We start from the raw sequence: 60,782 nt of genomic DNA, 5'->3' as shown, positions 1-60,782 counted from the left end.
CCCTGATTACAGGGTGGTCACAGGGATTAGCCAAACAGCAGAGACCGTAACCTGAATTACAGGAAGGTCAAGCTCCTCAAAGTACCAAAAGGCTCAATATGTCCCATTCTATAGATATTTGTGACATGTACCCTAATGACAGGGTTGTCACGCTGACTAGTTGACCAGAGCATGGCCTAATGCCAAATAAGCAAGTGGCAGAGACCTGGACCCTAGTTACAGGGCAGTCAGACTGCTCAGGGTTCCACAGAGCTCAATATCCCCCAGCAGGCAGAAGGACACAGACAATCCCTTAATTACAAGGTCAGGACTCAAACCAACCGGCTGAAGTAGCAGGGTGGCAAAAGAACAAAGGGCAGAGACCTGAACCCTCGATACAGGGTGGCCATGCTGCCCAAGTACTAAGGGATGCTGTACTTCCTGTGAGTCACAGGCACCTGAGCTAAATCCGCCTCCTTAAAGGCCAGTCATTGTCATCAGCCCACTAAATGGAACTCAGCCTAAACGGAGAGACCAGATCCCTGTTGACAGGGAGGTCACACTGTCCACGGCACTAAAAGATGACAGCTGAGCCCTTACTCTTCCCTTTTGTGGGGAGGAGGAGGATAAAAACATTAATACACTTTGAGCTCTTTTTCCGATTCTGAGAAGAGTAAAGAAAAAGCGCTGCAGCGATTTAACTTAAAAAAATAAAAATAAATAACTAAAAATTAAAAAGCTTGCACACCCACTTCTATCACGTGCTCTCACAAACACATCCATACAAAACAAAGGGGGACTTCCCAGAACAGAAAGAGAGCTCATCGAAAGAGGTCACTCGACCCACAGTGTTAAACTCGACCAATCTTCCTCCCCTCAAAAAAAACAAAGGGAAAAGGGACAAGACCTGCACCCTGATTACAGGGTGGGGTCAAAGTGAGTAGCCCAACAACCCAAAGGAGCCACAGGGGAAAGGACCTGAACCCTTCTTACAGGACGGTCCCTCGGGCTAGCCGATTAATGGAAAATCCATCACGAGTAAGAGAAATGGGGGAGACCTGAACCCTACTTACAGGGTGGTCACTCAGCCCAACGCATGAAGGGGAACCTAGTCCTCCCTAAATAAGAGGCGCATGACCTGCACCCTAATTACAGGGCAGTCATACTGACCAGGCTGAGAACAAGACGCAATCCCAGAGGAGCAAAGGACAGAGACCTGAACCCTAGTTACAGGGAGGTCACCCGGCTCAAGTAACAAAGACATCAGTAGCTCCCGTAAGCGAGGGGATTGTGACTCTCACCCTGATTACAAGGTGGTCACTCTGACTAGCTGAATTAAAGAGCATAATCACAGAAGACAACTTGAGACCTGAACCCTGATTACAGGGCGGTCATGCTCCTAAGGGCCCTAAAATAACCCTAATCCCTGATAAATGAGAGGGTTTCGACCTGCACCCTAATTACGGTGTGGTCTTTCCGATTAGAAAGATAAAGGTGCATAAAGCCAGGGAGCAAAAGGGCAGAGACCCGACCCCGAATTACAGGGCGGTCACGCCCCACAAGGTATCAAAGGGCTCAGTATTTCCCTTACTACAGAAACTTGTGACACGCACCTGAATTACAGGTGGTCACAGTGAGTAGACTCTCAGCAGGGCATGACGGCAAACAGCAAGGTGGCAGAGACCTGACTCCGAATTACAGGGAGGTGAGTCACCCTGCTCAGGGTTCCAAAGAGCTCAGTATCCCCCAGAAGCAAAAGGAATATGACTTGCACCCTGATTACAGGGTTGTCATCCCGACTACAGGGCTACAACAAGGCATAATGCCAAATGAGCAAGTGGGCAAAGACCCGGACCCTAGTTACAGGGTGGTCACATTGCTCAAGTTACCAAAGAGCTCAATGTCCCTCGAAAGCGAGGGGGAGGTGATTTGCACCCTGATTACAGGGCAGTCACTCCCACTAGCCAGCTAACGGAGCATAATGTCAAAAGGACAAAACAGCACAGGCCTGGACCCTGCTTACAGGGCGGTCACGCTGCTCAAGGGATTAAAAGGCTCGAGATCCCCGTAGAGTGTAATTACATGACCTGAGGCCTGATACAGAGAGGTTACTGCGCCCAGAGTCCCTTTCCTTCTCCTCCATCTTCAGTGACTTGTCCTCTGTACTCTTTGCTTGACATTCCTGATACTTCCTTCTTGGCCACTTGTGCTTCGAGCTGTCTGAAACAGAGAAAGGGAGCACACAGGCGTGTGTCAGTCAGAAGCTCTTACGACAACTCCGCATCCCCGACGCAAACTGAGCGTAAACTACCGATACAGTGTTGTTTTCCGGGTCTGAGACAGCTTGGCTGTTCAGCTCCAAGATAGTTCTCTGCGGTCCTCAGACAATTCCGTAAGGACTTTCCCCTTCTCCCAAGCCCCACCGGGTGACAAAAATACCAAACCCATCCTACTCCAGAGGCACAATCTCCACATTTCCCCTTGACAACTGTTACACCAGGCGGGCTCCAGGCTAAACAAGAGGAATTAGATGAGTAAGGGCAGTACGGAATTAATGGACAAGTGTTCCAAAGTCATTGTCACAAGGGAAACTGCCTGGATTGACTTAGTCCAAAACTTAGTCCATAGGACCCTCCCTTTCTGAGCTTACCAGCAACAGCAGCAGGAGGTCGGATCTCCAAGAGCACAGTAAGCGGAGCAGAAAGCAGGAGACTTGGCTGCACAATTCCAGGCAAGTTGAAAGCGCAGTGCAAAGGGCCAGGACTCTGGACACGGTCTCATGGGGGCACCATAAAAAGTGTCTGATGAGACCTGTACCCTGTTTACAGGGTGCTCATTCAGATCAGTGGGCTGCACTTGACCTAGTGCCAAGAGACTAGAGGGCAAAGACCAGAGCCCTGATTACAGGGCAGTCCCTCGCCTCAGGGCTGTGAAGACAGCACAATGCCAAGAACCCCAAAGGGCCTCCAAGACTCAAACCCTAGTTACAGGGAGGTCATACTGCCCATGTTACTGAAATGGTTCCAATTCCATAAGATTTCAAAAGAGAGATGCAACCTGTACCCTGATTACAGGGTGGTCACAGGGATTAGCCAAACAGCAGAGACCGTAACCTGAATTACAGGAAGGTCAAGCTCCTCAAAGTACCAAAAGGCTCAATATGTCCCATTCTATAGATATTTGTGACATGTACCCTAATGACAGGGTTGTCACGCTGACTAGTTGACCAGAGCATGGCCTAATGCCAAATAAGCAAGTGGCAGAGACCTGGACCCTAGTTACAGGGCAGTCAGACTGCTCAGGGTTCCACAGAGCTCAATATCCCCCAGCAGGCAGAAGGACACAGACAATCCCTTAATTACAAGGTCAGGACTCAAACCAACCGGCTGAAGTAGCAGGGTGGCAAAAGAACAAAGGGCAGAGACCTGAACCCTCGATACAGGGTGGCCATGCTGCCCAAGTACTAAGGGATGCTGTACTTCCTGTGAGTCACAGGCACCTGAGCTAAATCCGCCTCCTTAAAGGCCAGTCATTGTCATCAGCCCACTAAATGGAACTCAGCCTAAACGGAGAGACCAGATCCCTGTTGACAGGGAGGTCACACTGTCCACGGCACTAAAAGATGACAGCTGAGCCCTTACTCTTCCCTTTTGTGGGGAGGAGGAGGATAAAAACATTAATACACTTTGAGCTCTTTTTCCGATTCTGAGAAGAGTAAAGAAAAAGCGCTGCAGCGATTTAACTTAAAAAAATAAAAATAAATAACTAAAAATTAAAAAGCTTGCACACCCACTTCTATCACGTGCTCTCACAAACACATCCATACAAAACAAAGGGGGACTTCCCAGAACAGAAAGAGAGCTCATCGAAAGAGGTCACTCGACCCACAGTGTTAAACTCGACCAATCTTCCTCCCCTCAAAAAAAACAAAGGGAAAAGGGACAAGACCTGCACCCTGATTACAGGGTGGGGTCAAAGTGAGTAGCCCAACAACCCAAAGGAGCCACAGGGGAAAGGACCTGAACCCTTCTTACAGGGCGGTCCCTCGGGCTAGCCGATTAATGGAAAATCCATCACGAGTAAGAGAAATGGGGGAGACCTGAACCCTACTTACAGGGTGGTCACTCAGCCCAACGCATGAAGGGGAACCTAGTCCTCCCTAAATAAGAGGCGCATGACCTGCACCCTAATTACAGGGCAGTCATACTGACCAGGCTGAGAACAAGACACAATCCTAGAGGAGCAAAGGACAGAGACCTGAACCCTAGTTACAGGGAGGTCACCCGGCTCAAGTAACAAAGACATCAGTAGCTCCCGTAAGCGAGGGGATTGTGACTCTCACCCTGATTACAAGGTGGTCACTCTGACTAGCTGAATTAAAGAGCATAGTCACAGAAGACAACTTGAGACCTGAACCCTGATTACAGGGCGGTCATGCTCCTAAGAGCCCTAAAATAACCCTAATCCCTGATAAATGAGAGGGTTTCGACCTGCACCCTAATTATGGTGTGGTCTTTCTGATTAGAAAGATAAAGGTGCATAAAGCCAGGGAGCAAAAGGGAAGAGACCCGACCCCGAATTACAGGGCGGTCATGCCCCACAAGGTATCAAGGGGCTCAGTATTTCCCATACTACAGAAACTTGTGACACGCACCTGAATTACAGGTGGTCACAGTGAGTAGACTCTCAGCAGGGCATGACGGCAAACAGCAAGATGGCAGAGACCTGACTCCGAATTACAGGGAGGTGAGTCACCCTGCTCAGGGTTCCAAAGAGCTCAGTATCCCCCAGAAGCAAAAGGAATATGACTTGCACCCTGATTACAGGGTTGTCATCCCGACTACAGGGCTACAACAAGGCATAATGCCAAATGAGCAAGTGGGCAAAGACCCGGACCCTAGTTACAGGGCGGTCACATTGCTCAAGTTACCAAAGAGCTCAATGTCCCTCGAAAGCGAGGGGGAGGTGACTTGCACCCTGATTACAGGGCAGTTACTCCCACTAGCCAGCTAACGGAGCATAATGTCAAAAGGACAAAACAGCACAGGCCTGGACCCTGCTTACAGGGCGGTCACGCTGCTCAAGGGATTAAAAGGCTCGAGATCCCCGTAGAGTGTAATTACATGACCTGAGGCCTGATACAGAGAGGTTACTGCGCCCAGAGTCCCTTTCCTTCTCCTCCATCTTCAGTGACTTGTCCTCTGTACTCTTCTTTGCTTGACATTCCTGACACTTCCTTCTTGGCCACTTGTGCTTCGAGCTGTCTGAAACAGAGAAAGGGAGCACACAGGCGTGTGTCAGTCAGAAGCTCTTACAACAACTCCGCATCCCCGACGCAAACTGAGCGTAAACTACTGATACAGTGTTGTTTTCCGGGTCTGAGACAGCTTGGCTGTTCAGCTCCAAGATAGTTCTCTGCGGTCCTCAGGCAATTCCGTAAGGACTTTCCCCTTCTCCCAAGCCCCACCGGGTGACAAAAATACCAAACCCATCCTACTCCAGAGGCACAATCTCCACATTTCCCCTTGACAACTATTACACCAGGCGGGCTCCAGGCTAAACAAGAGGAATTAGATGAGTAAGGGCAGTACGGAATTAATGGACAAGTGTTCCAAAGTCATTGTCACAAGGGAAACTGCCTGGATTGACTTAGTCCAAAACTTAGTCCATAGGACCCTCCCTTTCTGAGCTTACCAGCAACAGCAGCAGGAGGTCGGATCTCCAAGAGCACAGTAAGCGGAGCAGAAAGCAGGAGACTTGGCTGCACAATTCCAGGCAAGTTGAAAGCGCAGTGCAAAGGGCCAGGACTCTGGACACGGTCTCATGGGGGCATCATAAAAAGTGTCTGATGAGACCTGTACCCTGTTTACAGGGTGCTCATTCAGATCAGTGGGCTGCACTTGACCTAGTGCCAAGGGACTAGAGGGCAAAGACCAGAGCCCTGATTACAGGGCAGTCCCTTGCCTCAGGGCTGTGAAGACAGCACAATGTCAAGCACCCCAAAGGGCCTCCAAGACTCAAACCCTAGTTACAGGGAGGTCAAACTGCCCATGTTACTGAAATGGTTCCAATTCCATAAGATTTCAAAAGAGAGATGCAACCTGTACCCTGATTACAGGGTGGTCACAGGGATTAGCCAAACAGCAGAGACCGTAACCTGAATTACAGGAAGGTCAAGCTCCTCAAAGTACCAAAAGGCTCAATATGTCCCATTCTATAGATATTTGTGACATGCACCCAAATGACAGGGCTGTCACGCTGACTAGTCGGCCAGTGTATGGCGTAATGCCAGACGAGCAAGTGGGCAGAGAGACGGACCCTAGTTACAGGGTGGTCACATTGCTCAAGTTACCAAAGAGCTCAATGTCCCTCGAAAGCGAGGGGGAGGTGACTTGCACCCTGATTACAGGGCAGTCACTCCCACTAGCCAGCTAACGGAGCATTATGTCAAAAGGACAAAACAGCACAGGCCTGGACCCTGCTTACAGGGCGGTCACGCTGCTCAAGGGATTAAAAGGCTCGAGATCCCCGTAGAGTGTAATTACATGACCTGAGGCCTGATACAGGGAGGTTGCTGTGCCCAGAGTCACTTTCCTTCTCCTCCTTCTTCAGTGACTTGTTTTTATTCCTCTTCTTCGCTTGGTAATTCTCAGACACTTTCTTCGTCTTGTGTTTGTATTTTCTGCAATTAGAGTGATATCATAGAAGACATACATTAAAAAAAATCCCAACTTCTCCACCAAAATTCAGTTATTTAATTATTATTTCTGTGAAAAACCTTTTATTTCACCGTTAATTAGAAAAGGCTGTATTCATTTAATTATTCTAAGAGTATCAAACAGCTACATTTTATTTATCCAAACATCATCGCAGATTCTCTTCCCTCCAAGTAAGTCATGCAAAAACATGAGCATTGATCGAGTTTAGATTTCCCTCCTGCAGTGTTACCTTAGCCTTTCCCGCTCTGGCTCTGAGCCCCTCCTCCAGCATCACCTCAGCCTTTCCCGCCCAGACCCTGAGCCCCTCCTCCAGCATCACCTCAGCCTTCCCCGCCCAGACCCTGAGCCCTCCTCCAGCATCACCTCAGCCTTTCCCGCCCTGGCTCTGAGCCCCTCCTCCAGCATCACCTCAGCCTTCCCCGCCCAGGCTCTGAGCCCTCCTATGGCGTCACCTCAGCCTTTCCCGCCCAGACCCTGAGCTCTCCTCCAGTGTCACCTCAGCCTTTCCTGCCCTGGCTCTAAGCCCTCCTTCAGCATCACCTCAGCCTTTCCCGCCCTGGCTCTGAGTCCTCCTCCACCATCACCTGAGTCTTTTCCGCCCAGTGCCTGAGCCCTCCTCCGGCATCACCTCAGCCTTTCCCGCCCAGACCCTGAGCCCTCCTCCAGCATCACCTCAGTCTTTCCCACCCTGGCTCTGAGCCCTCCTCCAGCATCACCTCAGTCTTTCCCACCCTGGCTCTGAGCCCTCCTCCACCATCACCTCAGCCTTCCCCGCCCAGGCTCTGAGCCCTCCTCTGGCGTCACCTCAGCCTTTCCCAATCAGACCCTGAGCCCTCCTCCAGCCTCACCTCAGTCTTTCCCACCCTGGCTCTGAGCCCTCCTCCACCATCACCTCAGCCTTTCCTGCCCTGGCTCTGAGCCCTCCTCCACCATCACCTCAGCCTTTCCTGCCCTGGCTCTAAGCTCTCCTCAAGCATCACCTCAGCCTTCCCCGCCCAGGCTCTGAGCCCTCCTCTGGCGTCACCTCAGCCTTTCCCGCCCAGACCCTGAGCTCTCCTCCAGTGTCACCTCAGCCTTTCCTGCCCTGGCTCTGAGCCCTCCTCCACCATCACCTGAGCCTTTCCCGCCCAGTGCCTGAGCCCCTCCTCCTGCATCACCTCAGCCTTTCCTGCCCAGACCCTGAGCCCCTCCTCTGGCATCACCTCAGCCTTTCCCGCCCATACCCTGAGCCCTCCTCCACCATCACCTCAGCCTTTCCCACTCAGACCCTGAGCCCACCTCCAGCCTCACCTCAGCCTTTCCCACCCTGGCTCTGACCCCTTCCTCCAGCATCACCTCAGCCTTCCCCACCCAGGCTCTGAGCCCTCCTATGGCGTCACCTCAGCCTTTCCCGCCCAGACCCTGAGCCCTCCTCCAGCATCACCTCAGCCTTCCCCACCCAAACCCTGAGCACTCCTCTGGCGTCACCTCAGCCTTTCCCGCCCAGACCCTGAGCTCTCCTCCAGCGTCACCTCAGCCTTTCCCGCTCTGGCTCTGAGTCCTCCTCCACCATCACCTGAGCCTTTCCCGCCCAGTGCCTGAGCCCCTCCTCTGGCATCACCTCAGCCTTTGCCGCCCAGACCCTGAGCCCTCCTCCAGCCTCACCTCAGCCTTTCCCGCCCAGACCCTGAGCCCCTCCTCCAGCATCACCTCAGCCTTCCCCACCCAGACCCTGAGCCCTCCTCTGGCGTCACCTCAGCCTTTCCCGCCCAGACCCTGAGCTCTCCTCCAGCGTCACCTCAGCCTTTCCCGCTCTGGCTCTGAGTCCTCCTCCACCATCACCTGAGCCTTTCCCGCCCAGTGCCTGAGCCCCTCCTCCAGCATCACCTCAGCCTTCCCCACCCAGACCCTGAGCCCTCCTCTGGCGTCACCTCAGCCTTTCCCGCCCAGACCCTGAGCTCTCCTCCAGCGTCACCTCAGCCTTTCCCGCTCTGGCTCTGAGTCCTCCTCCACCATCACCTGAGCCTTTCCCGCCCAGTGCCTGAGCCCTCCTCCAGCCTCACCTCAGCCTTCCCCGCCCAGACCCTGAGCCCTCCTATGGCGTCACCTCAGCCTTTCCCGCCCAGACCCTGAGCTCTCCTGCAGTGTCACCTCAGCCTTTCCTGCCCTGGCTCTAAGCCCTCCTTCAGCATCACCTCAGCCTTTCCCGCCCTGGCTCTGAGTCCTCCTCCACCATCACCTGAGTCTTTTCCGCCCAGTGCCTGAGCCCTCCTCCGGCATCACCTCAGCCTTTCCCGCCCAGACCCTGAGCCCTCCTCCAGCATCACCTCAGTCTTTCCCACCCTGGCTCTGAGCCCTCCTCCACCATCACCTCAGCCTTTCCTGCCCTGGCTCTAAGCCCTCCTCCAGCATCACCTCAGCGTTCCCCGCCCAGGCTCTGAGCCCTCCTCTGGTGTCACCTCAGCCTTTCCCGCCCAGACCCTGAGCTCTCCTCCAGTGTCACCTCAGCCTTTCCTGCCCTGGCTCTAAGCCCTCCTCCACCATCACCTGAGCCTTTCCCACCCAGTGCCTGAGCCCCTCCTCCGGCATCACCTCAGCCTTTCCCGCCCAGACCCTGAGCCCTCCTCCAGCATCACCTCAGCCTTTCCCGCCCTGGCTCTGAGCCCTCCTCCAGCCTCACCTCAGTCTTTCCCACCCTGGTACTGAGCCCTCCTCCAGCATCATCTCAGCCTTTCCCGCCCTGGCTCTGAGCCCTCCTCCTGCATCTCCTCAACCTTTCCCGCCCTGGCTCTGAGCCCCTCCTCCAGCATCACCTCAGCCTTCCCCGCCCAGGCTCTGAGCCCTCCTATGGCGTCACCTCAGCCTTTCCCGCCCAGACCCTGAGCTCTCCTCCAGTGTCACCTCAGCCATTCCTGCCCTGGCTCTAAGCCCTCCTTCAGCATCACCTCAGCCTTTCCCGCCCTGGCTCTGAGTCCTCCTCCACCATCACCTGAGCCTTTCCCGCCCAGACCCTGAGCCCTCCTCCAGCATCACCTCATTCTTTCCCACCCTGGTACTGAGCCCTCCTCTGGCGTCACCTCAGCCTTCCCCGCCCAGACCCTGAGCCCTCCGTCAGCATCACCTCAGCCTTTCCCACCCTGTCTCTGATCCCCTCCTCCAGCATCACCTCAGTCTTCCCCGCCCTGGCTCTGATCCTCTCCTCTTGTGTCACCTCAGATCTTTCCTGCCTCAGCTTGAGCCCCATCCCCGAACTTGTGCCACCTCAGGTCTTTGACCAGCCTGCTGCCTCGGATCACCTTCCTCTCCCCCTCCAGTGACGTCATCATTTCCCGCCTGAACGTGAACCCCCCTTGTGCCCTGACCCCTCCATGCCTGGCTGGAGCCCTGCCCTCTGGTGCTCCCTCAGACACTCCCCCGCCCCCTCAAGTGACCTCAGCGCTTCCCCCTTCAAGCCCAGCCCTTCCCTCTGCCCGTACCCCCTCTCTGGGTTTGCCCCCAGCCTCCTCCACCCACTTAGCGTTGCCCCTTCCCGCTCTGCAGCAACCTCAGTGCCTCCTGCCTCAGTGCCCGCCCCGCGTCCCTCTTTACGCCCAACCCAGGCTCTGGCTTCCGCCACCTCAGAGCTTCCCACCAGAGCCCGGCTGCTTCCTGCCCTCTCGCTCCAGACTCGCCTTTGCCCCTCCTGCCACCTCACAGCCCGGCTACCTGCTCCTCTTTCTCAGGCAGCGCCGCTCGCTGCTTCCCACCCCCCCTCCTTGTGGTGTTTCCACCCCTTCCTGCCGCAGCCCCGTAGCTCTGCCCCCATGTGGGAGCCTGGTCCGAACCCCCCTGCCCAGCCTGCAGCGCTTGTTCCATCTGGCGCCAACCTTCTTGCTGCTCTGGGGCGGTTCTGCCACTGGCTCCAAGTGCGGGGGTGGCCTCCCTCTGCCACTTCTCCCCATTGCGCTCCCCCTTCCCTTCCTTGAGGGCCTGGAGCAGCATCAGCATTTCCAGGCCCCGCCTGGAAACATGGTTCTCAGCCCCTGCACCCTGCCGCGGCTCATGCCGCCTCAGTGGTTCTCTCTCAGTGTCGCCTCACAGTCGGCACCCGTCATCCTCTCACTCTAAGCCCCGGCCCAGGCTCGAGCTGACTCGGGCTCCCTCACACTTAACGCCCTCCCTCTTGAACCCATTCCCGCCCGGCCTGAGCCCTGCCACCGGGTGGCCCCCTGTGGGCTCCGTTCAGCCCTTGTGCCCGGGGCTGTTTTGGTGCCTGGTGCTGTGGTCGCAGCGAGGTCAGTGCTGAGCAGAGCTGGCCCCGGAGGTGCAAGGGACAGAGCTCACCTCTCAGGCCATTTCCCACTGCACCCACCCTGGCCTCTTCCTATGGGGAGAGAGGACCAAACCATCCCCTGCTGTCCCTCAGCAGCTCACAGAGCCTGTCTGCACCTGCTTCCTCACAGCGCCAAGCCTGTCCCCATCCCTGCTGCCCAGGCTCTAGCACCAAGCCCACCCTGGCTTCCCTCGTCCGCAGCACCATGGTGCCATCCCAGGCACTTTGGCAGAGCCCATCACCAGCCCAGGGAGGAGTTGGGCCTCTCCCAGCCTTAGGCAGCAATTTCCCATTTGCACAGCCTGACTCCACTGTCGGGAAAGAGAAGCCAAGAGACAGCGGCCCAGATCCTCCAAGGCTTTTAGGCTCCTCACTCCCGTAATGGCTAAACACCTTTGAGGATCTGGGCCATATATAGCCAAAAGATACAGCAAAAGTTTCTAGTGTAAATAGATATCCCCTGTACAGGCATCAGAAAGGGAATTACCTGCTCACTGAAATGTGCTGAGGTGCTATCAACCCATCAGTATAGTGTGTTCTCAAGGTTATTCTTTTTATCCATAGAGGTGTAAATAAATCTTCTAGGCAAAAGACTTTCAACCCGTGTTTTATTGTACACAAAAAGAAAGAGCTTACAGTTTCACAATTATATCTACAGGAAACAAAATGTCACAATCCAGTACCTTTAATTTTAAACCATACTTGAGTTAAATGGAAATTCTGTCCTTTATTCCCCCTTAAGAAATAGAATATGCTACATGCAGTTCTTAGTGAGGGTAAATTGATCTACTCACACTTCAGATTTTTTTGTGGGGAGGCAGGATCTATCTGGAGCAAACCTAAATCCCCCTGCACCCTTCGCTTTTATGGACTGGGCTGTAGAAAGCTTCCTAGGCCTTTTGTTTAATTGGTACTAAAAGGTCACAATGATAGGTGGGTTTCCAAATAGCAATAGGAAAGATGGGGAAGCTTTCCTTGCTGGACCCAGAATAAGGAGGTGGTAGCATGCTGAGAGAGATGGAATAGATAGAGAGGGGAAGTCTTCCATAATGCCCCCACATATAATCAATAATGAATTACCAGCTATTTATGCTCAACTGTAATCATCTGTTTGGAAAGAACTATTTTTTTTAAAAAAAAGGTAAATGATAAATCAAAGTTGTAGCTGTCCAGGGGGAAATGTAAATTAATTGATTAGGTGATAGGTGGGGTAGGGAGAGGCCAGAAAAGTGCCTTGTTCTCCCCACTCTCAAACTGAGGCTGAACTAATAGGAGCCTGAGCTCTGAGGCAGGGTTAGGAATGGACCCTCCCCTTCCCTTCCTGGGGTTTTAATCAATGAAGATCCAGCAGTTCACTGCACAGAGCCACCCTTTTCTGCCAAAGGAGGCAAGGCTGAATGAGACATTCATTCACCCCCAAGGCCTGATGTTCACTGATAACAGTCCCCAAGGATCCCCACTAGGCTGGGACATCTCCAATAGCAGCAGAGCACTTTTCATTGGGAGAGGGGCCTGCCCATCCAATGCAAACAAGAGAGCATCTAGCTAGGAATCTGTTTGATTAAGAGGCAGTGTAGCTCCCTTCCCCTCCTGGTTCCAGCATGGACATATGGGGCCCAGTTAGCTGAGCACTTCTTTGGGATTTTAGCCTGGTATGAGTGGGCTCTCAGGGATGGAAAAGGGGAGCTTGTGAGGTGTTGCTGAAGTATCTCCCCCTGCAGGGTCTTCTGTATAGCTCCCCTGGCTGTGGGAAGACCCATTTTGCCAAGGCAATCGCACAGGCCTCAGGGTGCCAGTTTATACACCTGCAGGCATCGTCCCTGGCTGACAAGCGGTACAGGGAATCACAGAAGCTCACAGCAGCTGTTTTCTTACTGGTCACCAAGATCCAGCTCTGCATCATCCTCATTGATAAAATAGGTAAACAGGGAGCAGAGGCAGAGAGATTAAATGACTTGTCCAAGGCCACAGAAAGGCAGTGGCAAAGCTGGGATTTGAACCCAGGAACACAAGCTCCTAGGCTCAGGCCCCAGGACCACAATGCCTCCAGGCCTCAGGGCTGGAAGCAAAGGGTCCCTACGCCTGCAGGGTCTAATGCTACAGTAACAGCCCTTTAGATCACCCTTTTCACCCATTGCTCTCAAACTGCTGTACAGAGGGGATATAATTAGCTCCTTTTACAGAAGGCGAAACTGGGGCCCAGACAGGGGATGCATCTCACTCAAATCCACATACTGAATCCATGGCAGAGCCAGCTCAGCTGGGAATAGAGTCTGGGTCTCCTGCCCCCATACTGATGTCCTAGAATAGATGCTCTCGTCTAGGCACGATGCCATCACTTCTGCAGAGAGGGGCAATTAGGGGTGTCAGGATGAAGTGCTGGGGTAAGGTTGTTAGTGGTGCAGGGGAATGGGAGGCAGGATGAGGCTGGAGCTTCAGCTATAGTATTGTACCTGTGCTCCTGTCTCTGACAGGTTCCTTTCTGCAGAACTGTTCCAGCGCTGACCATGAAGCCAATGCCATGATCAAAGCCCAGTTCATGAGCCTCTGGCATGGGCTGGAGAGCCGATCTGACTGCCAGGTACCAGCTGACAGGGGAGAGGGCAGTTGTTACAGTGTTGCCAACTGTCATGATTTTGTCATGAGTCTAATAATAATGATTGTTTTCCTTAAAGCCCCAGCTCCTGGAGTCAAGTGGATATGTGATGATTTCAGCCTTCCCTCTGAAAGAAAAAGTCAGTTTCTAGCCCTCATGGCTGTGAAGAAAGCTTAAAAATGTGGCCCCAGTGCACCCTAGAGGCTCAAAAAGCAGAAGACAAATAAAAAGAACCCCACATCTATTATTTTTACATAATCTTATGATTTTAAAGCCAATCTCATGATTTTTAGAGAACCTAACTCATGATTTTTGAACATTTGGGGTTGGCAGTACTGTTGCTGGGAGCCTAGCGGGTGTTTTTGGTTTCCTCTTTGTACCTGGCTTGGTGCTTTGTTGTTCCAGTTTGTTACCTCTAGGGGGAGCTGCAGCAGATCAAATCCCAGCACTTCCCACCAGATCCATGATTCAGAGGCTGCAACTGGTAACACGTAATCTGTGTGTCTGATTGCATCGAAGGTGATGGTGCTTGGAGTGAGTGTGGACCCTGCCATCCTGAGGAGGACACCTGCCACCTTCCAGATCTTACCCTGTAAGAAAACATCTTCCCACCCCCAGCACTCACACTTTGTCCTCCTTTCTCCCTGCAGATGCTGAGGCAGCAGCAGGATATTCTGAAGCTCATTCTGACCAGAATAAATATGCGTCTCTGCACTTTGCTCCTTCTGCGTTGTGCTCAGGAGGCCGTTCTCTGCTCTGTTCAGCACAGACCTGTGGTCTGGCAAGGGGCACAGCCTCCAAAAAGGCAAGATGCCCATGATCCAAGAGTGACCAGCCCATGGGTGGCAGGTGGGGAGAAGGAAACAGCTTGCATTGACATTGCAAAGTTCCCCCCAACCAGAGAAGTGGGAGGCAGGGGAGATGAGCATACCCCATGCATCATGCAATGGACAGCCTACATTGTGGTCCCACACCAGCTCCTGTAAAGCCCCAGCTACACTGGGATGAGCAAGAGTGGCCACGTACACAGGTGGCTGCCAACCCCTCATCCCAGCAGAAACAGCAGCAGGTTGGTCATTGGGGTTCTGCTCCCTTCAGGAAAATACCCACCTCAGCCTGCTGACCCACATTCCCTCCACTGTTGCTCACCTGTGGGCCACTTTCTCCCCACCCCTGCCCAATGTGATGCTCTTTGATAAAGGAGTCAGGACCCAGCAACAGGATGGGTGTACATAGGGTCATGGCCATATTAGCAAGAGGAGCCCAAGGGCATAGGGAAGGGTCAGCCACTCACAGTGCCCAGTTCAAAGTACCACCTCTCTCCCCATCTGGATGAGGCTGGCGTCAGGACCCAAGCCTGGGGATGCGAATGGTCAGGTTGGCATGTTGGCACAGGCACCAGCCCTGCCCCCAGCAGTGCTGTGAACCTGAAGGAGCTGATGGAGAAAACAGCCAGCTACTCGAGCAGTGACCTGTGGGAGCGGTGCAGGGATGCTGCTATCTATCACATGCCCGTGACTACTTCCACAAGCAGCAGATAAAGCAAATCACCCAGATGCTGTAGGATAGTGGGGACTCCATTGAGGACAGGTGGGACTTGACCTACTGCCTTCACTTCCCCGTCCTGCAGCAGGACCCTCTCTCTCCTGCATCATAGCATGGGGTGGTCTCTTCATAGTTACTCTGGCAAGCCACACCTCTTTCCCCCCTTATGGGATATGGCTGAGGTTTCTTCCAGAGCCAATGCTCTCTCCCATCTCATTCAGTGCTTTGGCACAGAACACATTGCTTCCAGCCCTCAGGAGACATGTCGCTGCCTCCTGTTATGTGTCAGAGCCCTAGGCAAACCCCTTTGCCCAGGTAGTGAGGCTGCAAGGTCTGTAGAGGCTGCAGTGGGGTGAACAGAACAAATACCCTATTGGATCAAATCCCAGCAGCCAACTAGTCCTGCCTCTGACAGCAGCCAGCAGCTGCTACAAAGGAAAGTGCAAGATACTCTGCAGAAGGCACTTACGGGATAATTTCCCCGTGGGCCAGGTTTCCTCCTAACCCCCACCCTCTATAGCTAGAGAATGATCAAAGACTGAGGGTCACTGCAGATACACCAAGAGGCTGAGGAAATGGGACCCACCATGGGCAGGTTCAGTAGGGTGGAAGGATGCAGAATGGAAATAGGCATAAAAAGCAGCTTGAAGCTTAGGACCAGGCCAACCCAAAGAGTAGGCTCTGATTTTGCCTCCGGGCAGTGGAGGAGAGGCTGCAACCACTCACGCAGCTGGACCGATGTTTGCCCTGGGGAAGATGAAGATAGCTAATGAGGTAATGGTAACTACCCCGATGCTGAAGGAGACAGCGCTGGATTGACGCGCTGGCCAGTCCAGGTTGCCTGCGCCAGAAGGCCGGAGAATGTCCCTTGCAGAGGTGGTCTGGGAGGCTCTGTTCCCAGCGTTCCTGGCAGACTGGAAGCAGGAAGGTGGCCTGGAGGAACACAGCACCGTACAAGCCCTTGGCTCAGTTCTGGCTGAGCAGTGGTGGATGGGTGGGGAGGAATGAATAAGGGAGAGGGGAGGAATCACATCTAAGCTAACAAAAACAAAGCAAAATGAGTAAATGAAAGGAGGAAATTTATTTCTTCTTCTTGGATTGGGCCCAGTTATATGAGAAGGAAGTTTAATTGCTTCAGAAGAGGGGGTGCAGCAGGTGAGTGGTGTGCACCTCCTGGTGCACTGGGAACAGAGCACTAGTAGTAATGCACAATCTGCACCAGCTTAGTACATAGTGGCTGTATTTTATGCACAAGACAGCTAGGACATGAAAAAGGAGAAAGAGGGTGGCCCAGGTGGTTAAAGGATAAACACAGCGACCAAGGAGATCTAGGTACTCGCTCCCTATCTGCCACATGGCTCCTCTCTGACCGTGGGCAAGATGCTTCACCGCACTCTGCCTCCGTTTCCCCATCAGTCATGTTTGTGAGGTGCTTGGAGATCCTCGTGGAGCAGACGCTAGAGCTAGGTGAAGCTGGCAAGGAAGGCGCTGTCCTGGCTTGCACTAAGCTAGAGAAAATAATTCCCAGGGAAGGAAAACAAGAGCAGCAACCATTTGTACTAGTATACTGGGGCAGCAAAATGTAGAGTGCAAGCAGAGGGTAGATATGGAAGCGCTAACTACACCTTAGCTGGCTGGCTAAGCACCCTTACTGCTGTGGGCTGCATGGCAGATCAGGTGATAGCTGTCATACTGGAAGCTACATCAAGTTCCAGTTGGCCGAAACAGATGTCTGCAGTGTTGAGACTTCATCTACACTTAGTGGGAGCTGGTGCATCCCTATCCTGCCATTAAAGGGACTGCCTCTATGGGTGTACTCCTCTGGCTGAGTGGGGGAGGATAGGACTTGTCCTCTATGCTCGTTCAGTCCTTAGCTATCCTCTAGCCCCAGCTGCAGCACTTCCATTAGAGATCCAGTCCTGCGTTTGGAGGCACTTGGCTAAAGCTCCTAGGACAGGGCACTGGTCCTTCAGCAAAAGGTTGTTTCCACCCTCAGTTCTGTGCTGCCAGGAAGAAAGCCAGGGGTACAAGAGAGAAAGACTCCCCTCCGTGGGCGTGGAAATATTTCACACCCCCTCTAGAGCTGGCCACCAGTTATGGCCAGCTAGGGGTCACAGCAGCATGCATGCTGCTTGTGCAAGGGGCCAAGACCTTTTTGCAGCATGCTTCTTCAGCTGGGGTCAACATTTCCCCATTGCTAATAAATCACCGCCAGCAGGGTACAGGCCTGCAGAAGGCAGGGAAGAAAGGGCAATGTCAAACTCTTCCCTGCTTTTCCCCTACTTGCTACCCAGCCCTCTGCTGGAAGAAGCTTCCTCAGCCTCTGGGGAGAGCGATAGGCTCAGGGTTGCTTCCTGCTATCTCCCTTCCCTGGTGCGATTGCTCAAGAAATTCACTCCAGCTGTTAACACTAGAGGGCACATTCACGGTTAGCTACAAATCAGAGACAGACTGAATGCTTCAGCTGCTATCTGAAGAGCCCAGTCCCTGCTGTCTTCTCAGTTAATTTAGCTATTTCACTCCACCTTTGCCATGTAGATAGCTGCTAACACCCAGGGAAACCAGCTGGTAAGAACTGCAGATGTGTAATAGATTAAAACAAGCTCGATGCAGCTCAAAAGCTTGTCTCTCTCACCAATAGAAGTTGGTCCAATAAAATATATTATCTCACCCAGCTTGTCTATGTAATAAATGAGGCATTTGCTCACAGCCCCCTTCAGCCTCTATTTTCATTTGTAAATTCTTGAGTATTGCTCCTTCTCTTCTTGCAGAAAACAGTCCCATGCCCTCCCCTTCCCCTAACTGCTGCACTGCTCCAAAACCCGGCAGCCAAAGGAGCACTGGATGTGAGGCAATAGGGTTGCCACCCTAGACCAGCATCTCTGAACAGATGAAACTGACACAGGTGGGACAGAACAGTAGCAAACTGATGAGGGTGTAGGTCAGCGGCGATCCAGGAAGACCTGCATGCTAGTTGCAGTAGGACATTTTTCCATGGGATGGAAGGGTTGGTGATCTCTGGGGTGGTGCTTCCTTACAGAGTAAGTCCAGAATGTAAAAGCTGCTATAGAAGCACGGGTTATGGAGGAGTTTCCCACACAGGAGCTAGAGCAGGTAATAGCAAGAGTGCGCTGGTGGATTAGGACCTGACAACTACACCAATACATATTCTCTCAAGTAGGGCAGAAGGGACAATGAATGTTAAGGAGAATCCTGAATACACAGCAAAGGATGAATCAACTTACTAGACAGACATCAGTTAGGATGCACTGTGACATCACAGGGAGAAATGATCTCATTGTCGTCATAGCACTGGCTTGTTTCCCGGGTTGAGATCAGAAGCCATGGAGGGCAGCTAAGCCTTCACACCCAGGGTCCAGCTGCTTGGGGTGTTGGTGGAGGTTGCTCAGTGCAGATGAGAAAAAACACTGCAGGATCTTAGCGTCTGGAAATCTAGCTTTGAAGCATCCTTGTTTGGTGAGCACCAGGGATTTACACTGTGCTTGGGAGGAAGCGCATGATGTCACAGTAGTGAGAGCCTCCCCCTCCTCTTGGCCTGAAATAAGCCATTCATTCATGGAAAGAGACTGTATGGACTGAATGTGTGCCTTGCCCTTCTGAGACCAAGCTGGAGGTTAGAACAAGGGACCGCCTTACCATCAGAGACATTAAGAGGACCCTTCCTCTCCACCTTTCCGTGTCAGCAAGGTGGGCATAGCTGCACACATTGCTCCACAGATCACAGGATGTCAGGCTGGCAGGAGTACATCAGCAGCTTGATGAGAGATGGGCTGTGCTGCGATGCAGCAGTGATCTCCGTGGCTCACCAGCAGCTCCTGGCTGCCCACCCAGGTGGGGTTCTGGCAAACATGACTCAGCTGGAAATCCAAGTGCTCCTGGGTAGGAATAGAGACACACTTCTCACCCAGGGAACCACGCTGGGTGGGCTCAGGTGTCTGGTGATCCGGGACAATCTCTACACAGACACCCACAATTACACCATGGACCTCCGGACCAAACAGCAAGAGGAGAACAGCGACACCTGCACCTATGCCATTACTGTTGCCCTGGCCAACCCAGTGTGCCTCATCCTAGTGGGCCAGAAGGGGATCCAGGGAGGAACGTTGAACCTGAAGGCTTTCAAGATGGTGCGTTACATTAAGAACTCAATGCACCAATAAAGACAAATCCTGAGCGACCTCCTTCCCCGGCCACGAGTTCCTCTTTACTCCTATATCTGCAGGACAGCAGCACCTCCAGCTACTCTGCACATCCCCACTCAGGTACAGAGCAGCCCTTAGAGCACCCTGTTGATTAACTGCATTCCTTCTGGGAACCAAGGCTAGATGTGGTAGCATCCTATAGTAGTTAAGTCCCAATGGAATGATTTGATCTACGGGACAGCTCTACAGGTGCATTTTGCCAAACCTACGTACTATGCAAGGCAGCAGCCAATTGGCTAATAGAAAGGGGAGGGAGCACACACAGCACACTAAGGATCTCCCGAGAGCCTGGATCACCCTCCAGCAACAGGACTTGCTTGCAGCTTCGGCTGTCAGAAAGGCACACTCCTCCAGTATCCTCGTTGTAGGGGATAATGCAATTAGCTAGTGGGCCTAGGCCCTAGATTCTGATGTTTTGGCATGTAAGAGATACAAGCTGCAACAGTACGACTGTCAGCACAGACAATACCCAAATTCTGAGAATTAAAAGCCTTTCTATAGAGATCCAACTACCAGGCTTTCCTAATAATAAAAACATTCTTGGCCATTGTAGTTGTGTAGAGCAGTGTTTCTCAATGACCAGGCCTGGACCAGTGCCAGTCCCTGAGATCTCCCTGACAGTTTAGGAAGGCAGCAAGCTGGTCCTGGGTATCAAAAAGATTGAGAAACACTGGTGTATCATAGATTATCAGGGTTGGAAGGAACCTCAGGAGGTCATCTAGTCCAACCCCCTGCTCAAAGCAGGACCAATCCCCAACTAAATAATCCCAGCTAGGGCTTTGTCAAGCCTGACAGTAAAAATCTCTAAGGAAGGAGATTCCACCACATCCCTAGGTAACCAATTCCAGTGCTTCACCACCCTCCTAGTGAAAAAGTCTTTCCTAATATCCCACCTAAACCTCCCCCACTGCAACCTGAGACCATTACTCCTTGTTCTGTCATCTGGTACCACTGAGAACAGTCTAGATCCATCCTCTTTAGAACCCCCCTTCAGGTAGTTGAAAGCAGCTATCAAATACCTCCTCATTCTTCTCTTCTGCAGACTAAATAATCCCAGTTCCCTCAGCCTCTCCTCATAAGCCTTAAGTGTAGCACATCAATGCCATGGATGTGCTGGGGGCTTGCATCTGACGACAGCCAAACTGTCAGAAGCAAGTTGGGGTTACAAAGATGGGCACTTTCCACCTTATTTTACCCTCATTTGAGTCAAGGGAACATTAAGCCATAGAGCCCAACTCAGAGGTTGACCATTACACCGTCATTCACCCCAGCAGAAACATGTCCAATGGCCTTAGCAATTGCAGCCAGACAGACCTCTAATACCCTCACAGCATGCAGACTTAGTTTTCAGGCCAATAAAGAGGATTATCTGGATGAGTGAGACTTTGCTACTGCATTCTGAATTGCAGAGAGTGGGATGTTTTATGTTCCCGTCAGATAAAGCCTTGAGATTTCACACATTTCTATCAAAATTGTGGTGGCACCAGGAGCCAGGGCTTTGGAGCGGAGCCCGGAGCTGAGCGCAGAGCAGTGGAGCTGCAGGTTTTTGCCTGGAGCCGGAGCATAGCTCCAGAGCCCTGCCAGGAGCAGCTGTTTTAACCAGATAGTGAATACTGTATTTAATGACAGGTTTCAGAGTAGCAGCCGTGTTAGTCTGTATTCGCAAAAAGAAAAGGAGTACTTGGGGCACCTTAGAGACTAACAAATTTATTTAAGCATAAGCTTCGTGAGCTACAGCTCACTTCATCGCATCCGATGAAGTGAGCTGTAGCTCACAAAAGCTTATGCTCAACTGTATTTAATGACTCTCCTTGCCTCCTACAGAAGTATCGGTATATAGTGTATGTTAAACAAGAGTTATGGACTGAGCAGACTAGGATACCAAGCCCATCTCAAGCAACAGGTATGGTGGAGGAGAAAAGATGAACCCCACAGAAAGCGCCCAGATTCTATTGATCCAGCTCGTGATAGTACATCCAACCTGTCAGATAGAGGGCTGGGCAAACAGGGCATAGAAGATACTTCTGAGGAAAGATAATTGCAACATTGCAGGGAGCTAGAGGGCAGACAAATGGAAAAAGGTGGCTTCTAGGATGACATGATTTGGAAAACTGTGCAGCAAGAAAGAGCAGATTCCCAAATGCTGGGTGGAGGAGATAGCAAGTTTCAAAGAAAGGAGAGCACACAAGATACTAAGTACAGAGAGAACGCATGATAGCCTGCTAGGAATAATCTGTAGCCCACACACCTATACCACATGTGCACACGGATGCAGTTTTATTCCACTTTGATTTCCACATGCAACCCATGCAATGCTCCCCGTAGAATCCAGCAGCCTCGACACCACACTGCAGCAAGTGCTGCTCTTTCCATTGGCTCCACCAGACAGAGCCCACACAGACAAGCTGCTGGGTCTTCCAAGAGCCACTGCCCCTGTGGCAAACCACTTCATTGGCACAAGCGGCTGCGGGAGGTAGACAGCTATCTTTAGCCGCTCACATAAACCGGAGGAGGAGTTAGGGGTGTCTGAAGACTCAGCAGAAGGGGTGGAATTAGGTGGTTTCTGTGGAGTACTCCAGAACCTAAGTGGTCATTAAACCCAGGTGGTGTTGGCCATCCTGTTTCTCTACAGCCTCAATAATACAATGAATGCACTGAAAACTTGTTTCGTCAGCAGCCAGGTGGGGAAGCTTGAAGGGTGCTGAATGCATTTTGTACCAAGGCCACATTTTAATATTAAACTCCCAAACACAAGACTAGCAGCTGGTAAAGTTATTGGCACATTCTTCCATGGCTTCCAAGCGGTGCAGGCTGGAAAATCTAAACACCACACGCTTCGTACGTGGACAGCACTTTAGGAGTTCAAAGTGCTATCTGGACATTGGCAAACAGGACTCTCACCTTCACAGACACAGGAGATTCACCCACAAAGCCATATCACACATTTACTGGGCACAGGGCCTAGCCTTTTAAAGGAATACTTACGCAAAGATGAGAGGCAGTGTCTCTCTCTGGGCAATCACTTGGTGATGTGAAAGCAAGCCCCTGAATGACTACACACCCCTCCTAAAGTGACTCAGGGTATGTCTACACTGCAAATAAAAACCTGTGCCAGGCCTGTGCCCGCTGACTCAGGTTGTAGGGCTGTTTAAGTGCAGTGTAGACTTGTGGGCTCGAGCTGGAGCCTGGGCTCTGGGACCCTGAGAATGGGAGGGTCCCAGAGCCCAGGCTCCAGCCCAAGCCCACAAGTCTACATTGCAATTAAACAGCCCTTTAGACAGAGTCTGAGTCAGCCAGCATGGGCCAGCCGTGGGTGTCTAACTGCAGTGCGAACATCCTATAGACACATAGAGGCTGTACAGCAAAGGAGGCAGAAATTCACTCTGGGAGTCGACAGGCAAATCAGAGAGCCCACAGGAACAGCTCACTTTGTATCTCTGGCCAAAGGGAAACCACCGGTGAAAGTTTAACAGTCTCCAGGATGGGGGCCCCGGCTTGGCTTCCGGGCTCTTCCCAGCAGGGCTTGGGAGGGTGGCACAGGCAGCTCATTCAACCACAGGGAGCAGGGGGAAGCAGCTTGAGTTGCTTTGTCGTGCCTCCTGGACCAGTCCTCCTTCAGCCCAATGGTGGTGGCTGGATGAAGGGACTCTGGCAATGCACGGCAGGTGGACATGGTAGGATGCTGCAGGCTTGTATACAGTCAGGCGTGGGGAAGGAAATCTCCTTCACTGGCACCAAAAGGCTATGGCACACCTCACCTGTGCCTGAAACCCAAAACCCAGTTGTCTCAAGTCCAGAGCTAGGTCCATAGGCAGAGGCTGGAGTCACTGTAGCTTTTCTATATACACAGGGTGGGAACATATGTATACTTGTGCCAGTGGGGACAGGAGTGCATTTGTCCCCTGTAATTCTTGTTTATAGCTACACCTGGAGGGGAGGAGCCCTCCCAACTCCCCTCGCTCTGAGCACAGCCAGTAAAGAAAACGGATGGGAGGCTTCTAAGAGCAAGATGCCCGTGGGCAGAGTAGTGGCACAGAGGGCATTGCACGGCCCCAGTGGGAAACCCTCCTCTGACATGCACCTGCTTCCCGTAGCCAGAACAGAACCTGAACTGGGATGGACATCCCAGGCCGACGAGAGGAGCAGCCCACCTCTGGGCTGAACCTCCACAAAGGAGAGGAGAATCCCACGGAGAACTCTGCTCCTTCTTTCCTTTCTCTTATCGATGCCTGTGCTCCAGCAGGGACTCAAAGTCTGGGGAACACACCAGCTTGTGCTTCACATGTCCCAAGACGATCATCTCTCCAGTCCTGCCGTCTCCAGTGCCCACAGATACCAGTTCCTTTCAACAATACAGGAGAAACCATTAAAAACAGCCAGATTCACTCTCTGTTTAGAGGCTACCTGCCCATGAATATAAAGAAAATGCATCTCCCTAGCTTGGGGAAACTATGTTCATGACCACTCGAGACAGCCATGCTGCAGCTTAACTCCCTGGCCCTGATTCATTGCATGAGTGAGTTACGCTCCCGTCAAGCATTGATTTCTAATGCTCTGTTGTATGCATCTGAACTCTGGAGGGGAAGCATTTCCTTCCCAGCAGGGAGAGCCGAGCCCAGAAACTCATCTTCTGGCTGCCTGGGCACCATGATCCCCCGTGCGCTGGTTACAGAAACAGCCAGTAGATGACTAGGGTAGGCCAAATCCTTGCTGAACTACAGGTTCCTCCAGTCCACCTCCTCCCAAAGAAAGTGAGCTAGGGTTCTCTCTCCCATCCACTGTCTCTGAGATTATCTCCCCACTTCCAGTGCTGGGGTGTGGATGCTTTCAGCCTTCATATCATGGGGCCTCTTCCTGACCCCAAATAAGATAGCAGCAGCTCTTCTCAGTCCTCAAAGGGCACATCGAATGGATGGCTCAGGGGAGTGAGATTTGGATACAGAACGTTGCACCTCCGGGGCGCTGGTTCAAGTCAGGCCCAGGTGGAGAGTAGATAAAGTCACTGCTACCCGAGGGCTGCTGGATGGGCCCCGCATGAAATGAGTTTTGGAGCCTCAGCCCAATTCCTAGCAGCCAGGGGTCGATAAGATGGGGTTTATATACCATGGAGATAGATATCATGGATCACAAAGTCCAGTACAACAACTAACTCTCACTACCATCTCAGCTGAGAGGACAAGGTCTGAACAGACCCTGGAGAGAGAACACTTCTCTCAAGCATAGAGGAGGTCCCTCAAGGCCAAGCCAGGACTGAAACACACAGGCACGGGGCAGCAAGCAAGTGTTTGGGGGTGGAGGAAGCATTCCCAAGGCTGCCAGCGTGTCACCTTTCACCAGCAATAAATTCACCATAGATGCAAGGACGAGCCATTTCCCATGCATGCTGGCCGCTGAGCGAGCTGTACCTGCAAAAAGGAGCAGGGGGTCCCCATGGTCACGTCCAGAGTCACTTTGCCCAGAACCAGCTGCACCTTTCCCGATTTGCGGATCAGCAGCTTCCCCACCTGCCCTTCTGGCAGGTCCCCCAGGGTGCAGATGTTCTCAGCCTGCTTGGCCTCCTGTGGAGAAACACATTCGGGGTTAGAGGGGTGCAGCTCCTTTGCCCTGGTCACCCCAGTGCTCTTCTCCAGTCAAAAGTTGGGATGCTCACGCCTTCCCTGGAAGGAGTCTCTCCAAAGAGAAGTAAGAGATCCTGTAAGATATGCCTCCACCCCCATGCAATGAGGCTCAGGTGTGCTGTATCATTGGATAGACATTAATTGCCTAATTAATTTCAGAATTTAATGGAAGTTCCATCAGTGTCGAAACAAAGCAGCCTCCCTCAAAACCAGAGCCTTCCTTAAGTGCTGAGGTTGTGAGCATATCTGCCACCTGGCTCAAGCTGGTTGGATGTCAAAGGCCAACAGGTTTGGGAAACTTGCACAGTGGAAGTGGGAATTGCCATGAGCCAAGACGCAGATTGAGATACTTACAGAAACTGCACCGAAGAAATCCTAGGTGCTTTCTGGGAGTGTGTGAAGGACACAGCGAAAGGATTGGGGAGCATTGTTAAAGTTGCCTGTGTGCCCTCCCCTGCCCCAGGTCTCTCACCACTGGATACAGCAAACTCCCCAGAAATGCCAGCACAGACACTGTCCCTTGTTGCATTGCTCCTTCTCCCACTGCACATGCACACCAGTGCCCCGGAGGCAGCCTCTGTCTCACAGGGCTCAGCTGTTAGCTAGGTTTTATCTACGAGTTCCGCTGATGGGCCTCCCGGGGAGTCCACATGCTTCCCTAGCACCTAGCTACAATATATGCACACAGCTCCCCTCTAACGAGTGATGCGCAGCAAGACAACCCCCTGCTACAATGTCCATCTCATTCCCATACCATGGAGGGCTCAGTGAGGGCCCCGCTTGATCTCGTACCTGGTTCTTCTCCTGCTTCACCATCACCATCTGCCCCTCCTCATTCTGCACCTCTGTTTTGATGGGCTTGGTGTCCTGCGTGGGCGGCTGCCCAGGGAGGGTGTCTGGCAGCTGCAGGAAGACCAGCTCCTCCTCCTTGGTCAGGCTCAGACTCTGCAGCAGCTCTGCCACGGAGATGTCTTGCGGGTAGCTGGGAGGTGCCTTTGCCTGAGATGGCTTGGCAACCACCAGTGGCTCCTCAGAGTCCTCCTCATCGCGGGGCTCCTCTTTCACTAAGAGCAGAGACAAAACCGCAGAGCTCACTGCGGTGCAGACAAGGTCGCAGGCTACCTGTGCAGAATTATTCCCCACTCCACCATAAGCTCCCTGTTAGACAACAGCCACCTTCCCATGCTCCGGGGGTGTCCGCTTCACACCCCCGGGAGTGAGGGTGGGGGAAAGCAGGGGAGAAGAGGCTCTTGCCACCTGCAGCAAATCTTGCTCCCTTGCAACAGACTAGCCAGGGGCACAGGAAGAACGCTGGCCTCTGGTGTCTTTATTTCACCTGTCAAGGTGTTAAGCACCTTCAACTCTCATTGGGAGTCCGTGGGAATTGAGGCTCTCAGCACCGTGCAGGACCTGACCCTTAGTGACTAGGATGATGGGAAATGTTACACGTAGTTAACGTCTGGGCTACACACTGAGCCTCTTGAATAAACCCTTGGTTCTGGGTGGTTTCTCATCCCTTTCTGAAGGGCTGGAGACAAGAACCATCCTCAGTCAGAGCAAACAGGCTTGGACAGCACCATACCTCTTGTGCTGCTGTGAATGGTCCAACATACTAAGAGGACACATCCCCCCCATGTGGTTTCCCTCCACCCCCTGCAACTTCTGTACCTTGCTTCTCTTCTGATCAGGGAACCCCTGATATGCCTCTGTCCCCCATTCGCTGGGGCGGGGAGGCTGGAAGTAGAAGGGCCAGACCAAATGTATGAGACCTGCTAGGTAGGCCTCCCAGGGATACCTTTCAGTCAATAGCCAGTACCTTTAGCTGAATGCTTGGATTTTGTGAGTACACTGGAACAAATCAGCTCCATGTTCCCCTACCCCAAGCATTCAAGCTGCAAGGCTGTAGCTAGGGCTGGTGAGCTTAGGTGTATCCCCATAGGGATCCCAGCACAGAGTCTGACCATGATGGGCTTGAATCCAGTACCTTTCACTGAAGGCAAATCCACTTCCATCATCTCCTCCTTGGTGCTGGTGGCCAAAGGCTTCATATCTTCCTGGTCATCGCCCTCCTCCTTGAACAGCCAGCCTGAGTGGGCCAGGGGTAGTTGAACTGGCTTGTTCCGGATGTCATTCCTCAAGCGTGGGTCATCAAGGAACTGAAGGAGGAAAGCGGGAGAGGGAGAAGAGTCAGAAGGTAGAATATCCCTCAGTGCCAGAGAGGGGAGAGCTGCCAGCCAGGACTTATCAGGGCCATTGGACACAGAGAGGACAAATACTTCATAACCCCTATGCAGATAGGCACCCTGCCCATTTTACAGAAGTGGAAACTGAGGTACAGAGGACGCGAGTTGCCACTGACATAGCAAGTTGACAGCAGAGCTAAGGACCGAACCCAGGAATCCTGCCTTCTAGTCCTGCACACCAACCATGCCCAGATACTGTAATCCTATGACTCCATGCCATCTGTAACAGTGCTTGGTCTGATCTGTATACAAGCCAACCCCACAGGAGTCAATGGGAGCTGTCCGTGACTGCTGCAGGATCAGGCAATGTAAGTATCCTCTCCTCTCCTCTCTACTAGGCAGTGAAATCAGGAGAGTAACCAGAGGTGAGCCTGAAGCTCCTGCTGCTGGGTGCAGAAACTGACTCTTGGGGAGCAGCAGGGACGCCCCGCCTCTGGGGAAACAGCCACTTGGCCCTAGGTGTCCTGCTGGCAGGGCTAGAACTGGGGACTCCCAGACTAACAAACGTCAGGGAACTAGAAGCCTTAAACTCCCTCCTCAACCTCCCCGCCCCCATCCAATGGAACAATCCTGGAGTAGGCTCTTCTGTTCCAGCCGGATGGAGAACTATAGCCCTGCGTCCCAGATGGTACTGCCCCCTCCTCCCAGCCTTGCTTACATCATCCTTTTCCAGCATACGCAGGATCTGCTTGGTCTCCTCGTCCGTCTCCCTCTTCTCTTTCTTTATGTTGATGATGTGGGAAGGTCCAAAGTCTGACATGTCCACGGTCTTATCCCAAGTGCCTGTGTGAAAGAGAAGGCGAGCGCAGGAGTGAAGATTTGGAACAGGGATAATCCCTTGGCTGAGCACTGTATTTCAATCCCCCCTTTTCTTGGTGTGAATTAAGTGGTTCTAGATTCAAAGCCCTGCAGCCCCGGATCCCCTTGTTCAACTCTAGAACAGAACAGCACAAACAGTGCAAGCTTCTCCCCAGCACTAGCCTGACAATGTGCCTCCACCCTGGCCTAGAGGAACTGCACCTGTGGGGAGAGAGGGTAGATCAGGGCTAGTCTTCACTGCAACAGTTATCTCAAGTTACTACCCGAGTTAGCTTAGCTCGAGTGAGCATGGTCACAGTGCAAAACAACACCCAAGTTACGCAGAGTGAATGGATCAGCAGCTGATGAGTCGTTATCACCTAGGCTGCTGCACCCCCACTGCATTTGTAGCTTGAGCATTAGCAGTACTTGAGGATCAACTAATACCCTGCAACAGCGCTGCTCAGCTGACTTTAAAGCACCATGTAACTAGAGCCAGGTGTGTGCGCGCAAACGGGAGGTGGGTTGGGGTAACACTTGAGTTACAGCTTGAACTCACACTGCTGTGAAGACAAGGCCTCACTCTCCAGCCAGGGAAGACTCTCCAGTCTTAACTTCCCCAAGTGCATGTTGCACAAGCCACCAGGACATTTGCCCACTAGAAACCACACTGAGACCCACCACGCAATGAATCGAACAGTGGTGACTTTAATGGGCTGGATTGAAACTGGTAACCTTGTGGTGAAGAGCTCTCTTACCCCAACGTGAATCACTGAGCCCTTCCAAACCCTAGATCATTTTATTTCAAACCTTTGCAAAAAAGGCAGTACCCACGTTAACAAAAACAACCTACCCATGGACAGCACCTTTCATTCCAAAGTGCTTTAACAATTCTGGCCAAAAGATACATGCAAGTCGGACATAGGGATGATTCAAGTTGACACTGAAATGCAGCATCTCTCCCCACCACTGGCCTTCCTTGGAAGTCATCTCCAAGGAGGAGAAGCAAAGCAGAAGGGAGACTCTGGGAAAAGTGGCTTCTGTGACACCCTCCTGCCCCACAGCCTTAAGTGCTGTCCACACTCCTGCTAACTGTACCCTTCTTCTTCATCATTTCTGCTGGGCCTTGCTCGAAGATGGAGTGGGACTGAATGACCTCCGGCCTCCCCCTGCCTCGTCCATGGCCATCTCGCTGCCGATCCCGATCTCTCTCTTTCTTCTCTTTCTTGATGGAGATATCCTCTTTTGGCCTGGAGAAAAAGGTTTGATGGGGTATTGCTTATTGCAAGCCTAAAACGCTCCTGCTGAATCCTAACACACTTGAAATGATCCACCCTCACATCTTAGAGTGTCGTTACATACACTCAGAAGATGCCAGAATATTTTACAAACTGTCTATAGCAATCACTGCAAAACAGCCACCCCTGGGGTGGAACGTGGAGGCTGTTTAATAGTGCACTGCAGCCAGTACACGTTAATTTGGGTTTTAGATGATCACATCCCACTCCACTGAGACAATATAAGGTGGCCACTTACTCTTCTTTGATCTTCCTGCTAATTATGTTGGGGGTGAAAGTTTTCTACAAAACAAAAACAAAAAAATGATTAAGTCTCTTGTTCAGGAAGTGCCAAATATAAGCCACAGAAAACAAACGGGAAGCTATTTGATGACCCCACCATCTGCTGCTGAGCTCTATAACATGGTGCTAGATCCTGAGAGCCCTCAGCTCCCACAGATTTCAGTAGGAGCTGAAGGGAGCCAGGCCCTGGGCCCTTGATGTAAATCTCGACTTCTGGAGGTACTTTACATCAGTCTCTTGTTTTACCATGGTCCAATAGTTTCTCCCCACTGGAGCTGCTGTTTACAAGCCATCTTATGCACAGACACCCTAATGTCTGTCTAGGCTCTGACTATTTGAGCGTTTATGGATAAAAAGATGCTTTACAAACAGAAGTGAGGAAGCCTGGCACAGAACCAGTCTGGCTGCATTACAGACTCAGACAATGCAGTGTGTCCCGTACAACTCCCTACCCAGTTACCTCTACAGAAGGTGCCAGCCCCAGTTACACAAATAGTTCATGTGGCATCAGGAATGGGTTAGAGAAGAAGAGGCCACAGAGGACATGGAAACATGCAGGGATTGGCAAGGTCATCACCAGGCTGCCAGTTCAAAAAAGAATAATGCTGTTTATCTAAGGCTTGTTTTCCCAACTGCTCTCCAGACATTCATTGATTAACCCTCATATCCAGCCCTACAAGGCGAGGAGATACGTATTCTCCCACTTTCCAGATGGGGAAAGGAAATAGAAAGAGGGACTTGATCAAAGCCTCAGAAGGAGTTAGTGTCAGAGAAGGGAGCAGAACAAGGAGTTCTGATTGCAAAGGCTCCTGATGCAACAACTATACTATATAGGAACTGCCATATCAGATCACACCAGTGGTCAGTCGAGTGTGGTATCCTGTCTCCTCCTTATCAGATGCTGCATAGGAAGGTGTAAGCCACCCCAAAATGGACAACTTTCTTCTTAACCCAAACAGTTACTGTTCAGTTTACGCCCCTTCCTCCATCCGAGACAGGCAGAAAGATACAAAAAAACAAGTTGACACTGGAATTATTGTAATAAAAATCAGGTCTCTAAGCTTTTTAATGTCAGGCATCTTTCGTTAGACTCCAAAAAGGAGCCAAGAACAATTAGCAGCATCCCTCAAAGAAGTGTCACTGGAACAGCACTAAGCACATCTGTTGAGGGTGCAAGCTCTTTGTGGCAGTGACTGTGTGTTCTTGATCACTGTACAGCACTAAGTCATGGATACTACAGGCCAGATCTGGCACATGGTAAAGTCAGTGGTACTGACCCTGGTGGGTGCGGGATCAGGTTCTATAAAATGAGATCAAAGTTATTTTACAAAAAGAAAAGGAGTACTTGTGGCACCTTAGAGACTAACCAATTTATTTGAGCATGAGCTTTCGTGAGCTGTAGCTCAATTGGTTAGTCTCTAAGGTGCCACAAGTACTCCTTTTCTTTTCGCAAATACAGACTAACACGGCTGTTACTCTGAAACCTGAAAGTTATTTTATAGGCCACTTATTTGGTTAAAGAAAGTCAGGAGGGCAGTCTTCTCTGTGCCATTGGGGACACTTGCCTTCTTTACTCCTCCGAGGGTAAGGTCTCGGGAACGGATGGAGGGGAGGCGCCCGGGGCTAATGGGGGTGGCAGGTCTCCTCCCTATCAGCCCTCGTGCCCCAGCGAGTCCAGGCCGGAGACTGCCTGGGTTTCCAGCGTCGTTGCCTGAACTCCCCTCCGACATCCTTTCCAGTTATCTGGGGAAGAGAAATATCAGAGGGAACAACACGGCTGAAATTTCCAGCAACCCAAAGAGCTGACACCTGGAAACCCATTTCCTGAGCTGGAAGGAATGGAGGTGGTGTTACAGCCATGCCGACTCCTTTTCTGTTCAGACACAGCTCAGTCAGGAGGAGGAAGAGGAATAGGAATTTGTTGCGATCGGGAGAAAAGGGAATAAGGATAATTGCTAGGGCAAGAAATTAACAAATCACAGGGGACAAAACAGACCTGAGATACCAGGGGCATGATTAACTGAAGGGCCCTTCGGAAGGTGGGGGGGAGGGGGACGGCGGGGCGGCCTGCAGGTAAGGAAGGTATACTGAGCACAGGACGACAGCCCGAGCTGGGAGATCTTTTCTGCAAGTCATCTGCCTTTTGCTGGACTGAGGACCAGTTCCCCAAAAGGGGATCAGAAAGAAGGCCCACATACCCAGCCCTCACTATTTCAGGGCTCACACCCACCTCCCACCTGGACCCTTTGCTGTACAGGGTCAGATCCCCCTCATTACATGGGGGCTTTGACCTCTTCACTTCTCCCCACACATAGGGGCTCAATTACCCAGCTTCCAGGTTATAAGGGAACTCACCCTCACCACAGGGGGAGAGTTCCCCCTTTCTTTAGGCCCCTCACTATAGGGACTCAACATCCCCCAGCAGGGGTCTCAGACACCTCGCCTTCAAGGCTCCCCCATCTCCAGGCACCCTCATATGGGGCTCAGACCCCACCACCTGTCTCCAGGCGTGCAGTCCCTACCATTCCCCCCGCCCAGGCTTCAACCCCATATTGCTATCTCCAGGTGTGCACCCCCCATAGGGAGCTCTGACACCACCCGACTCATTGTCAGGCTCACACACCCCATAGGAGCCTGGGAACCCACTCTCACTTCCAGGCACACCCCCCATAGCAAGCCCAATCACCCTCATTCCTCCCCCCCCGTCCAGACACGCGTCCCCCATTGGGAGCTCAGGACCCCCCCGTCCAGACACGCACCCCCCTTCATAGGGGGCTCAGGAACCCCCCCATCCAGACACGCACCCCCCTTCATAGGGGGCTCATACCCCGCCCCCCGTCCAGACACGCACCCCCCATATGGGGCTCAGAACCCCCCCCCAGACACGCACCCCCCCTTCATAGGGGGCTCATACCCCGGCCCCCCCGTCCAGACACGCACCCCCCCCTTCATAGGGGGCTCATACCCCGGCCCCCCCCCCGTCCAGACACCCCCCCCCCCCCATCAGACCCCAATCCTTGTTATCTAACCCAGCCTCGACCAGCAGCAGCAAACAGGAAAAAGCGTGACGCCACGCTTGACCTTTCAACTCTAGCCCGCATGCGTGCGCCCGCCATCTTTGTGAGGGGCAGTGGAAGTGGCGGGACTCCCGCCGCGCCGCCATGCTTGTGAGGGGCACGCACTCGTAATGGAGAAAAGAGCGTGCCGCCATCTTTGTGAGGGGCGACCTCTGGCATAGGAGGAAGGAGGCGCCATCTTTGTGAGGGGCGCCCACTGCACTGGGGAAATACTTGCAGCTAGTGGGCAGGGAGGGAAACAGAGGCAGAGTACTGACTTGCCAGGGTGACAAAGGACATAAGTGGGCAAATCAAGCATAGAACCCAGGAGTCCAGACTCCCAATCACTCTCCTCCCCTACTGCAATTAATACCTACCTATGCTAACAACACAATCACCCTGCCAACCCTCTAGATCACATTGGCATCGAAATGCCCATGCTAAGAATTGTACGATAGACTGTCTGTCACTCGCACGATTCCCCAGGATGAGAGGAGGTAAATGCTGCTAGAAGCTTACTAGTGGCATCCATGCTTTAACTACCTGATGCCCCTCGTCTCACTCTCTGCAAATCAGCGCTGCCAACTCTTGCAAGACTTACTGTTTTTCTTAAAAGCCCCACCTCCTGGAGGATACGGATTGCATGAGATTTCACTGGTTTTTTTTTTTTAATTTAAAAGAAAAAAGTATGTTTCTAGCTCTCATTTTGGAGAAAAGCTTGAGAATGTGACCTGAACGCATTCCAAAGGCTCAGAAACCAAAACACTAAACATTATTATTTTTTTAAAATCTCATGAATTTTAGGCCACTCATGATTTTCTCAGGGACCGGCTCTTGAGTTTTGAATGCTTGGGGGTTGGAAATACTTGCAACAGCAGTTTTGCACCCACACAACTATACACCCAGACACAATTCTGCAGACACTCTTTACAGTGCTGTGATGTCTAATCACCTGGTTTCCAGGAGGCAGCCAAGCAGCTACATGTCAAAGCATGGTTCATCCAATTATTTGACCCAATAAAACCAGGCCTGCAATTATTTGCTGGAGAAAAATCCAAAACTGCTTTTCAAAATCAAGCCCTGGCTCTATAAAAACCAAAACAGTCCTTCGCTCCTGTCAGTGGCTGCTGCCTGCTACGAAAGAGCTTCAAGTATCTCCTTGCTAGTGCTAAGTGAAAATAGAAAAATCTATAGTCGTGCTGGGCTTTAATTTAACACCTCTGCAGGAAGGGAGGTATATCGGCAATGAAAGTGGGCTCTCCAAGCCTAAGGGAAAATCCCACTAGATGAAATTGTTGCTATCAAATTCATTTTTCACGCATCAAGATAAAGGTGTTTTTTGAAACCAGCCCCTCAGAAATAAAACGTTCCTTCATTACCTCTATTGTGTCATGAAACTGCAGTAATGGAGCATGTTAACACTTCAGGTGAAGAGCGGTAAATTGAAGAGGATGCTGCTGCAGTCGGTCCTTGTGCACCTCCATATTCCTTTGTCCTGTTTTCTGCAGTATCCACACCATCTCTGCGGCAATTGTGCTTGTACGGTCACCCCTGAAGGTGCCTGTAAAACCCATTAACTGGAGGGAAGAGAGAACCCGTTTTGCCAAAATTTGATCCTATTTGAAAATCATGGGTTCTAGATTTAGAACAGGACTTCTGAGGCTCTGCTTATTAGTTCTGTCCAAACACAAATTTTGGGCTGCAACATGATTTCTTTTGTTAAACTTTGTTTTGTAAGAGGCTAGAAGCCACTCAAGAATGACTTTTAAACCAGAATCTCTATTCTCTGCATAGCACAGGCTTTCTTTTCATTAGAAATAGATGCATGGGTCAAACTCTGATTTCACTTTTCCTAGTGTAAATCTGGAGTAATAAATAGAAAGATACCACGTTGACACTAGTGTAAAGGAGATCAGAATTGGGCTCATCATTTTCAATAAGAGTTCTCTTGAAAAATAAAGGTATACATGGGACCTGTTCAATGGAGCTATGCTGATTTGCATTAGCTGAGAATCCAGTTAGATAGGCAGACATTTTGCAAAACTCACAAACGTTTCACAAAGCCACACTTACAAAAAATACTTTCTAAAAGTTTGACAATCTCTCATGCACCTCTAGATTCATCCTTTCCTAATTAACCTTAATTTTCATTATGCACTGTAGGTGGGGAACAGAACACAGAGAGGGAATTTCAGATTTGCTTGTCCAGAATAAGCTGATGATAGTAATGCCTAATTACAAACCCTTTAGAAGGATCACATCCGCTCTTCAGGTGAATTCTCCCCTGTGCTGTAGGCCAGTCCAAGGCCCATGAACCACTTAGGCCCACTTAATAAGAGGTAATGGGTTACTTTCACCCATCCAGAATAGAGAGATTTAGGGTCCGCTTGGTCCAGGCCTGAGCTGCGCTCTCTCTCTCTCTCTCTCTCACACACACACACACACGCGCACGCGTGCGCGCGCCGGAGGAATAGCTCAGTGGTTTGAGCATTGGCTTTCTAAACCCAGGGTTGTGAGTTCAATCCTTGAGGGGGCCATTCGGGATCTGGGGCAAATATTGGGGACTGGTCCTGCTTTGAGAAGGGGGTTGGACTAAATGATCTCCTGAGGTCCCTTCCAACCCTAATATTCTATGATTCTAAATCACATCAGGCACATATGGCCATTCCACATCACTAAATCTAACTGGGCTGTAAATCGGTGCAACTGACATACTGAGAGAGCACAGGGACTAGGTCATAGCTGATCTTCACTGCACAGGGATAACACAAGCAGAGAGATGGTGCCCAAGGTATCTAGGTGCCAAATCAATGTACACTCGTAAGCAGTTGCACACATATGCAAATACTCACACACATGGATACTCACACACATGGACATTCACACAAACACTCACTGAGATGACCATTCACATGTACCCCTCACACCTGCTCTCTCCCTGCCCCCATTCTGCTTCCCTGGCAATGAGCCTAGGGCTGAGGGAAGCCCAAGGCTAGGGCAGGTGAACTATCCTTTGACAGCGCTGCAAGTTCCGCCAGGCTGTGACTGTGACAGAGGGGACAGTGACAGAGAGACATCATTAGGGGTTCTGCCGGGCAGCTGTGGCAGCATCCCGACTGCCCTTGGATTGCTGACAGCTAGATGGATGATGTAATTACCAGCACCTCGGTTACCTCTACTCAATGTGCAACTGAGCGGGTCCCAGCTGCAGCCCAGGGGATGCTGTTCTGTGACACGATGGGGCAGCTGTGGGATAGGGGAAGAGAATGGAGAGACTTCTATTCAGCCTGAAATCCCTTCACTTGACCGTCCGGTTTTTCCACTGAGAATGTGAAACTGTTCCACCATGTGGGCAGGGAAAGTCCAGCGTCCATGGCCCACCTCCGCTCCCTGCGATTCCTCTGCAAGTTTTACTGTACTCCCTGCACCAGGAGGAGCCCTGGCAGGATGTTGAGGGGCCTTCTGGCTGAGGAACTCACATAAGCCTGGCTGCATTTCTGGAAGAGATGGCTTAGCCAAACACAACACATTGAGCTCCATACCGGCATCATGGTGAAACTGTGATCTACAGGAGGGCAGTTTAGATAATCTCATGGTCCCTTCTGGCCTTAAACTCTATGAATCGAACACCCCCCTCCCAGAACTGAGAACAGAACCCAGGAATCCTGACAATTACCCTACTCTGTCCACAAGGATAGCGCTTCTCAAATGGGGGTTTGCAACCCCACAGTGGGGTGTGGACAGTGTGTGTGTGTGATGAAAGGCAGCCAGAGGGGTCATGAAGCACTGAAAATTTTACTACAGTTCTAAAGCAAAGAAAATTTCGCTTCTCCACTCCTCACAAAACCTTCCCCTTCAAGGGCAAGTATGCTATGCCAACCTCTCAAAACACTCACACAAATAAATTATATGGGCTTATATTATCACCAATACATTTCTTATTCTTACTTTTATAGTAAATATAAGGGGATTGTGAAAAATTTTGACATTGAATAAGGTTGAGAATCCAACAAAGTTAACAATTCCCAGTTACCCAGTAAGCATCCAGGTGTGAATAGTGTCAGGGCTTGCTGTATAAATGCAAGCATGGTGCCTAAAGCTACTCAAATACATCACTGCTGCAACTCCTGTCAAACCAGTGGCTGAGTCTGGCCCATTCTTCTGAAGTTTCAGATAAGATTTTAGCGTTGCTTAGTGACCACCAATTTCTCCCCATTTTTGGTACCATGCGTGCAGTACGTCACACTTCTGCACCCATCCTGAGGCCGAATTCCCCTCTCTGCCCCAAATCCTGCCCCAGATCCTGCGACTCCCCACCCTCCACCACAGGAAAAGCCTCTGTAATTTCACATTGCTATCCCTGCACAGCAGAGGATGCAGCTTGGGGAAGCTAGGCAGGGAACGTGGCTGCTCATCACCTGATGCTTTGCAGCCTGAGACCTGATTGGTGGAGAAGGGCTGTATTTTTTTTTCTCCTCCATGCTGCTTTGATTTTTTTTTCCTCCTCTTCTTTAGGGTGTCTGCTGTTTCCTAGCGCTTGCAAGAATCTGGGTAGCAGCGATAGCAGCCGGAGGCAGAGGAGGAGCATCATCCCAGAAGGAGGCAGGGGACTGCATGGGAAGCAGCAGCACCTAGCTGGAGAGACTGCTTTTGCAGCCAAGTTTTTGTGAACCAGAAACCTCACCCCAGCTGTGTGTCTGACACACATTTAATACACAAGGCAGCCACACTAACTTCTTTGCGTCAGAGGTTCCCTGTGGAGAGAGGTAAGGCACTTTTACCTTGTACTCGGAGATGGGGTGTGTGTGTGTGTGTGGTTCTGAGCACCAGACCAGATGCCATGAACTGAGGAGTGCTGAGCCTGGCTGTGACACTGACTCACTGTGTGGCCTTGGGCAAGTCACTTATGTTTCTGTTTCCTCATCTGTTAAATGGGAGCAAGAAATCCCTCCCTCCCAGGGATTAATCGGTCAAGTCTGGTGAAGCGCATGGAGGAAAGGAGGCACTAGGTAAGTGATAATAGAGAGGATGGTGTTTCAGAAGCCCTGAGGCAGGAAAAGCCCCCATATAATAAGACAGTACAGCAGGGGAAGGGAGGTTAAGCAGCCCAGGCAAGGGCCCCATCTGTCAATCTCTCCAAGCCCTGGAATCTGTTCCAAGGGCTTGAGAAGACAGCTGTACCTGTCACGTTGCTTTTCACTGTCCCCAAGGAAACGACCTTCTCCTTTCTTCACGACACAGCTGATCAGAATGGGGAAGATCGGAGAACTTTACCTGGGTTTCCATGAATGGGGGCTAATGTGCCATGCAGCTCTGACAGCCTAAAATCCCATGCTCTTAAAAAGAGCTGCCACCAGAGACCAGATTGGTGTGTCTGTGTGCGTGTGTAAACAGATGTATGTGTGTGTGGGGGGTGTACATATATATGTGTTAATGGGTGTCTGTGAGTGAGTGGGTGTGCTTGCATGATATATGTGAGTATGGAGTACCTGTGAATGGGTGTGTATGTACTGTATGTGCATGGTTGTATAGTGTGTGTGCAAGTATATGGGTGCAGGGTGTGTCTGTATGTATGCTAATGGACGTCTATGCATGAGTTTGATTCATGCATGTGCATGGTTTTCTCTGTGTTTGCATGTATGGACATGCATGTGGAGGTATGTATGGTATGTATGTATAGGGATGTGTTGTATGTATATATGTTTATGGGTAATTGTGAGCAGGTGTATATGTACTTATGTGTACACGGCTGTGAGCGGATGCGTTGATTGCGATATGAGCGGATACATGTGTGTGGTTGTGAGTGTGTGCACGGATGCATAATATGTATGTGCTTGCGGATGGGTGGTTGTGAATATATGTGGCTGAGTGGGTTTGTATGTATGCGTACATGTGTGTTTGTGTGACTGTACTTGTGCATATACAGTTAGAAATGTGGGTGTATGTATGTGGCTGTGCGCACTAATGTGAATTGGTGTGTTTGTATTTGTATGCCTGTCGTTATGTATGTTTCCGTAGGCGTGTGTGTGTGTGTGTGTGTGTGTATACTCAGGTGTTTGAGTGGCTGTGAATGGGTGTGCATCTCCTTGTGTGTACCTGCTTGTGAGTGGGTATGTATGGATCATATGTATGTGCTTGTGCACAGGCAGTGGGGTGTGTGTGCGTGTGTAGGTGGACATGCAGGTGAGTATGTCTGCATGGGGGTGGAAGGGCTGTGAGGAGGGAGGGGTTGCATGCGAGTGGGAGGTTATGAGCTGCACCCTCATACTGCCTGCACTCATCTCTGAGGTTCAGTAACATGCTGCCTTTGGTGACCTTGGCTCCCTACAGCTCAGGTTCTCTAGTTGCTGACAGGCTCTGCTCGGGGAATTACTCTGCCTGCTACAGCCTAGGGGACATAGGGAGCCATTGCTTTCCTGTAGGCAGCCAGTAGAAACCCTAGGTCACCCAGCCAATCTGTTGAACAGCAGGGAGCCCATCTCTTCCAACAGCCTCCTGCTCCATCTCCCTGGTTTGGCTCAGACAGGTGAAAATGGAACTTGCTGTTCTGAGAGAGGGTGAGAGGGCTGGAAGGAGACCGTGTGGGTGGTCGATGTGGGGAGAGGGACTGGAGTTTAAAGGGGCAGAGAAGCAGGGGAACAAGCCAAGGAGGTCAGAATTGTCCCCATCATGAGGCAGGGGTTTGGGACAGGCTGGGTTTGCTTCCCACGTCCCTTCTTTTGAAGTGGCATTCACATCAGAGGTAGGCTGCTAGGCTTTTCTGCATCAGTCCCTGAGGAGACCAGCGCCTCCCACACACATTCTGCTCTTCCCTGGCTGTCTCCATACCCTGCTTTGGATCTGGGCTATAAGCGTGGGAGCTATCTCCCTTGAGTACTGGCCAAGGCTCCTCGTTCCCCTTTAGTCAAGTGGCTTTTAATTTACGAATCAGAGGTTGGAATGGAGCACTCTTTAATGGCGGGGTGGGGTGTGTGTGTGTGAAATGGGCGTGCACAATTACATGAGTGTGTGCATACACGTGTGCACATCTCTGTTTATGTCCCAGTCCAGGTCTTCCTCTGCCTCTGCATAGTGTAGGTAACTCGTTCCTCTGAGCCTGTGTGAGTGTCTCTGCGTGAGTGTGTCTTTGTATATTTCTTTCTCTGAACATGCACAGAGAAGGAGTGACAGCTGCATCTGTGCATTCCTTGGGCTCTCTCTCTGCCTGCATGGGCACCTCCGACATGTGCCTGCCTCTGAGCGTGCAGGGAAATAAAGTGAGAGCTACACAGGTGTGCATATGTATGTGTCTCCATTTCTGTATGTGCCTGTATGTCTTTTTGTACATGCACATTGGCACCTCTCTTTGACCATGTACAAGGATAAGGTGATCACTCAACATGTGTGTGCTTCCATTTGCCCCAGTCCTGTGTGTGCATCCCCATGCATGTCTGCATACACAGAAGCAAGGCAATAGCTTCCCACGTGTGTACCAGCATCTCCCTGAGTATGTGTGTTTTCCTCTCCATTATTGGACATAGATATGTAGTGCTATTCACTCGTGCCTTGCTATATACATGCATGTGTACAGCTCTTTTTCTGTGACAGCTACACACCCAGTTGGGTATGTCGCTCTGGGCAGGGGTCTCTTTATCACTGTTCATGCATGTGCATCCCCATTTGTGTATGTACCTTTTCCCCTGTACATACCTGCATATACTTTCCAGTAACAGAGACCAAGCAATTACTTGCACCTGTGTTTATCTGCATATGCCTGTCGCTGTTCATATATGTGCTTTGCCATACATGTATGCGTCTCTGTCTACTTGTGCATACACAAGCTAAACAATAGCTTTGCATGCATGTCTGATGTGGCTGTCTCTCTGTATGTCTTCATGTCAGTGCACTGCCAGGCATGTTCTCTCTTTGTGCTCACTTCTCTGTATCTGAGCATGCTCCTGTAGGAATCTCTCCTTCTTCACACGCACCTTTTCCTCTCTCCCTCTCTCTGCGGATCGCCACGCATGCCTTCACGCCTCTGCCCGCGTGGGAGATCTGCATGCGTTTATGACTAACTTTGCATGAGCCCATGTGCATCAGACGAGCCAAACAGCCTGCTATGCATTCTTCAAACGCTACTTATTAATTGGCGCTAACAATGGATTGGAACATTATGCCAGTTGCTGCCAGAGACGGATCTGATCTGGCCATCCAAATCCCCTCGTTGATCCCCGTTGCCAAGGTCTGCGTAATAAAAACACATGTACACATTGCACCAAATTTGACCGCAGGGCTGCAGATTAGACTTTGTTTGGTGGCACCCCATGCATGATGAGACCTGTGTATCTTTCCCCTTCCAAAAGCATAGCTTCTCTCTATGCACCACATCAGGGTTCCTCACTGGACCTCTGGACTGTGCTGTGTTACTGCTGGGGAACCCAGGGATGACCCTGCTCAGGGGTACACAGGAATCACACTGCTCACTAGCCCCATGGCCCTAGCTGTGCACTCCCATGCTCCGCAGTGAGAGCTGCTTGTACATTCAGTGCAGGTCAGGACCCGTACTGGAAATGCTGGCTGAGTGGCTTCCAATGGCACTTGGGGCTTCAGGGCATCCAGATCCCTGTGGAGCATTTTCAAAAGCAGAGCAGCAAGCACTTGCTCCTGACAGTATTTTATGCTTTGCTAAGCCCCGCTCGGTACTGAGATGGGTCTCTAGGTTAACCGTGTGCTGACGGCCTCCCTGCATGGCGGTTGGAGAGGCACATTTCACTTCAGCTCATTCATCCAGCCAGCCTCCCTGTCCACCCATTATTGGGCTGTAAGTGCTGTGGGGCAGGGGCCTGGTCAGCTCTGAGCTCTGTGAGGTGCATTGGCCAAGCTCCGCCCAAGTGCATCAACAGGGCACATGGGGGAGTCCAGGGTCTGTTCCCAGACCCCCCTCCCTCCTTTGTCCCAACCACCTCCTGCTCTCTTTCTCTCCATCTGCTCCTGAGCTCCAGGCTCCAAGCCTAACCCAGCCTCCCTCCCGCTCTGTTTGGATTCCTGGCAGTGCTTTCCCCCTAAGAACAGGTTGTGTAGGGAACAGAAGCAGCCACACCAAGGGGCCACAAAGTTTTATCTTTCCTTCACCCCTCGCTTCTGGCTGCCATGCCTTTGCCCCCCTCCCTCCAGATACCAGAGGAAAGAACAGCCAGGCTGAGAAATATCACTCTGGAGCAATTTCTCCCCAAGTTCTTCCTCCTGCATCCTCTGCCACCCTGAACCAGACGGAGCCAAAGGGCTGAGCTTTTAGCCTACCTGATGCAGCTGCTTCGAAGCCAAACTTGATCATCAGGAAGTGCTGAGCTTGCACAAAGAACCTCCTCTCCTTGGACGGTATCATGCTGCAGAGAGATAAGCCTCTCCTAGCAGGAGGTGCTGGAGGAAAATGGCATCAGTGCACTGGATCTGTGAATTTGTACAGAGTTCTCGGTGGACAGCGGTGGCTATTACAAACCCACTGTCCACCACAACTACCTCCCCTTCATTTGCCAGCAGCCTCAGCAGGGAGGCCGAAGACAGAATGCGGCATGGAGGCTGGACTCCCCTCTTGCTCCAGAGAGCCATTGGCATCAGACCTGGAGCCAGAGGGCCTTGCTCCTCCCCAGTGTGGCCAGCCCAGCACATTTCACCAGAGCTAAATTCACTGGAGAGAAGGGAGAAAAAAGCGTCAATAGAGAAAGGAAAAATACTGGTAATGTCTGGGGGTGCTGAGCGAATGGGACCCACGCTGAAGCTGAGCGGGGCTGGAAGGGTGCCAATGAATTGCTCCCTGGAACCTTGCATCAGGCCCTCAGCCACAGTCACAAGACACAGTTCTGTTCTTTAAACCAGGCAGCCTGCTGGCAGGTTGGACTGCAGCTGATTTAAAGGACAGCGTTAATGGCCTGGCCGGATCCCCAAGGATCGGTCTCTGAGCAAACAGCACAGCTGAGACCAGCAGCAGCCGCTGGCTATTTATCAGCAGGTGCTTCACGCTGGGTGGGCCCCCACCCGTGTAGAGCTGTGGCTTTCAGAGCTTTCTGCCCGTACCAGGGTGGTTGGCAGGAGAATCCAGCCAATAGAGATTTGGGGTTGGGGATTATCTCCCATTCAGTCGTTAGCAGCACCATGTCCACAGTGTTCAGAGTAACAGCCGTGTTAGTCTGTCTTTGCAAAAAGAAAAGGAGTACTTGTGGCACCTTAGAGACTAACCAATTTATTTGAGCATGAGCTTTCTTGAGCTACAGCTCACTTCATCGGATGCATACCGTGGAAACTGCAGTAGACATTATATACACACAGAGACCATGAAACAATACCCCCTCCCACACCACTGTCCTGCTGATAATAGCTTATCTAAAGTGATCATCAAGTTGGGCCATTTCCAGCACAAATCCAGGTTTTCTCACCCTCCGCCCCCCCCCCCCCCCACAAACTCACTCTCCTGCTGGTAATAGCCCATCAAAAGTGACCACTCTCTTCACAATGTGTATGATAATCAAGGTGGGCCATTTCCTGCACAAATCCAGGTTCTCTCACCCTCCCACCTCCATACACACACAAACTCACTCTCCTGCTGGTAATAGCTCATCCAAAGTGACTACTCTCCCTACAATGTGCATGGTAATCAAGGTGGGTCATTTCCAGCACAGATCCAGGCTTTCTCCCCCCCCCTTCCCCCGGGGGAACACACACACACATAAACTCACTCTCCTGCTGGCAATAGCTCATCCAAACTGACCACTCTCCAAGTTTAAATCCAAGTTTAACCAGAACGTCTGGGGAGTGGGGGGGGGGGTTAGGAAAAAGCAAAGGGAAATAGGCTACCTTGCATAATGACTTAGCCACTCCCAGTCTCTATTTAAGCCTAAATTAATAGTATCCAATTTGCAAATGAATTCCAATTCAGCAGTTTCTCGCTGGAGTCTGGATTTGAAGTTTTTTTGTTGTAAGATAGTGACCTTCATGTCGATGATTGCGTGACCAGAGAGATTGAAGTGTTCTCCGACTGGTTTATGAATGTTATAATTCTTGACATCTGATTTGTGTCCATTTATTCTTTTACGTAGAGACTGTCCAGTTTGACCAATGTACACGGCAGAGGGGCATTGCTGGCACATGATGGCATATATCACATTGGTGGATGTGCAGGTGAATGAGCCTCTGATAGTGTGGCTGATGTTATTAGGCCCTGTGATGGTGTCCCCTGAATAGATACGTGGGCACAGTTGGCAACGGGCTTTGTTGCAAGGATAGGTTCCTGGGCTAGTGGTTCTGTTGTGTGGTATGTGGTTGTTGGTGAGTATTTGCTTTAGGTTGCGGGGCTGTCTGTAGGCAAGGACTGGCCTGTCTCCCAAGATTTGTGAGAGTGTTGGGTCATCCTTCAGGATAGGTTGTAGATCCTTAATAATACGTTGGAGGGGTTTTAGTTGGGGGCTGAAGGTGACGGCTAATGGCGTTCTGTTATTTTCTTTATTAGGCCTGTCCTGTAGTAGGTGACTTCTGGGAACTCTTCTGGCTCTATCTATCTGTTTCTTCACTTCCGCAGGTGGGTATTGTAAGAAAGCTTGATAGAGATCTTGTAGGTGTTTGTCTCTGTCTGAGGGGTTGGAGCAAATGCGGTTGTATCGCAGAGCTTGGCTGTAGACGATGGATCGTGTGGTGTGGTCAGGGTGAAAGCTGGAGGCATGTAGGTAGGAATAGCGGTCAGTAGGTTTCCGGTATAGGGTGGTGTTTATGTGACCATTGTTTATTAGCACTGTAGTGTCCAGGAAGTGGATCTCTTGTGTGGACTGGACCAGGCTGAGGTTGGTGGTGGGATGGAAATTGTTGAAATCATGGTGGAATTCCTCAAGGGCTTCTTTTCCATGGGTCCAGATGATGAAGATGTCATCAATATAGCGCAAGTAGAGTAGGGGCGTTAGGGGACGAGAGCTGAGGAAGCGTTGTTCTAAATCAGCCATAAAAATGTTGGCATACTGTGGGGCTATGCCACATAGCAGTGCCGCTGATCTGAAGGTATACATTGTCCCCAAATGTAAACTAGTTATGGGTAAGGACAAAGTCACAAAGTTCAGCCACCAGGTTAGCCGTGACATTATCGGGGATAGTGTTCTTGACGGCTTGTAGTCCATCTTTGTGTGGAATGTTGGTGTAGAGGGCTTCTACATCCATAGTGGCCAGGATGGTGTTATCAGGAAGATCACCAATGGATTGAAGTTTCCTCAGGAAGTCAGTGGTGTCTCAAAGGTAGCTGGGAGTGCTCAGGCTGCCACTCCTGTCGCCCGATTGCTCCCGCCCATGTGCATGATGGTTTGGTGTTAGCGCAGGCCCACACTGGGGCTGCTCACCAGGGCTCTGCAAACTGGCAGGTTATTATTGTAGGGTTGCTCACGTGTGTGGTGTATGTTGGTTGGTTGTTACTGTAGATTTGCTCTTGGGCTGTGCACTCTGGTTGGTTGTTACTGTAGGGCTCTTCACAAGTGCTGTGCACACTCAGTTGTTATTGTCGGGTTGCTCATGAGATGTGCATGCTGGTTGGTTGTCGTTGTAGGGGTCTTCAGAAGTGCTGTGCGCACTGGTTGGTTCTTATTCTCAAGTTGCCTTACATACCAGCTGATCATTATTGTAGGGTTGCTTATGAGATGTGCGCACGGGTTGATTGTTATTCTCGAGTTGCTTTGACACTAGTTGGTTATTACTGTAGGGTTGCTAAGCTGATGCCTGGATTCATCTCCTCTCCCCCTCATATTAAAAAAGAGTTCAAGTGGCCCCCCTCAGGTCCTTGTTAACTGTGACACTGACTCTCTAAAAAGTGCGTCACCCAGGTAACAGCCTCCCCCCCCAGCTAGTGCCTGGTGCTGCACAACAACTATGCTCCCTGTGGTTGGATATATTGAGTCATCGCAGGGTTAAATTCTGATGCACTGAATTCTGAGAAATGGCAACAAAACGTGAAGGTGTGGGCTGTTCATGTGGCAGCTATAAATAAAAGCACCTGCTTCCCAAACACAAAGGAGCCACCACGGCAGGGGGGGAAGAGAAGAAAGACGATTAGGGAAATTTGACACGAAACAAACTGTGATCCTGCTGCAGGAGCTGGTGCCCGTGTGAGAGAGCAGGGGGTGGGCGGAGGGGAGAGATGGAGCGGGGCGGGGAAGAGAAAAGAGAAACATTTGCAAATCCGTCCTTCTAAAGGCCGTGTAGCATCCCTGGGAGAGTAGATGCTGGCCTTGCTAATGGAAGAAACACCAAGGGATCTTTAATGGCCACAGCAGCTTAGTTAGAGCTTGATTTTACTTCTCATCGGAAAGCAGCTTTTCAATACTGACTCCAAACATCCTATGTCGACTTGCCAGCACCACTTTTGTTCACTCAGCAGCTCTCCCACCCAAGCACTGACCAGGCCCCAGCCTCCTTAGCTGGGGAGGGCTCAGCCACAGGCACTAAGAGCAAAGGGAAGGTGAATTAGGCCTTTTAGCTGCTCGTGATTCACCCAGTGCCCCTCCCCATGGGAGCACAGGCGATCAGACCTGTTCTCTCCAGATAAAAGCCTCACCCTTTGAAACTGATTGCACAGTTGTTTCCAAAGGAGCCAGAGCAACATGAAGTGAATGCAAAACTCACCAGGGCCAACTCAGCGTGCCCGACCTCAGCCAATAATACCTCTGTCCCCTTTCATCTGAGAATCAATCTCAAAGCACTTTACAAATATCAATGGGCAATGGATGGGGAAGTGACTTGCCTAAGATCAAACAACAAATCAGTGGCAGGGTAGAGTCCAGAATCAAGCCCAGAGGCCTCAGTGCTGGCTGGGCCTTGGGCATAAAAGCAGCTTTCCCTGTAGCACAAACAGCTGGTGCGGGAGAACATTTACATGTAATTATACATTTCCCCAAATCTAAGTCCTATGTTGTTGTTTTTCTTCCGCCCCCCCCTTCCCTCCCCACATTAAGCAAATATAGTGCCATCCCTTTAAAGAGAAACACCTAGATTATAAGGGTTGCTTCTTGACAGGGCACCTTCCCCTCGGCCCAGGGAGTGCTGCAGGGGAAGAGCACCCATGCCTCCCCAAGTCACATCTCCCCACCACCACCATCTGTGCCAAGCGGGTGGAAGTGAAATCTCTCCTGATTTATACCTCTGTGTGTGAGCTTAGAGTCTCATGCCTAGTTCCTCCTTATGGAAAAAACTCCTCTCAGGCCTCATAATGCTACAAGGAACGTCAGCTTCTGCCCAGCCCTAGGCTGTCTTGCCTTTTGCTTCTTAAATAATCCCTACATCAAAGCTGCTGGCATCCATGAAGGTCACAGACTTGGGTACACTGCAAATGAAAGAGGCGTGGAAGAAATAATGTCATGCAACCACTCCAGACACCACACGTTGGCCCAGAGCTCATAGTGCTGAGCAGATGCTGGGTGCTGGGCTTTTCTGAACACGGGGCTCCCAGGGTCACCATGGGGGCTGCTGGGGGCTGAGTGCATTTGGGAAATCTGTTTGCACGCATGCTGAATGCCGGGTGAAATTCTGCCCATGCACCACTCAGGTTCCACGTACACCCCAAAGCTGCCTTTTGGCGGCCATCAGTAGCTAGTAATACTAGCAGAACCCACCTCGTGCAGGGCTTGTAGCCAGAGCGAACCTCCAATTCACCAGGTGCCCTTTTTACACATAGAGCACACACTTACGCTGCGTGAGCGCACACACATTACACCCATGCCACATGTACCCATGGGTCCTGCCTACTACACACACACGCGCACGTGACAGGGGAGCCCGCTACCTCTGCTCACACACCACCTGTACTTTGTACGCACATGTTCCAAACATACCACCTACACAACCAAAACACACCTTCCTCGACAGTATCTGCATTCTTTGCACATACATGCACCTTGCATGCCCCGCATACGCTGTTTACTTTCCCTGGCCTGATCCATGCACAACACGCTGCGTGCATGTGCAAGGAACCCCCACTTCCCCTGTAACTGCAGCATATGGCCATCTGCCATTGCACCCTGCCCCCTGTACAACAACAGCAATCAACCTGCTTTAAGCACAGTGGGAAGCAGTGCCTGAAATGACAAAGGCCAGGATGTTAAAACTGGGGGTTACCCAGATACCACACCGATCCCCCTCTTGGCATTCTCACATCTTCTCTAGCTCCTGGCATGCACAGCCTCCAACCCCTCCCTGCCTGCAATTCTTTTCCTTCCAAAACAAAAAAAACCCCTCAAATCCCTCCTCCTTTTGCGTCTGTTGGCCCAGAGCCCCTTCCCTCCCCAGCACCATCTGCTCTGAATCTGTCCCGTTCAAGGCTTGCGATGTACTTGCTGGCACCAACACCTGCAAGGTGCCGGCTGCTTTGTCAAACCTCCGTGTGGGCTGACACCCGCTCTTCAGCTGGCGCCATGGATTCAGATGGAATTAATTAGGGCTCCGATGAGAGGGGCACATACATGGGGAAACGAAGCGAGAGAATGACAGAAGCTGGGGAATCGCTGCCTGAGTTGCCGCTCTTTGGGAAGGGCTATTCTCTGTGTTATTATTTGTATTCCAGTAGCTCCAACCGAGATCATTGCCCATCATGCTGGGCCCTGCACGGCCACAGGATCAGAGACAGCCCTTGCCCCAAAGAGCTCACACTTTAGACAGATGAGGCCCGCCAAGGAAGTGTCAGTGGCCCCCTTTTACAGTAAGGGAATTTAAGCACAGAGCGGTGAGGGGTCAGTTTTTCAAGGGCTCACCACCCACAGCGGGGGCCAGATTTTTCCATAGCGCTCAACACAGCGTGTGCTGCCAGTCTGGTGCCTATCGAGGGTGGACACACAGCACAGTCTCTTTGGAAATCGGACAGTAAGCAACACATGCAAAGCGCTGAGGGAGTCCAGAAATGGAATCCAGTTCCTCCCAAGTCCTGGGCCAGTGCATTAACAACAAGGTCAGCCTTCCTCTACAGCTGGGCCGTGCTCAGCCATTCCCAGGTTGGCCTCCTAGCCATGCAAGCTCCCATGCCTCCCAAGTCACAGCTCTTCCGCCTCACCCCCCCCCCCCCTTCATTTAGGGCCAGCATTTTCACTCCCCATCGGCAGAGTTGTGCCCACAGAAGCTGCGTGTGCATCCAGATAGCTGTGTAAACATACACCTCCATGGAGTACTCTCTCTCCAGTGCTGGCAGAGGGGCTGCCTCAGAGCACCCCCCAGATTCTCACATCGGGGATGGGAAGCTGCAATGGAGTCCCATGCTGGGTCAGGGGGTTCTGCCCTGGGGCCAGGCTGTGGGCTGGAGGCTAAACCCACTCTGGTGAAGGGAAGTCTGTCCATTGACTCTAATGGGCTCTGGATCTGGTCATGAGGCCAATTGATTTTATGGCCTCTACCCCTTGGTTTCCCGTCACCGTACTGATCCCCTCATTGTGCCATAGGAGCCAGGCGGGTTGGACCATGGAGCTGCTCTCCACCCCCCGCAGCATCGAGATCAACAACATCACATGTGACTCGTTCCGGATCTCCTGGGCCATGGACGGGGGAGACCTGGAGCGAGTCACCCACTACTTCATCGACCTCAACAAGAAGGAGAACAAGAACTCCAACAAATTCAAACACAGGGTGAGCAAGGGGTGGGGCGGCCCAGTGGGGGTGGGGGTAGGGAAAAATGTGGTCAGCGACTGGATGCTTGTGGCCACCCTCAGCCAACGATTGTTCTCCGAGTACTCAGCCCAGCGCTGAGTCACTCCCCGTGTAACCCATCAGCTGCCATCTCTTCCTCCAGCTGTGTATCTGCATCCCAGATGCCTCCATACTGGGTCCCTTTGCTGGCAGCTTCAGTGGAGGACCCAAGGAGTGCATGTCCTATGGAGCATGGAAGGAGTCCCTTCGGGGTAGGGACTGGGTTCATGGGTGGGGACAACATGTGGGGGGGCACTGTGCCTGCTGCTGTGGGTAACTAGAAGAGTCAGGTTCAAATCCAGGTCCCACTGATGTCAAAATCCTTCAGTGGGAGGAGGATTTGGATCTCAGCCCCTCGGACTCTCAGCCCACTAGTGTCACCAGCCCGAAATGCCTGAGCCAGGCTTTAATGGAAAAAGAACCTCCTTTCCCCACCCAACTCTACTGTGAAGTTAAAAAGTTTTGCCTAGGAGAGTTGATACCAGGGGACCAGAGCCCTGGGAGACTTGGGGCCTGTTCCCGTGAACCAGGGTGGGGATGGGTGAGGAAGTAGCTGTACCCCCCAAATCAGCATGGAGAAGAGTGCTAAACCTACCCTCCAATGCAGAAGCAGAGGAGATGTGGAGTGAATAACTCACTCTTCCTTCTCCCTCTGGAACAGAGTCACTAATTCAGGATCCTTTTAGCAGGATGGTTACCATGGTGATGCTATTTAATGTTAAACATTATTTTTTTCCCCTCCCCAGTAATAAGCATCTTTTTCCCCCACGTCTCCTGACTCTTCAGCATTTGCCGTTGCCACAGAAACAGCACTGCGCTGCACTGATGCTTTTGTGGCCTACTGACACGGCAATTTATTCCTTAAAACAAAGGTTTTCAGGACACCTCAGAGCTTGTTTGGCTGTTTCCAGGGCTCTGTGAGATTTCTTTGCCCATCTCGTGTGCAGGAGGGGTTGGGCACAACTCTGGCCGGGTGGGGTGGGAGGTATATTGGCACCTGAGTGGTGCAACACAGAAGGCACCATCTCAGACATTGCTCAAACAGAAAAAGAATGAGTGTTCCATAGGACGGAATACTATGTTAATGGATACCGCAGCATTCTGCAGTAACACGTACTACAGTATTCCACAGTGACCAATGCTATGGCAATAATGACAACAATGTTCTGCAATATCAAGTACTGCAATATTCCACTGCAATGAGTCAATAGATACTACATATTCTGCAGTAACAGGTACAACAACAGTAAATACCATGGTAATAAATTATTCTGCAATAACAAGCACCAGAGTATTCCACAGATATTAATACCATGCTAATGAATATTAGAATACTTTGCAGTAACAGATATGACAGTATTCCACTTCAGTAGATACTATGGCAACAAATACTACAGTAACAGATATTAGTAACAGTGCTCCTCTGCAGTGTACTACAGTAACCAGTGCGAGGGTGATGCTAGGCAGCAGTGGTATTCTATTATAGTGAATTCGACAGCATTCTCGGTCAGTCTATGCTATTTAAGAGCAACATATTAATAGTGACAGTTGTTTTAGAGTAGTGGCCACTGCAGCAATATACCAGACAGTTTTCCACGCCAGTAGGTCATGCAGCTTACTGTACAGCAGATTGTGGAGCCATGGCTGTTGTCATTGTAATAGACTAGGATTGTTTTTAAGAAGGGTGTTCCCAAGGTCTCCATGACCTGCCTCTCTGTTCCTCATGGGCAGGCACGGGCTCTTTTACAAGCATGTACTTCCAGTTTAGCCAAGCTGCTGAAGGGTCTTGCCAGATCAGCCTTGTGCAATGCTCTGAGGCTATTCCTGGATGGGTGCTGTATTTCCCAGGGCCTGGGTGTCATGCTCCTTGTGGGAGGAGGCTTTGTGGTGCGGAGGGGATCACTAGCTACACTGCTTCGATCCCAAGCCTGGTTTATTTTTGCATGGCTCTTGCCCTTGAACAGGATGTGCCCACCAAGCTGGTCGCCAAGGCAGTCCCACTGCCCATGACTGTGAGGGGCCACTGGTTCCTGAGCCCCAGGACAGAGTACAGCGTGGCCGTGCAGACAGCGGTGAAGCAGAGTGATGGGGAGTACCTGGTGTCCGGCTGGAGCGAGACCGTGGAGTTCTGCACGGGGGGTGAGTGTGCCCTGCATGTGCAATAGCTGGTAGCGGCACCTCAGCCACATGGTCCGTGCCCAGCTGGCTCAGACTGTGATGAGCCCCTCTGGCCCATCCTCGGGAGGGAATCTCCAGCCTGCTGCACCACAGAGGGGCATTGGTTCTCAGAGCTGAGTTCACTGTGGACCCACGTTGGATCTGCCCTGGGGAGAAAAACACTCTGTCATGTTATACCGCTTATGCAAGGTCTGGGGAGTTCATGCTGCTTGTGCGAGCCCTGGTGGGGCTGGGGGGGTGGGAGTGGTTCACGCTACTTGAATATTAAACAAGAACTGAGCTGTCCATGGGTTGCCCCCATGGGGCTCCAGCCTCTTTGTGTAGCCATTTTTCTTAGCCAGCGACTGCTCCCTAATGGGCCTGCTGCCAAGTCTGAGGGGGCTGGCACAGACCAGCTGCCACCAGCACGGTGCCCACAAGTAGATTTCCTTTCTTCTGCATTAGCTGGGGTGGGGGCAGAGGGGGGAACTGTTGCTCCCCTGCTCTGCTCTCACACAGGTTGGAGCCCCCCACAGCCTTTCCACTGACCCCCCACCCCAATTCCATAGTGACAGTCAACAGAGGGAGGCTTTGTGTGTGCCCCTGCCCGTCCCCCGTCCCCTCCCAGGGAGCGCTCTGTTCCCCAACAATCCCCGGTCCTCTCAGCGCCTCGAGGCAATGGTGCTACTAAGCAGGGGCGTCCTGTGCAGTCAAAGACCCCCTGCCCCTGGGGCAGGAGCCTATTTGCAGGCTGTGGGTGTTCTGGTGAAGGGGTGAGGGGAAAGGGGACAGAAGAGGGGGATGGGTGCAGGGCAGCCCAAGAGGGGAGGGAGCGTCCTGGGCTAAAGGCATATAAAAAAACCAAGAGCAGTGGGAGCTGCTGACTCTGGGGCAGAACAGAGGCTGACAGGAAAGCGGTGTGGGGTGAGCCCTGTCTTGTGGAGCAACAGTGGAAGAGTGGGAGGCTTAGGGTGTGGGAGCCAGTCGCACCCTGAGGGGGAAGCAAAGGGAGGGGGAGCTGGCTGCTGCCAGCTAGGGGAAAGGGTGGGAACCGTTTGTGAAGGCAGGGGAGGGAATAAACAAGGGGAGGGGGGAGCTCGCTGCAGCCATCCGAGGGAGGCAGAAAGGTGGGAATGGGGAGGGGGAGCTGTCTGGTTGCCATGGGTGCAGAGGGGGAGCCAGCTGTCTGGAGGGGACGGGGAGGGGCCTGGCAGGTTGCACAGGGGTGGGTAGGAGGGGAGCTGGCTGCACTGATGGCGAATGTCTCCCTCCCCCTTGCAGACTATGCCAAGGAGCACCTGGCCCAGCTGCAGGAGAAGGCTGAGCTCATTGCGGGCAGGATGCTCAGATTCTCTGTCTTCTATAGGAACCAGCACAAGGAATATTTCCAGCACGTCAGGTAACACCCCCTACCCGCACAGGCTCCCCTTGCAGGGCTGGAACACACACCCAGCCTAGCAAATGCAGGGAGCCTGGGGGGAGAAGCATCATCTCCAGGAGATATTTTCCTGACCTAGAATGAGAGGGCACAAAGAACACAGAGCTGGGACTGCAAGGCTGGTCTCCCCTCTGGCCCTGTCCTGTCCCAGACCTATCTGCACCCGCTCTAAAGTAAAACCGATTTCAAACACACTCCCCGAGCTGGGAATAGAACCCAGGAGTCCTGATGCCTAGTCCCCTGTTTTAACCCATAGACCCCACCCCACTCTCGAAGCTGGGAATAGAACCCCGGAGTCCTGACTCCAGTCTCACCCCCTGCTCTAACCACTAGTCTCCCAACACAAGCTTGTGTTCTACGCACACCAGCAAATAGTATCCGAACCCGGATTTCAGTGGGGCGTGCTGGGGTAACCCTGAGGAGCAGCTAGTCTCTAGTGCGGCAGATGGAGAACAAGAGCCATACCCCCTCCACTGGGCTGACAGGCTGCGGCTCACTCTTTCTCCCCCTGCCTCTCAGGATGCATTGTGGGAACATGATGAAGCCCTCCCTGAAGGACAACAGCGGGAGCCATGGCTCACCCACCAGCGGCATGCTGCACGGGATCTTCTTCAGCTGCAACACCGAGTTCAACACAGGCCAGCCCCCCCAGGACTCACCCTACGGCCGCTACCGCTTCCAGATCCCCGCCCAGCGCCTCTTCAGCCCCAACACCAACCTCTACTTTGCGGACTTCTACTGCATGTACACCGCCTACCACTACGTCGTCCTGGTGCTGGCCCCCAAGGGCTCCCCGGGAGACCACTTCTGCCGGGAGCGCCTGCCCCAGCTGGACATTTCCTGCAACAAGTTCCTGACCTGCTGCATGGAGGACGGCGAGCTGGTCTATCACCATGCCCAGGACATCATCCTGGAGGTCATATACACCGAGCCCGTTGACCTCAGCGTGGGTGTACTGGGAGAGATCAGCGGCCACCAACTCATGAGCCTCTCCACTGCTGATGCCAAAAAGGACCCCAGCTGCAAGACGTGCAATATCAGCGTGGGGCGCTAGTGACTTGAGGGGGAGCTGGAGGGGATGCATGTGTGGGGAGGCATGCATGAGGCAGGACTGGACTAACCTGAGGCTCTCTGCAATGGACGTGGTCTGGGATGGGGCCGGGGTGGAAACCGGGATGGGAGTTGTGGCTGGAGTGAGCGTGGACTGTGGATTTCCAATCTCGCTGTCCAATGTAAATATGGACTTGACAGGATCCCGGCCCTAGTGGGAGAGGACCACTCAGATGGGATCTTGGCCTCCGTTGACTCCTGCAGACAAACCTCTGTCAGTTTGGGAAGGGAAACACCTGAGCTGGCTGCTAATCTGATTCACGCCAAGATGGAAAGACCCGCCCCCTTCTGCACTTGCCCTACTGGGGAGTGTGAGCGCCATCCCCCTCGGAACCCAGCTGCCCATTCATTGCCATTTTCAAGTTGGAAAGAACAGGAGCTTTGGGTTAATTTGGAAAGATTGTCACCAGGGGAACCCGGAGCTCTTCTACCTCTGATATGAGCTCCCCTTCTCCTAGGTCTGCCCCTTCAGCCCTCCCTCACCCTGTCAATTCAATGAGCCCCTCCCTTTCCGCTACTCCCCTGAACCCTGCCCTTTGCTAAGTGCTCAGTCAACTCCTACTTTGCCCAGGTGGGCTAGCTCTTCACCTACCACCTGATTCCCACCTGGGGAGCCCTGAAGGGTCTGTCACACTGCAGCTGGGAGCCAGACTCCTAACCCAGGAGATAGATTTGCACGGGGCGGGGCTTGTGAGCCCAGCATGCACTTAGCCACCTAGCCCAGGTTTGGGCCTTAGCTGAGATGGCCAGCTGTGAAACTAGAGCCTGCTCTTTCCTCCTGGTTGGGGGACTCAGTTACTGGGGGCTTGGCAGGCTCAGGAAAGAGCATACAGCTACCCCACCCTCAGCTCCCTCCATCTCGGCTCTGTCTCAGCCCCAGGTTGTCATGGAGCTTCTTGCTTCACAGCCTTTATTTACCTGGTTAAGCGCCCTGTGGGATGGGCGAGCGGCCCCATTGCAGGTCCTGACAGGCCCCGTGGCACTCCTGGGGTGTGTTGGAATTCCTGGGGGTGGCTGCAGCGTGAATGTACCTGCTCCCCTGTCTCAGCTGGAGCCTAGCCCTGCCCATGAGCCCCCCCCACCCCCCCCGCCCGGCTTGGTGGGGAGAGGAATGCAGTCTTCCTGGTTGCAACTTGAGTCAGGTCCTGGAGTGACCTGCCAGCTTCTGGGGTGAGGAGCAATTTCTGCCTCTCTTCCTTTTGTCCCCCTTGCCCACTCCCACCTCCAAGCATGGCTCTCCCCTGGCCTCCCGCCACTGGGCACCATGGAACCAGGCTGATCAGAGTGCTGGGTCTCCTTGTTACTACCATGTCCCTCGGGCATGATCTGCCTGCTATGCTACGGCTGCTGATGTGTTGCCCCAAGAGGGGTCTTGAGGGCTGAGTTTTTCTCCAGGTGATGGGAGAAAAGAGGCTTGGCTAGATCCCAAGGCATTCACAGCAGAGCCCCATCCTTGCTTCAACCTAACTTGCCCATCACTTGAGGCAGCCTGAGCCTAGCAGAACTTCCTTAAGCTCCTGCCCCAGGCCCACCCTGCTCCCCACACCAGCCACCTCCTCCCAAGGCTGGGCCTCTCTCCCTCCTCTTTATAAATAGTGCTGGGCTTTCTGTGCTATGTGAAAACTTTAGCTTTCCAGGGGAGTCTGTTGGCACCCAGTCCGCCCGAACGTGTGGCGTGAGGCCCCTGTCAGCCTTCTAGCCGTGCCTGCGAGCTGCCCTTGGCCCCGAGACAGGACAGGATGTGGGGGCATCTCCTAAGTTGGAAGAGAGATGCAGAGTCTACCCTTTCACCACAGCCTGCTGCAGTTTGAGGCCAGGGCCTGAAGGACAGAGGCAACAGGGATGTTCTGTTTGGAAAGGTTTTTCGGCATCTGGAAATCAGATAAGACCCACGGAGGAGCTTGTGGGCATCCAAAGCAGCAGGTCCAAGCAAATGAACTGAGGACTCTGCTACCAACAGCTGGAAGATGTTCAGCGTCCCCGAGCTCTGATTGCTATCCCCTTCACCAGCAGGGGGTTTGAACCTTGGAACCATCAGCTTTAAAAGCCTGAGCTGCTACTGTGTGAGTTAAAGGAGCACGTCACCCTGCGAGCAGCAAAAGTAGTAGATTCACAAACAGATTTCATGTAGACCAGCCACTAGCAGCAGATAAAGATCCTATAGGCACCTGGTGAGCAGTCATATTCTATACCCGGCATGTCCCCGGCTGCCCAGAGAAACAGAGCAGGGCATTTATTATCAAGCAGTCACCCTTAAAAGGAGAGGGAAATTTCCAGCCCTGGCCATTGCTCCAGGAAGGGAGGCCCGGCTCTGGTGAGCACAGTCGTGTTTTCATTCTTAGTGGCATTTGGGGTGCTTGAGCATCCAGCTGTGCAGTGTTTGCTGTGTGCCCTCGCTGTGTTGGGCTGTTAGCGCTGCAGCTGGGAAGCGATAAGGACCTTGACTTTTTTTACACTAGCTTTTGATTGCCCCTCGTACCGCAAAATCCAGCCATGCCAACTGGAAAAACCCCAGTCATCCACTGGGATGTGGCTTGTGCAGAGGTAGTGCGCGGTTTCCTGGCTGGTCTTTGGCCTGCGTGCTGATCCTGACACAGAGGTCCCAAAGGCTGCTGCATCGTCGGAAGCGCCTCCAAGCAATAAAGTTGATAGATCACTCCCACAGAGGCCACAGGATTGGCAGTGACTTTTGTGTCATTGCTCATGGCCACGTGGGAATTGAGGTAATATCCTGGAGATGGGTACAGGCAGGGAGTGGTAGGTGTGATAGTCAGCCTTCCTGGGGGACAGGCGGAGGAGGGTGGTGGTGACTAAGGGTGTGTCCACAGTGGGATGAAAGATCCATGGCACAGCTCTGGCTGGGTTGGGTCAGCTGCCGCAGGCTTGCCGGGCTCAGGCTGTGGGGCTATAAAATTGCAATATAAACATTCGAGCTCACCCAGGCTGACGAGCGGGGTGGGTCTCAGAGCCTGGGCTCCAGCCCGAGCCGGAACATCTCCACTGCAATTTGTAGCCCTGCAGCCCGAGCCCGAGTCAGCTGACCTGGGCTCTGAGACCCAGTGCCATGGGTTTTTTATTGCAGTGTAGACATAACTGGAGAGTCTTCCCTGGAGACAGGAGGAGGAGGGGGTTGGTGACAATCGGCCTTTCCTAGAGACAGCTGGACGGGGGAGGTGGTGAGTGGGATTGACAATTTCTCTAGAGATCGGAGGAGGAGGTGTGTGGCACAGCTGACTGTGAACTCATTGAATCAGTGGGTGCAATTCAGAGGTGTTGTGTAAGGGGGTTGTAAGTTGCCCATTGGCCGATGCGTGTGACAGTCAGGGAGTCGAGGCTGGTGTAACGCACACTATGGGGCAGCAGGTTGATTGAATTTAGACTGTTTCTAGCCTGACATAGGTGCCCCCATGAGACCAGGAGGGGAGAGTCAGGATCTCCTTGTTGCTCTGGCTGGGAGGGTGTCCACAAGGGGGGAGTGGATCTCTATTTGGGAGCGTCTTGTTGTCCCTTTAAAGACGACGCAGGCTAGATTTCCCTTTCCGCAGCATCAGCGTGGGAGCCAGAAGAGGCCACATCGGTTCTGAGAGACTCCATCCCCCTTTGCCCTCTGTGCCCCGCCCGTGGCTGAGAACCGCAGCATGGCGCTTGTGCGGTAGCGGCCGCACCGTCCCTGGCCTGATGTGGTGCTTTCCCAGGCTCTGTGTATGATGCACGCTGTAAAGAAAACCCCTTACAAACCTGTGCTGTGCTGACAGTATGTATCAATAAACTAACAACCTGTGTGCAGCCCAGCCTGCTGCTTGCATTGGCGTCTTGGGGCAGCGGGGTGTGTGTGTGTGGGGGGGGGGGGGATGTGTGCCATGGAGGTGATCCAATCTCAAGGAAAGGGCTTCTATATACGGCTGTGTGTGGGGCAGTGGGAAACTTAGGGGTGGGGCTGCAGTGGCTGGTCCATTGCTGAAGCTCTCCCAATGGAACGGAGCCTGAAATATCTTCTACGGTCAAAAGGAAGAAAAGTTTAAAAACGGATGAGGTTGCAATGGTGAACATAGAGTCCCCACCCCACCCCAGCAACCATGACCTGTTAATTAACTCTGCTACCTGACCTCCTGCCTGGCCTCAAGATATCCTCTAGCTCAATAACCTCTGGGCATTCCCCCATGGAGGCCTCTCTGTACAGCTGGGGTGCTCCTGGGGTGGCTAACATGGCTTCCCTGTTTCCTTTTGGGGTCCTCCGTCGTGAAGGTCTTCCTGAGCAGACTCGTGTCGAGCTATCAAATTGGCTTCTCCCTGTCCCACCTGCTGATGCTTCAAAACATGGGGATCAGTATAGGACCCTGAATAAATAGGCCCCCATGGAACATACCACCTAAGGAGGAATAGACCGTGGTTGCTACCACCACAGTTGGATGGAGTCTTGAGGGGACATTAATGATCTTGTGAGCCAGATCAGAGCAACCTCCGTATGACACTAACAGGGCCACGTTTGGGTGACTTTGCTCTGGCTTTAAGCCATGACATTATGGGGTCATGACACAGCAGGACTAGCCTGCAGGATGAATTAGGAATTCTACCCTGCTTTCAAGAATTGCTACACGATTCCACAGTCATTGATACTGCAGTATTCCACAGAAACAGACCCGACCACACAGCTCAACAGTATTTAATATCACAGTACTAAAAAACAAAACAATGGTCAACAGAAATGAATGCTACACTATCCTACAGTAAATAATATTACAGAATTTCAAAGAGCATATCACTGCTCAGCAGTAATTAATACTACAGTAACAAAAAACACAACAGTATCCTATAGTAATGACCCCAAGCACAATAGCTTTATAAAAGAGTTTCTACTAGGCTAAATCCTACAATCCGTACTCTATGCTTGACTTTGCCTGAGTAAGAACTGTGGAGTATGGCCCACCCTACTTGGCGTTATCACTACAGAAGACTGCAGTATTTCTCCCTGTAAGGGTGGAGAGGATCTTGCAGCCCATTGGGTCCATTCCCCTCCTCCCCATCTGCCCTGTGGTGACTCGAATGCTGCTCACAGACTGGCCACTCACTTTGCAATGGGGTCTGCAGAGTTTGGCTAATGTTCTGCTTTTGGAACTGGGCACAAAGTCCCTGATCTCCAAAGGTATTTAGGCACCTTACTCTCATGGGAATTAGGTGCCTAAGTACCTTTGAGGATCAGTGCACAAAGTGCCTGCAAACCAGAGGAAAAGAGTTTGCAATGAACACAAACAAAGCAGCAAGAGGTTCCGGATTTGGAACACAGAAGTCACTACTTCACAGCAGCTCAGAAATCAGTCTAGTCTGGAATTCGGTCTCCTGCTGCATTGACTAGAACATGGGTGCATCTAGTCTGGTCTCCAACTGCACCAGTATCCTGTCTCGATCTACACAGAGATCCCATGCCCTCTCTCTTGGTCTCCATCTGAATCTAGTTTGGGGTCTCCATCTGCATTGAGATAGCACAGAATCCTGCCTCCAGGTGTACTGGGACACTAATGGTCCATCTAGACTGGTGTCCTGTCTGTTATCAGTAGGAAATTCCAGATACTTCAGGGGTGGTGAAAAAATAAATAAAAGCTTCACTCATGCAGAGCTTTCTAAACCGTGACAGTTTAAATGCCTCTGATTTCATAGATGTTGCCAGTGAGACATTTTAAATTACTCATCTAAAATGCTGCAAAATCCATCTCCACAAGAGCAAGGCGCTTCAGGAGCTGCCTGGCAATTAATCCAGAATGAGTGAGGCTTGGCACATCTGCATCATGCACCTGGCCAACTGTGCAGTACAATGCTAGGCAGGGGTGAGAGTGCAGGGTCCCTCCTGGCCCCCGGCCGGTGGGCAGCCTGTGCAGGGGAGCATGAGAGTTGATGGCCCACGTAATTTTTATCCCAGCAAGTGTCACTGCAGATGTCATTCTTCTTTATGCCAGAATCTGTTGTTATTAAAAAGAAAAGGAGTACTTGTGGCACCTTAGAGATTAACAAATTTATTTGAGCACAAGCTTTTGTGAGCTACAGCTCACTTCATCGGATGCATTCAGTGGAAAATACAGTGGGGAGATTTATATACATAGAGAACATGAAGCAATAGGTGTTACCATACACACTGTAACGAGAGTGATCACTTAAGGTGAGATATTACCAGCAGGAGAGTGGGGTGGAAAAAACCTTTTGTAGTGATAGTCAAGGTGGGCCATTTCCAGCAGTTGACAAGAACGTCTGAGGAACAGTGGGGAGTGGAGGGGGGGAATAAACATGGGGAAAAAGTTTTACGTTGTGTAATGACCCATCCACTCCCAGTCTCTATTCAAGCCTAAGTTAATTGTATCCAGTTTGCAAATTAATTCCAATTCAGCAGTCTCTCGTTGGAGTCTGTTTTTGAAGTTTTTTTATTGAAGAATTGCCACTTTTAGGTCTGTAATCGAGTGACCAGAGAGATTGAAGTGTTCTCCAACTGGTTTTTGAATGTTATAATTCTTGACATCTGATTTGTGTCCATTTGTTCTTTTACATAGAGACCGTCCAGTTTGACCAATGTACGTGGCAGAGGGGCATTGCTGGCACATGATGGCATATATCACATTGGTAGATGTGCAGGTGAATGAGCCTCTGATAGTGTGGCTGATGTGATTAGGCCCTACGATGGTGTCCCCTGAATAGATATGTGGACACAGTTGGTAATGGGCTTTGTTGCAAGGATAGGTTCCTGGGTTAGCGGGTTCTGTTGTGTGGTGTGT

General features: G+C 51.8%; 2 protein-coding genes and 1 pseudogene across 6 annotated transcripts; 2 read left to right on the top strand and 1 right to left on the bottom strand.

Moving 5' to 3' along the window:
• The first annotated feature begins 18,876 nt into the window (after positions 1 to 18,876).
• On the top strand, positions 18,877 to 19,311 carry LOC311513278 (profilin-2 pseudogene; annotated as a pseudogene). Its single transcript has one exon. The product of its transcript is annotated as a profilin-2 pseudogene (transcript).
• A 3,262-nt stretch (positions 19,312 to 22,573) lies between these two features.
• On the bottom strand, positions 22,574 to 32,673 carry POLR3D (RNA polymerase III subunit D). 3 transcript variants are annotated; one of them, XM_084615190.1, is made up of 9 exons: positions 32,622 to 32,673; positions 31,158 to 31,335; positions 29,549 to 29,592; positions 29,111 to 29,262; positions 27,873 to 27,997; positions 26,956 to 27,127; positions 25,764 to 26,035; positions 24,759 to 24,911; positions 22,574 to 23,695 (listed from the first exon to the last, which is right to left on the bottom strand). In XM_084615190.1, the coding sequence occupies exons 2-9, from the start codon at positions 31,320 to 31,322 to the stop codon at positions 23,573 to 23,575; spliced, it is 1,206 nt and encodes a 401-aa protein (XP_084471316.1). In that variant the 5' UTR covers positions 31,323 to 31,335; positions 32,622 to 32,673; the 3' UTR covers positions 22,574 to 23,572. The 3 variants fall into 3 exon arrangements, with proteins under 3 accessions (XP_084471316.1, XP_084471317.1, XP_084471315.1); XM_084615191.1 differs by lacking the exon at positions 32,622 to 32,673 and adding an exon at positions 31,948 to 32,272; XM_084615189.1 differs by lacking the exon at positions 32,622 to 32,673 and having other exon boundaries at positions 31,158 to 32,272.
• Positions 32,674 to 37,147: 4,474 nt separating this feature from the next.
• Positions 37,148 to 57,815, top strand: PHYHIP (phytanoyl-CoA 2-hydroxylase interacting protein). 2 transcript variants are annotated; one of them, XM_084614921.1, is made up of 5 exons: positions 37,148 to 37,414; positions 49,076 to 49,259; positions 51,284 to 51,458; positions 52,758 to 52,875; positions 53,434 to 57,815. In XM_084614921.1, the coding sequence occupies exons 2-5, from the start codon at positions 49,095 to 49,097 to the stop codon at positions 53,966 to 53,968; spliced, it is 993 nt and encodes a 330-aa protein (XP_084471047.1). In that variant the 5' UTR covers positions 37,148 to 37,414; positions 49,076 to 49,094; the 3' UTR covers positions 53,969 to 57,815. The 2 variants fall into 2 exon arrangements, with proteins under 2 accessions (XP_084471047.1, XP_084471048.1); XM_084614922.1 differs by lacking the exon at positions 37,148 to 37,414 and adding an exon at positions 37,499 to 37,657.
• The last annotated feature ends 2,967 nt before the right edge of the window (positions 57,816 to 60,782 follow it).

This window comes from Lepidochelys olivacea, assembly GCF_965140295.1.
Source record: "Lepidochelys olivacea isolate rLepOli2 genome assembly, chromosome: 26".
Taxonomy (NCBI): Eukaryota; Metazoa; Chordata; order Testudines; family Cheloniidae; genus Lepidochelys; species Lepidochelys olivacea.
The sequence above is the reverse complement of the archived record's forward strand: the minus strand, read 5'-3'. Positions and strand labels throughout refer to the sequence as shown.

Coding starts and splice junctions, on each gene's coding strand:
- POLR3D (XM_084615190.1), bottom strand. CDS start 31,322: ATGTCGGAGGGGAGTTCAGGCAACGACGCTGGAAACCCAGGCAGTCTC. Junction 29,263..29,548: donor AGCAGGAAGATCAAAGAAGA/GTAAGTGGCCAC, acceptor CTTTTTCTCCAG/GCCAAAAGAGGATATCTCCA. Junction 27,998..29,110: donor AGAAATGATGAAGAAGAAGG/GTACAGTTAGCA, acceptor TCTTTCACACAG/GCACTTGGGATAAGACCGTG.
- PHYHIP (XM_084614921.1), top strand. CDS start 49,095: ATGGAGCTGCTCTCCACCCCCCGCAGCATCGAGATCAACAACATCACA. Junction 49,260..51,283: donor CCAACAAATTCAAACACAGG/GTGAGCAAGGGG, acceptor GCCCTTGAACAG/GATGTGCCCACCAAGCTGGT. Junction 52,876..53,433: donor GAATATTTCCAGCACGTCAG/GTAACACCCCCT, acceptor CCTGCCTCTCAG/GATGCATTGTGGGAACATGA.